Genomic DNA, 72,089 nt, shown 5'->3' with positions numbered 1-72,089 from the left:
TTTTCTTTAAAAACCTCCATACTGTTTTCCATAGTGAATGTACCAATTTACATCCCACCAATAGTGTAGGAGTGTTCCTTTTTCTCCACACCCTCTCCAGAATTTATTATTTGTAGATTTTTTGATGATGGCCATTCTGACTGGTGTGAGGTGATATCTTATTGTAGTTTTCTTTTATATTTCTTTAATAATTAGTGATGTTGAGCATCTTCTCATATGCCTTTTGACCATCTGTATGTCTTCTTTGGAGCAACGTTTTTTAGATCTTCTGCCCATTTTTTGATTGAGTTGTTTGGTTTTTGTGTGTGTGTGTGATATTGAGCTGTGTGAGCTGTTCGTATATTTTGGAGATTAATCCCTTGTCAGTCGCATCATTTGCAAATTATTTTCTCCCATTCTGTAGGTTGTTTTTTCATTTTGTTTATGGTTTCCTTTGCCATGCAAAAGCTTGTAAGTTTGATTAGGTCCCTTTTTTTTTTTTTAATTTCCATTACTCTAGGAGTTCTAACATTCTCTGAGAAAGAAAAGAAGTCTACTGATGTAGTTGTTTAATTTAGTTTTTGCTTAGGTAAAATTATTGGGACAAACTCCTAAGTGGCATTACAAGTGTTCTTCTTTAACAATCTTTATGGTGAACCATCTTGTGGATGGAAGGATTCATTCTGAGACTTATCTAGATGGAAACCATCACTTTGAAAATACATATTTTCATTTTATAATAAAGCTTTTAGAAAAGATATATCAGTCATCCTGATTAAAGAACTGAACAACGTAAGCTGGTTTAGAGACAAGGAGAGACCAAAATATTCACATGAAACCCATTGTTCTCTTTGTCCTTGAAGAAAGATTATGTCTTGAAATGATCACTTGTTAATTTGGTAACAGGAACATCATCCCCCCAGTGCATAATCATTGCTGGGTAACTGCTGGGTTAATAATAGAATTTGTGGATTTCACAACTTCTTTGAACTGAATGTATTTTTTAAGCCTAAATCCTGGGTATGTGTAGTGTGAAATATTTCACTGCAGGATATTAGGGTGGGCCGGTTTTACATCCAGATCCAAGCCTTGAGCAGCACCTGCATCCACTGTTTCCTTTGTGAGATGAGAATCTGCCCACAAAGGCCAGAGGTCATTCCTTTGCTGTGATCAGGTAGGGTTCTTTCAGGCAAGGCCCTCCGCTTGACCCACCCCCTCTTGGCCCTGCCTATGCCTGAGCAATGTGGCCCCAGGTGGAATTGCTCTTCCCTCTGACAAGCAGTCATCTGTCTTGGAGCACAGGCTCTAATTACCCCTGCCATTAGCCTGCCCAGCAGGACTGCAGATGTTATTAATTGTCATGAAATTATCCAATGCCTTTCAAAACTCCAGAGCCAGCCCTTGTTTGTCCCTGTGACCCTTCACAGTACTTCATTTCTTTGTTCATTTTACTGCTGTATTGAACCTTAACCTTGAGCACAAAACAAAAATTTGGAGAAGAATGTCACTCTCCTCCACTTTGTTTTTTTTTTAGCCTCATCAGCCCCCTAAACCCCTGATTATTTTGGGATAGAACTCAAAACTTTACCCCCTTGCTAGACTGTTTATTTGCTGGTAACTCTTGATTATGTGGATGTGCCATTCTCCCCATCTCACAGATCTTTTGTCAAAAGTTAAAAAGAACTTGTTTCTCCTTATTATAAAATCAATGTATTTTCATGGTTGGAAAAATTAGAGAAATGCCGATAAATAGAAAGAAGAAGAAAAATCCATAATCTCACCTTCCACAGACAAACACTGTTAAAATTTGATGGTCTACCTTTACGGATTTTTCTATGCAGACAGATAGATATGGGATGATACTGTTATGATGTTAATCATAACTAATATTTCTTGACTTATTATGATGTAACAGACACTGTTCGGATTGGTTTTCCATGTATTAATTCATTGAATAACTTCAAGAATCCTATGCGGTAGGTTTAATTTCTATTCTCATTTTACAGATGAGGAAACTGAAGCATGGAGAGGTTAAAAATATTGCCCAAAGCTACATAGCTATTTCAGTGGAAGAGGTGGGATTTGAACCAAGCAGTCTGGCTCTAGGCTCTGAAATCTTAACTGATACATTATTCTGTTATCTAACCTGCTTTTAAATTTTAATAAACTATCAATATCCTTTCATGTTACTCTTAGTCCACCAGACAATTTTGAATAATTATGAAGACTGAGTTAGAATTCAAAATATGAATATGCTGAAATTTAAAAAATCAAACAATGGAGTGGTTTTCCTTTCCCTAGCTTTAGGTTTATTTTTTGCTCTGATCGACAACACATGGATTATTTTTAAATGGGATAATTCCTTCAGGAATATGACTTAAGGGAAAACAAAAAATAACAAATAATGTGAACAATATTCAGTTTATTTCATGATTGTAAGTGATAGTTTGACTCACTCCTTGGTTCCATTATTTCTAAGGGATAATTATCTACTTTAAAAAATACTAATAATTATTGAACACTTTCTATGTGTCAGCCGCCCCCTATTTTTGCTGTTTAAGTGCTGATATTTAGTCCACGTAATTCAGGTTCTGGTGAAGTCAGGGACATTGAAGGGACAAGTCAGGGACATTGAAGGGACAAGGCTCTTTTGTGGTGTCTCTTCCTGCTGTATTCTGTCTTTTCCTAGTTATTCCTGGCTGAGCACCAGCTTTTTCTTTTTGTTTTCTTTTTCTTTCTTCTTTTCTTTTCTTTTCCCTCCCTTTTCCCCTTCCTTCCTTCCGTCTTTCCTTCCTTCCCTCCTTCTTTCCTTCCTTCCCCTCTGTGCCTGAATATTCTGTGCTTTCCTTCATCTGGAAATTTTTCAACTACAAGTATCCAGAAACTTTAGTGCAGTTTCAATCTCATTCCTGTTCTGGAAGGATATTCTTGGCATGCCATTTTGTCTCATCTGAGTTAGAGACAAGGTCTATATTTGGCCAGTAAATCCAGCATGGCAGGATCTAGTTAGAATTTTTAGCTGATTGCCAGCTGATCTGTGTAAAATGTATTTGAATTGGCCTCTGGCTGATAGGATGGACTAAAAACTGTCCAGCTTCATAATAGGCCCATCCTTTTATGAGTGAGGGTACAACCCAGGTTCCTGACAAGGCACTGATTGATTAATATGTAGGCAGAGACCATGTTTGTTTATTCATTTTTCTACTCCATGCAGTGATGTTAAGCACACAGGAGACATTGGATACCAATTTGTAAAGCTGACAAGGAAGTCTCAGGAAATCTGGGTTGTAGTTTCAGTTCTACTACAGATTGGCTGTTGGAACGAACAAATTACTAGCAACTTTGTCCCTCAGTGGCTTCATACATATTACCCTCTTCGTAAATTTTGGAGACACAGTGAAATCATCCCTGAAGATCTTTCATTTCCATGGAAAAATTGTTTTGTAGGTTTTTGAAGTAATAACTTTCAAGATTAAGAGTAAAAAATATTCACTCTCTTATCTTCGAAGGACATATGATTTGAATTCCAAAGAATTGTGCAGGGCAAACAGGTGATCGCTTAGATGTTTTAGTCTTTTCTTCCCCCTTTTGACGTACATTGCAGATAACATTCACATGTAGGATACCCTCCCATGGGTGACTTAGTGTAGGAATAATGGGTTAGGACAAGGATAAGAGAGATTGTGGGATTATATAAAATTCCCAGTCTACTAACTGCTGCCTTACCCTTCTCTCCCATTGAAGAAAACATATTGACTAAGACATATTTCAAAACTACCATAATAAAACTGTGGGGTAGAGGTGCAAGAACATGCAAACTGGCCAAAGAGATTGTATAGAGAGCTTATCCACTCACCCATGTTTCCATGGGAAACTTGTATATAATAAAACTTCTTCCCAAACCAGTGGGGAGAAGATGGATCATTTAGTGGATGGTGTTGAGAGAACTGACTCACCATGGGGAAAAAAAGTTGGATTCCCATCTTACAACATATACAAAAATAAAATCCAAATGGATTAAAGACCTAAGAATGAAGGGAAGAGATACATATTTTATCAGGAGTATGTAGAAGAATATCTTTGTGGCTCTGGGGTCTGAAGAAAATTTCTTAAGCAAGACCCAAACAACATAAACCATAAGAGGAAAATTGATAGGTATGACTACATCAGAAGTAAAGATTTCAGCTCAAAACAGTTAACCTACATGACAGATAGCACTGGGGAAAGATGTTTGCAGTGTCCAAAAATCAATAAGAAATTAAAGCCCCAAGAAAGTCCTGCAGGTTGGCAAGAAAAATAGAGGAAACCCACATAGGGAAAATGTGGGCAAAGGATTTAGGGAGTTCAGAGGAGAAATCCAAATTGCTAATAAGCATATGAAGAGATACTCACTTCACTAGTAATCAGAGAAATGCAAATTTCAATTACAATGTGATCCACTTTAAAATCATCAGACTGTCAAAAATTGGAAATCTTATTAATATCAAGTGCTGAAAGGGATGCAGGGATATGGGAACCCTCCCGAACTACTGGAGGGAGGATAATCCATGAGGGGACAGCTCTGAGAGTGTTCCTAGCAGCAAAGAATTGGAGTCAACCAGGAGTCCATCTCTAGGACAAGGGCAGATGTGGTTATATGTAAGCTGTCAGCTGTAATACTTAGATTTACATACAACAACAAGGATGGATTGCAAAAGCATAAAGTTGGATAAAAGTAAGAAAGAGAATGAGATTTTTAGCACATTGCCTTTTGTAATTAAATACACACACACACACACACACACAAAGCAATACCATGTATTATTCAAGTAGGTATATGCATATGTCTAAATAAAAATAGGAGTCAGGGGGTCTGGAGTGGGGGAGATTGGAGTGGGGATCAGGAAGTAGGAGAGAAAACCATTATAAGATAAAAGAGGGGCCTTTTGGGGATTGATGATTGCATCAGAACTTGAGTAGAATTAATTCAAGTCTGTGATACGAAAGAGAAGAAAAGGAAGTAAAATCAAATTGGAACTTGGGTGAGTGAGAGATACCCTTATGGTAATAATCTTGAAATATTCTGCTTACATACCATATAATAAATAATTGATAAACTTCAATTCTTCATTATTTGTAATAAGTGACTTGCCACGCACTTCCCAGCTGTCAGGATCCCAGGGCTGAAAGCCATAGTGGGAGCTGTTTGTGCTCAAATTCTTTGCCCAACATAACCCTACAGAGTGAATGTAGCCATAGAAACTAAAGAGAGGCTACTACAATATTTGAAGCAAAATTAGGAGAAAGATTTGGAAAAGGTTTGCAATGATTATTCTATAAAGACCGAGTGTGAATACTTCTTTATCCATATTTTATTTCCTCTATCTAATATTTAAAATCTTCCCCTTATATTTGTAGAATGAGAAGCAGAAATCTAAATAGCTCTCTAAAATTATTTCCCTAATTCCCACAGCCTGCACTGCTCGGATGGATGTCAGACTCTAAATTCCAAATACAAATGAACAGGAGACAAAATCATTTTGTGGGATTCTAAAATGAAGTATTTCAGCGGAACACAGAGAAACAGTTAAATTTTGCAAAGCTGTGAAACTGGAGAGGGGGCTGTCCTCAAAATCTACCAACCAGAGACATGGAAGGAATTGCTTGCTTGAGATTCATTCCTCTCTCTCTCTTTCTCTCTCTTTCTCTCTCTCCCCCTCTCTTTCTCCCCACCTATTTACACCAAACTTGCCTATCAATTTCATCAAAGAGACATTGGAACAGATTTCCTAATCTGCCCCCACTCCAAATTGATCGGTTAATTAGGTTGATCTCTGTGTGCTTGTTAGAGAACCATGTCTTTTCCTTTCATGTTCCGTGGCCCCAGTGAACTACCTTTACCGTGGTGTGCTTCTCAGAGGCATCCAGGAAGATGAGCATCCCTTACACAGATGGATTTTATTCAATGTGAATTTGGATTTTTCTTTTTAAGCACACTTAACTGCAAGTACATTGTGCCACCTCTTTCTTCTGGGTCAGAATTGAGTAGGTTTTTGTTTCTTATTTATTTACTACTTGTCATTTTAAAATACAAAATTCTTGGTCTCAAGCAGGATTGCTATAGATTTACTTTATTCATTTGCTTGGAGATCAGAATGAAACAGGTGAATAACATGGATGTTTCTTGTGGTAATTGACCGGGAGAAAATGTGTGCGCCTTGCGGCTGCGGCTGAGATCACTCCTTGGATCTAAACTCATGAGCATTGTTAACTACCAGAAGTACTTAGGAGGAAGTGGGACCAGTGTTCTGGGTACAATGTAACTCCCTCTGAGGGGCTCCAACCAGTTGCAGACCATTATCTCATTAGTTCTCAAAATATCCCAGTGAGGAAGAAGGGAAGGAAGATGCTAATGGTAATGAAATGCACTTTGCTAATGAAATAATCACTTCCTTCGCCCCACCCCCAATCCCCAAGCCCAGATGCAGAAACTGAGGCAGAGGGAGCGGAAATTGCTGGCCCAAGATGCCCAGAGAGAGTTGGCAGCAGAAGCGGGACGGAGGTGGGGGTGGGGAATGGAAGGCTGCCACCCAGCAAGCTAATGGAACCGTTTTTTTTTTTTTAAGGAAATGAAGAAAGAAGGGCTAAATCACTCACTCAAGATAACAGCAAACTTTTATTTCTAAACCAGCACTGGGTGTGAATGGCAGGAAAGTCAGAAATGTGCTGAGAGGAGTGGTGGGCACTGAGCCAAGATAAAGCTGGGACGGGATCTCAGAAGTGGGCACTTGGAGTGTAGCTAGCCTCTTCTGCCGACTCAGCAATTTGGTCCACGTCTTCATAGATACACACAGCACATATGAAATTGACCTCATTTGGTCTAATTCCTCAGATCTTTAACTGAGGCCTTTAAGGCCATTTTCTTTTCTTTTTTCTTTTTTAATATATTTTATTTTTGGCTGTGTTGGGTCTTCGTTTCTGTGCGAGGGCTCTCTCTAGTTGCGGCAAGCGGGGGTCACTCTTCATCGCGGCGCGCAGGCCTCTCACTATCGCGGCCTCTCTTGTTGCGGAGCACAGGCTCCAGACGCGCAGGCTCAGTAGTTGTGGCTCACGGGCCATTGAGGCCATTTTCGTAAAGAACTGCTTTGATAAAGACTTTCATTTTTAAAGAAGCTGATTTAGTTTAAGTTTCTTCTCTGCTTTAAAATTATGAGCCAACATCTTATTGAAAAGTGTTTTGAGAGTCACCTAACAGGACACTTCTGGGTCCTTTCTTTTATTATTCAAGGGTCTTCTGCTTGTGGAACTCAGGGTCTCCACTCCCAGTACACTGCCCAGCCCCCAGCCCTTCTCAGAGGCCCCTGTGTTCCTTTGCTTAGATTTCGTGGCCTTCATGTGCTCTCCTCCAGGCTCTATGAAATCCTTCTCCTTTGGAGGAGGGGTCACTAAGATACAAATGGCTGGTAAGACATAGGTCAAGGAATGAATCTCTAATTGTGAAATTACAGGCATGTGTGAGAATTTGTGGGAAAAGGGAATTTTACAGCATTCCACCAGGCAGCCTACTTGGAAAGGTCAACCCCTTCAGGAAAAGATAGCAACATTTTTGAAAAACACAGGTGCTGTTCTTTCCCCCTTAGAGTCAACTTACCCAACATGTTTAAAGTTGCTAATGTGAATGAATACACAGAGTTCATTTGCTCATTCATTCATTCAACAGACTCCAAAATGAATTAAGTAATGGACCTTAAAACCCAGGAGCTCACAGACATGTGATTGCCACAGATGATTGCAGTGCAAGGGGGTCATAAGAAGCATAATAGAGGTAGATAGAGAAAGCAGACATTTCTGGCATAAAAGTAGAAGTGTTCATGAGTTTAGAGATAATCAAAACTCAAGAAGACATTTATATGCTCCAAGTCCTAGGTGAGACCAGCAGGCATAATATTGAATGGAAATAAATAAATTTCAAGATCAAGGGTATCTGTTGATATGACATGGTGGGCTAGAGCACAGACCATGAGTTGAGTGGCCTGTGTTCCAGTCGTGCCTTTGCCATTTGCTTCTTCTATGATCGTGGACAGATTTCACCTCTCTGCTTCAGTGTCCTCTTCTGTAAAATGGAAGTAATAATGGGTTCTGTCTGAAAAGGTTGTTGGAGGATTAAATGAAATCGTACATTTCAAGAGCTTGGAGACTTGCCTGGCAAAAAATCAGCACTCAGTAGGATTTAACAACTATTATTATTACTCAAAAAGGGTTCTTTTAGAAAAAGCAAAAAAGGAAGATCTCAAAATTTTATTTTATAGCTTGCCCAGCTGTATTCAGCGATTTTCTGATAAGCTCACTAGATTGGATACTGCTCTCGCAGGGGAATAAGAGGCAACAAGGTAAATCATTACTTTTAGAGCTGATATTCCGTCCAAAAAAGAAAGGGGTTGTGTCATCCCAGCGTTCTTGATCAGCAAGAAATGAAAACCTGGATCTGATTGGACGCATACTGTGAGGAAGGCACATGTTAGGAAACCTGGATAGAAAACAGCCCACTGTGTTTCTGTGACATGTGACTTTTCCAGGGAGGACCACTCCTGACAGTGAGAGGCTCTCCAAAACAAACTCGTCCCTGCCATCACAACAGGTTCCAAGGAGGGAGGGAGTGGGGGAGTATTTAAAGACTCTAAGGTAGCTGTGGACTGAATGAGCTCAAGCTCTTGCAGGGACTTCCCTGGTGGTGCAGTGGTTAAGAATCCGCCTGCCAATGCAGGGCACACGGGGTTCGAGCCCTCGTCCGGGAAGATCCCACATGCCGCCGAGCAACTAAGCCCGTGCGCCACAACTACTGAGCCCACATGCCACAACTAGTGAAGCCCGTGTGCCCTAGGGCCCGTGCTCCGTAATAAGAGAAGCCACCGCAATGAGAGGGTGGCGCACTGCAACAAAGAGTAGCCCCCATTCGCTGCAACTAGAGAAAGCAGCAACAAAGACCCAACGCAGCCTAAAAAAGAAAAAAAAAAAAGACTCTTGCAGAAAATTGAGGAAAAGCACACTACCCAGAGTGACTACAAGAGGCGTGTCGGGGAGAGGAGCTGAGGTGTGCAAAACACTTCAAAAGCCACAAAAAGGGCTTACAGCTGTCTCAGGCAAGATCAGGGAGGGAGAGAGAGACCCAGAGCTTGGAGTAGATGGTGAAATCGAAGCTCGACGGCCTAGTGAAGGCAGAGTTGGGAGAGACCTGCTTCTGTCTGCTTCCTCTGACAAGGAGGAGGGTGGAACAATGCAGAGAAAGAATGAGCACTGCTAAGTGACAGTGGAAGCTGATGAGCTTTTAAGAAACGTGCAGCTACTCTGAATTCAGATCTCAGGAATAAATGAATTATGCTGCAAATTACTGAGGCAAATTGCACATGAGACTCTGAAGTTGTGACTGGTTGAAATTAGAAGAATCTTAGAGAAAGGAAGACGTGTTAGGAAAAAAAATGCTGGCCAGCTACAGGCATTCATTTTTCGAAATGGAGAGGAAGTTGATTTTACAGACTATGGACAGGTCAGCATGTTGTCCATCTTGGACTTGGTTATGGAAGGGTTAATTTTTGAGCACCTTGAAGAGAATGTGGTGATCAATGGAACATGGTGGGGGGGACGGACAAGGAGCTCCCCCCTCCCCCAACCTCCTCCTCCTCCTCCCCCATTTCCCCTCCTCTTTCTCCTTCTCCTCCCCACCCACTTTCACCCCTCCTTCATCTCCTCCTCCTCTTCCTCCTCCTCCCCCACCTTCTCCTCCTCTTTCTCCATTTCCCTTTGGCATTCTTGGGCCAAAGTCCTGAGACATCAACTGGTGAGAGAGAAACGTGGCAACAGAGTATGTCGGTAACTGTCACTTCCTGAGATGCAGAGAAAATTCCAAGGGCACACAGCCAACTACCACATCTTACGGGGGACAAGGGAAGAAAGAAGCAGGGAATGTTCAGCTGGCAAGATGAAACGTTAGAGGCCACCTTGACTGGTCTCCACACTGGAAAGGCCAGCAGGTAAGAGTACCTGTCTACTCACTCTCTGGGACTCACTCACTTTCAACTTGCCTGGCTGTTACCTATAGTAAGAATTACATTTTATATCACAACCCACATATGTTACTGAAATAATCATTCCAGAAAACATTAGTACTCTTACTATGTTCAACTTATTTCAATGTTTTCTATTCTAGTCTGGTCTTGTCTAGTCTATTCCTTTTCATAAAAAAATGTTTGTTGAGCCTATAAATTGATTTCCTGACTTATTAATGGGTTGAAATTCATAGCTTAAAAGTCCATGTCTTAGGCACTAGAGCTGGGGCCCACAGATGGATGCTACAAGGTGTTAGTTATTGCTTCAGGATCACAAAGAACTTCTATCAGGCGGAGGTGACAAAAGATGACGTTTTGTCATCTCACAATATCCAAACTTAGGCTGGATGAAGGCATGATGAGAGCAGTGCAGAAAGGACTCAAACATCAAACGGGGACTGAATTAAATCATCCCCTAGATCCTTTCTGTGTCTGAGATGCCGTGGTTGGATTAGTGAGTGCCATAGTTGCCGTAGTTGGGATTGGCTGCTAAAGAGTTCCTGCCGTTTCAGGCCACATTAACAGAAGCATGGTGTGTCTCTCGGGAGGTGAAGGAGGCACTGCTCCCTGCTATTAAAACTGCAAATCGGAGTATCAGAACCAGTCGGGGATCTCACTTGGAGATATACTTTTGAAGTTATTCACTCATTTGTTCATTTGTCCAAAAAATATTTTTGGTGTGTCTAGTACAGGCCAAGCACCGAACTGAGCTCTGGGAATATAAGATTGACACAGCCCAGGTCCAAAGGAGCTCACTATCTAATGAGGAAGAGATGATCATTCAATATATATTTTTTGAGTGCCTAACTATCTGACAGTCACTGCTTTAGGGGCTGGGGATGTGTCAGTGCATCGGTGCAAATATATTTTAAAAATCCCTGCCCTCATGGAATTTACAGATTGTACACAACAAGCACACAAATAATCAATCAATTCTGATTGTGGTAAGTACAGAGAAGCCAGAAAGGGTGCTACCTAAGCGCAAGAGTCAGGGATGTATCCCTGAAGAAGTGACATTAGAACTGCCACCTGAATGGTGAGTATTGCTAGTTACAAGGAGAGTAGGAGGGACGATTGGGAAGGGAACAGCAAGCATCTTGGATATGAAAGAAATCTAGGCTGCTGGGATGTAGAGGGGGAGGGGGGAACTGACCCCACAAGGTCAAGAAGTGGGATTTGATCTTGGGAGCAAAGGGAAACCATGAGAGTGGTATGGAGCTACAGAGGGACACAGAGATACAGAGAGATCTAGAGATATAAAGAGAGATGGAGAGATGGAGGAATAGAGAGAGAGAGACAATGGATTTGAGAGATGTGTGGGATGTAGAATCAGCACGACCAGGTGTGAGGATGGGCTGGAAGGAGGAGACAAGGAAGACCCCTGTGTTTCCATCTTGAGCAGCTGGTGGTGATGGTGGGGTGGGGGAGGGAAGAAGTCTTATTCACGGAGATGGGGAGCAGAGGAGACGGAGCCGTGGCTGGGAGAAGACGAGGTCAGTTGGGGGCATCTTTGCTCATGTAGCTTCATCTCCTTAAAATACCACCATGCCACTTGTCTGCTGGGAAAACGCCTGCTTCTCCTCCAACACCCACAAAGCCTGTCTTAACCCTCCTCTTTGCCAGACAGATGCACTCCCCACTCTGTAGCCCAATTTCGTCCCTTGCAAACTTTGATCACTGCCTCAACCACACTTACTTGTTTGCCTATAATAATAAGAGTACTCGTGAGTAGTTTGCCAGCCAGGCACTGCTCTACACCCTTTACAACTACTGTCTCATTTAATCCTCACGGCAACCTTTATGGTCAACGCCATTACCCCCTCCAGTTCACTGGGAAACTGAGGTACAGGCAGGTCTGGTAACTTCCCCAGCAAACGGGTCACTGCTTGTCCGGGCAGAGCTGGGATCCAAGAGCCCAGGCAATCTGGCTCCTGGGTCCATGCTCTTAACCACTGTGTGCATCCACTGTTTTTCCCTGGATTGTAGATCCTTGAAGTTCGGAACTACGTAATAGTACTTTTTCTTTTTTAAAGAAACACATTTTGAGAGCTTTAATTAACAAAATAAGAAAAATAAACACAATTGCAACTTATAAACAAAACAAAATGAGCAGTTATCTAGATCTTTTTTCTCCCCTACAAATCCCCCAAAGTTTGTTTGAAAATCAAGGTGTAACTACTATCATAGAATTCTTGAGTTAGATCTGGTCTTACCCCCTAGTTTTAAAGATGAGGAGTTGAGGCACCTCCTGAAAGGTGAAATGCCCAAGGCTGGAGTGTGTGCGATGCTGAAGGGCAGGACCAGGTGCCACCTGTTTCTAATCATGATTCCAGTGCCTTTGAGTGAGTGGCACAGGGAGGCCTCCTCAGGTGGGTGTTGCACTCCGCCTGTAACCTGCCCTCAACCTGGGGCCCCTTCTTCTCCTCTCTGAACCTTTTCCTGCAGGCACGTGGGCACTGGAATGTAATCTACATCAGGGTGGGGATCCTTGTTTTGTCCACTGATGTATCCCGATACCTGAAATCAGCCTGCTGCATCATCTACACTCTAAGTATTGGATGAGCCACTGCTTTCTGAACATATGCTGAGCTTTCCTGACCCCAGGGCTGTAAACAGGAGTCATGCTAAAAAAATGCTAAAGGGGGGCTTCCCTGGTGGCGCAGTGGTTGGGAGTCCGCCTGCCAATGCGGGGGACACGGGTTCGAGCCCTGGTCCGGGAAGATCCCGCATGCCGCAGAGCAACTGGGCCCGTGAGCCACAACTGCTGAGCCTGCGCGTCTGGAGCCTGTGCTCCCCGACAAGAGAGGCCGCGACAGTGAGAGGCCCGCGCACTGCGATGAAGAGTGGCCCCCGCTCGCCGCAACTGGAGAAAGCCCTCGCACAGAAACGAAGACCCAACACAGCCATAAATAAATAAATAAATAATTTAAAAAAAAATGCTAAAGAAAAGAAAAAAAACCCTATTAATTCTCTCCAACTCTCCCAAACCTATCCCGTTCTTTAAGTTCAAGTTCAAATTTCCTTTTGTAAAATCTTTCTGAAATGCTTCCTTCCCTTCCTCTGAATTCCTACCATGTCTCTGTGTATTTTTTGTTGTTGCTTGGTGGTGAGAACATTCAAGATCCAGTCTCTTATTTTAAAAAAAAAAAAAACCTTCCCAGTGCCCAGCACAGCTGCTGGACCATCAGAAGTCCTTAAAAAGGTTGGCTAGGGTGAGTCAATGATATGAAAACATTGTTCACACGTTTTAAGAGGGGTTGGGATTGCTGACGTAACCCAAAAGTATGGGGTCAGCAAAATTTCTCTATAAAGAGACAGAGAGTAAATATTGTCGTAGTCTTTGCAGGCTGTGAGGTTTCTGTAGCAACCACTCAACTCTGACGTATAATGTGGAAGCAGCCACAGAAAATATGAAAGTGAATACATGTATCTCAATAAAACTTTATTTGTGGATATTGATGTCTGAATTTTGTATAATTTTCACGTGTCATAAAATACTATTTAAAATTTAAAAAAAGACTATTTAAAAACGTGAAAACCATTCTTAGGCCACAGACTGTAAAAACCAGGCATTGGGGTGAATTTGGCCTTCGGGCCATAGTTTGCCAACCCCTGCTCTGCACAGAGGCCCGGACCCCATGATAGAAGTGAGTTTTGAGTCCATGGAGTTCATGTCGGCCTCATCACCCTCAACAGGAGGGGTTACTCGTGTCCTAGCTGCTCTCATGGGAGATTTCCGAGCAGAGGTCCGGGGATTTTCCAGGAGGATATAGAGGAGACCCCCGCTGGGGGACCGGGGCAGGAGGTGTGACACGAGATGACCTCTAAAAGCCCTTTTCTCTTCTCTATGAGATTCCACGCAGCAGCTTCCAGGGCTTTGAAGTAAAACCACAGGAGCTGAACTGATTGGAGGGAAGGTCATTCTGAATTAGTGGAAAGGTCTGAGTTATAAAATGGTTTATAAGGAATGATGCCTCATTGCGTTCAAGGACATTCGGCAATCAAACGAACACTTAACAAAGGGCTGTCAATAATCCATTTGAATTGCACTTTGTATTTTTCAAAGTGCTTTCCAGTACATTATCTCCATTGATCCACCCAGGAACCCTAGGAAACAGACAACCCCATTTTACAGGCGAGGTCAGATAGCGTTCCATCTGAGATGGTACAGAACCAGGTCCGTGCTGCTCCAAATAGCCTGTGTCGGCTGCTGCTGGAGACATAAAAATGACAACTTTATATTTTGTATCGAGGGTATGTTATAGAGTCTTAAGAATCTCATTTCTATTTGTATGAAGAATAAATATTCCTAACTCATGCCTGTTTTTAACCCCTGAGAATCTACTAGAAACATGGCCACATACCCAGATGAGCATGTAGAGTCTGTCCAACTGTATTAATAAAACGTCGCAAGGGTTCATTAAAAGCCGACGAGCTAGAGAACTGTTCTTCACCTGCTCCCTTAGATCAGGACGAAAAAGGTGTTTCTGCTCCGAGACCTCACATGGGGAGCTGAATTTTGCTCTCATACACAGCATAAAGGTAAACATCCTTCCCAAGTCTGAAGGTTCAGAAATGCATTTTGAATTAGAAAGACTTCTGAGGGTCCAGAATTCTTCCTTCTGGTAAATTACTAGTTTAGAGCGTTAGAAAGAGCATCTCCCACGTGGTTGGGAATCTGATCCTGTTGCCTTGTGGTGGTTTTCCTTCTTCGCCGTCCTGGAAAGTGTGACTTGTCGGGGGGTGCTACACAAGCAGCAGCTAGCCCGCAAGTCCTGGTGATCTGGGGGATAAATCTGCTTCCCCCCCGCCTCAACATGGGGCTCTCGTCAGCATTTTCCTGCCAAATTAGGCTTTGGCACAGCTAAGGGTGCCTTGGCAAACTTTAAAAATTTCCCAAGAGCAACTTCCTGGTTCTTAATTAGGCCTTTTATTCCTAGATGTCTATATTTAACTGTGCTCTGTTAGCGCTGACCCCTTTTGGAAACTGCCAAGAACTTGAGGGAGGTGACCGCTGAGTCTAGACAGGGCAATTGTTCAGATAACTAAGTTCTCCAAACCTTATTCTTAAAGTAAGACACTCTAAGGAACGGTTCCGTTATCCAGTGATTCCTCGTTGAATTAATTAGTTAACTGCTCCGCGCCTTCCTTCACTTTGCCCAAGGAAGCAGAGAGCAAACCCTTCACCCACGGAGGGTTACAGGCCAGCTCTGTAGGGGTCTCACCCGTGAACTTGGCGGATGGAGGACAGAGCGGAAACGACGGAGTGAAGAAGGGGCCTAGATGTTCTCAGCTGTGCACCAGGAAACTGCATGAGTGTTCATTCCACCCTTGTTTGTAAAAGAGAAAAATCAAAAATAACCTGAGCGTGTATCACAGGAGAAACGGGTCTATCTATTGTGGTACATTCATTCACACAAGGGAATACAATTCAGCTGTGTGAAAATGAATGCACTAGAGTTATGCGTGTGGATGTGGGTAAATCTCAAAAACATATTGCTGAGTGCAAAAAGCAACTTGCACAAGGATACCTGCTATATGAAAACATTAGTAAAAATTTAAAACATCAATGATAATTATACTGTGTATTATTTATGAATAGCCTATACAAAGTACCAGCATTTAAAAAATTCATAGTAAATCAAATTTTAAAAACACCCCAACAGATGCATTTTTTTTCTTTTTAAAGGAAAGAAAGAAAATGCATGATAATCCCACATATTAAGTTCAGGAGAGTGGTCACCTCTGGGGAGGGGACAAAGAGTCAGTCTGGGCAGGGCTCACAGTCTTCTGTTGAGTCTGTACTGTTTGCTTTTTTTCAGCTGGGTGGTAAATTCATGGGGAGTTCCCATGGTATTATTAGCTGTACTTTTTCGTGTGCCTGGAATCATTCATTAAAAATGCAGGGGGTCTCAGAGGAGAGTTGGGGCCTCTGTTTGTTGGGGATGGGGTAGGGTGGCAGGAAACATCTCAGGAGAGGAGAGCCTATGGCTTTTCTCCTCGTTGAGCTGTAGTCAAGTACCCTTTTAGGAAAACAAGAGTGCTTCTGGGTAGCTCTGGATGGAAGTGCAGAGAACAAGGTTCTAGAACCAGTTCTGTCTCTCTCAGGATCTGAGAGATGGGCAATGAGCCCTTGCCTTTCCCAGGTCCCTCCTTTGGAATGGATCTTGCCAATTCTCTCTGTCTGTGGTTGTTGGAAGCCGTCCCAGGAGGTCCTGTGAGGCAGCCTCGTGGGGAGTCAGTCCCACTGGTGTTGGCTGCTCGAGATACAGGGTGGGGGTGGGCGGAGTGGGCTTATAAATACTGGACAGAGTTGAGTTAATAATTTGCTTACATAACCCTTTGTGCCTTGCAAATGACCCTGGGGAATAATTACATGGATCAAGAGAGGGTTTTTGTTTGTTTTATTTTGTTTTTTGCTTTTGTTTTGGAGAATTTTGAGCATACATAAAATTAGATTGTACTGCCCCTATTTTTAAAAGTACCCATCAGCCAGCACCCAAAATCATAAACTTATTGTCAGTCTTGCCCTGACTATCTACTGACCCACCCACCAGGACTTCTCATATCATTTTGAAACAAATCTCAGACAAAAGACCAGGTTCTCCAGAGAAACAGAACCAATAGGATATCTGTATCTAATATCTTTCCATATCTATCTATCTATCTGTCATCTATCTATCTATCTGGATATATTTTAAGAAATGGACTTGTCCAATTGTGAGGGCTAGAGCTGACATTGCAATCTTGAACCTAAAGTCTGCAGGGTGGAAATTCAAGCAGGGTTTCTTCTATATTGGAGGCTTGAGACAGAATTGCTTCTTCTGGAAATCTCAGTATTTGGTTTTAAGGGCTTCAACTGATTAGATGAGGCCCACCTACATTACGGAAGGCAATCAGTTTTACTCAAAATCTACTAATTGAAATGTCAATCACATCTAAAGATGTGATTTACAGTGACATCCATATTGGTGTTTAACAGAACTGCTGGGCACCATAGCCTAGAAAAGTTGATGCATAAAATTTACTATCACGAACTATTTTATTAGTAACTATTTCAGTATGTATATCAAAAATAAGAACTCTTTTTTTAAACAACCGTAATATTATCACACAAGATAAAATTAACCATTATCTTAAAATCATCATTAATCATTCAATTAAACAAAAGTTTAACTTTCCAGTTGTCTCATAAACGTCATACTTTTTATTTTTACAATTTATTTTAGTTAGGATCCAACTAAGATCTACACCTTGTGATTGGTTAAGTATGTGTTTTACATCTCTTAATCTACAGGTTCACCTAACATTTCTCTTTCTTCCTTGCAGTTAATTAAAAAAAAATATTATTTGTCCTATGGAAGCTCTCACAGTCTGGATTTTGCTGGTGGCATTCTCTCAGTGTCATTCATTATGTTCTTCTATCCTCTGTGTTTTTTGTAAGTTGGTAGTTACATTTAGAGGCTCAACCGGCCATTTAAAGAGACATGTTGGGACTTCCCTGGTGGTCCAGTGGTAGAGAATCTGCCTTCCAATTCAGGGGATGCGGGTTCGATCCCTGGCCAGGGAACTAAGATCCCACATGCTGTGCGGCACAAATACTGAGCTCGCATGCCTCAACTAGAGAGCCTGCATGCTGCAAACTACAGAGCCCATGCGCCCAGGAGCCTGCACACCACAACTAGAGAGAGAAAACCTGCACGCCCCAACTAGAGAGAAGCCCTTGCGCCACAACTAGAGAGAAGCCCATGCGCCTCAACGAAGATCCCCCCTGCCGCAGCTAAGACCCGATGCAACCAAAAATAAATAAAATAAATAAAAATAAATAATAAATCTTTAAAAAAATATACATCTCTGCATAATTTTAAGAGCTCACTGAAAAATTCTTTATTACCCATTCTGCAAACAAACAAACAAAACAAACAAAAACAATATGCCTCTCCTATTAGCTTGCTGAGACCTAAAATTGTGCTGCTAGAAATGATTTTGTTTTAATTCCCAATTAAAAGACCATACTCCTAGAAAAGGGAAAACTTAATTAGATTTTTATTCTTGAGTATGAATGCTTTTTGAAGTCCTTTTCTGAGCCAGTTTCTGAACGTGAGGGAGGAGAGAGGGATGTGGGTGAGAAAAATACATGGGCAGTGGTGTGCATTTCATATCCAGGGGACGGTGGTATCACTATCGGGACACAATCAGTTACAATGGGGCTCAGCCTCAGCTATGAAGCATTTACTGTGCTATGGACACCCTATTCAGTGCTTTCAAGCAATTATTTTGTTTCAATCTTATAAGAACTCTGGGAAGTGAGTAGAATTTACAGCCATTTTAAAGATAAAAACACTGAGGCTCAGCCAGGCTTAAGTAACTGGTTAAAGTCATGTGGCTCATAAAGGCAGCACCGAGGATTCCTGCTTCCAGCTTTGGGCTGGCTTGACAGGGGAGATGAGAGGTGGCCCCCCCAAACATGGGTGCTTTCCCATCTCCGGTGTGGCCTGTTCCTGGACACATTCTGGGGCTCGTGCCCAGAGCTGGGTCATCTCAGAGGGCAGTCAGGGATCTGCCCAGTGGCCTCTGAGTAACAAGACTGTTTTACTTCCTTTTTTTTTTTTTCCGCCCTTTCCTGGGAAAGAAGATGGGAACGCTATCTCTGGAAACCCAGCCTGCTGATTAGACAGAAAAGATGATTATGACTTCCGTGGTGCTCCCATGAGTCAGCCGTATTTTGAAAAATAAATTGTATTTGTTTATTGCACGAATGAAATTGTAAGACTAACAGACATTTTTTTTTTAAAAAGGCAGTCTCCCAAAATTCCATCACCCCAACAAAATCAGCAGTCTCCTTTTTTCGGCGTTCCTTGTCAGCCCCTGGCTGGAGGCACGTGCTGGTTTTCCAGTTCTGTTCGGTTCCTCTCTGAGCCTACAGAACAGTTGGAAGGAGTGAGGAGAGACAGATGTGCCCTCCTCCTCCTCCTCCGATGCCCGGCCAAGTTGCTCAACCTGAAGCATTAACCTGCAAGACTCTGCATCCCAGGAGCCAAGGACAGGCACCAGCAGAGCCTTAACTTACAGCTTCCTCATTTTCTTCTGCTGGCCTCTTTGAGAATGCAGCCATGAATCTTTGTAAGGTAGCTCTTTCTTTTAAAACCAGAAAAGGCAGCTCAAAACTAGCAAAGGTAATTGAGAAAGGAGAAGGAAAGTGCCTAGCAATTCTGATTTTCCTTCACACCGACATCATGCCCAGCTGCAGCTTTTATTCCTGGGTAACTAAAACCTCATTATTTAGAAAAATGTGTTTTGTAGGCAATCTCAATATTCTAAGACAAAAGGAAGTGTGTGGAACCAGTTGAACCTTGGACCACTGTCAGCTATTTATTCATATTATAGCTGTTCAATGCACGCCTGAGGTAGACCACTGCTAACCTTGATCATTTTTTGCATATTTCAAGAGTTAAGTTATGCTAGGCACAATCTCGGGCTTTAGCCAGCTAAGAGGAGGGTGAAGTTCATTTACTCTCAAGACCTATGTACTGTAATACCTTTGAGACATCCTTAAGGAGAAATGCAACAAGAAAAAGAAAGTTAAGTTTTTGAAAGAAGTCATTTGTCTTTAGCCGAATTCATCTGGGTATGACACGGGTTGCTGCAGACATAAAACTGTCTGGAGCCTGGCTTCGGGGTTTAGAATGATAAAATATTCATGGCGTATAATTTTGCATAATTTGTTTAGCTACCAAGACATAATTTAGTTATTTGGTGCATGAATCCTTCAGAAGGCCTAAAGAAGAGAAAAACGGACTTTAGGAAACTAACTCCAGCTTTGATGCAAAGATAGATAAGATGAACGCATCCTGCAGTGCCCTGTGTTCTCAATACACACACACACACACACACACACACACACACACACACACACACACACCATCTGCCTATATGATTCCTCCTACTGATCCTTAGCGCTGTTTTATCAGGCATTTTACATATATAGTCACCTAGTTCCATTCTGCATGTGATTGCTTATGAACTCAAAGGAAAGAGCTACAGAACTAGTCTTCGATTTCAGCAAGGTGCATTTAGATTATAAAATCCCTTGATCATAAGGCCGACGCAATAACAAACATGATAACTGATTTATTCAGAGCACTAATAACTGATCTCTGTGTCCAGTGCTGTGTGAGCACCGATGGGTGTATCTGGCAGAAGTGGTCCCTGTCCCCGGGCCATCTCACAGATTAGTTGAGACAAGATATATAAACAGGAAAAACCAGAGAACAACCAGCTCGGAGGCATTGTTTAAGCAAGTACAGGCTGGTGCGGCTGAGCCCTCACACTGGAGATGCAGAAGAAATGCAAGAAGAGAAGATGATTGTTCTCTGTACCCTTATTGCCCTGCCCAGGTCGCGCTCCTGTCCCCTCCCCCCAGATCCCACGCTGTGACGTGGGTCCCCCATCTCCGTGTTTGCAGTCTGGCCCCTTCCAACCCATTCTCCATATTGAAATAGTAGAGGGTCTCTCTAAAGGCAAATCTGACTACGCTGTTTCCCTTGAACTTGAGAAAAAGCCCTGTAGCTTCATGTACAAAGTCCAACCCCCCCGGCAGAAGGGCCTGCCTTTGTCTCAAAAAAGCAGGCTTGCTTCCTCCCCACTCAGAGCTGATCTTCTCTCCACTTGCCCTGTCCTCACCCCCTTCCTCCCCAACCTCCAATTCCTCTTCCATTTCAGCAAAGGCTTTCCCCCTTCTAGGAAGGCTCCTCTAACTCCCTGAGACTGGGCTATGCTCCCTACTGACCCCAGGCTCTGGAAATTTCCCTCTGCCTACACTCTGTACAGACCATCCTCAGAGTCAGTAACTGGGAATCAACAAAGTGAGAAGAGCTCTGAAGTCAGACATCTGGGTTTGAAACCAAGACCCATCATTGACTCGTTTTGTAATCTTTTTTGTTGTTGTTGCAATATAGTTGATTTACAATATTATGTTCGTTTCAGGTGTGCAACATTGTGATTCAATATTTTTACAGATTATACTCCAGTTAAAGTCATTATAAAATATTGGCTGGGGGCTTCCCTGGTGGCGCAGTGGTTGAGAATCTGCCTGCTAATGCAGGGGACACGGGTTCGAGCCCTGCTCTGGGAAGATCCCACATGCCACGGAGCAGCTGGGCCCGTGAGCCACAATTACTGAGCCTGCGCGTCTGGAGCCTGTGCCCCGCAACGGGAGGGGCCGCGATAGTGAAAGGCCCGCGCACCGCGATGAAGAGCGGTCCCCGCACCGCGATGAAGAGTGGCCCCCGCTTGCCGCAACTAGAGAAAGCCCTCGCACGACCCGAAGACCCAACACAGCCAAAAATAAATAAATAAATAAATAAAGTAGCTATAAAATTAAAAAAAATATATATTGGCTGTATTCCCTGTGACTAGCTTTGTAATCTTAAGGTAATTTGCTTATGTTCTCCGTGTCACCATTCTTTCAGCTGTAAAATGGGGATAATTATGGTATCTACAGTGAGGGGCTACTGTGATGTACAGATGAGATTGTACATGTGAAAGTACTTAGACTGGGGCCTGGCATGTACTCAGTCCTCTATAAACGTTAGCTGTTTTAAGATAAAGCTTGCTTATTAAGGTAATTGCAATGATTTGCGATATGTATACATATATGTACAGACATGCATATATGTACACATACATGTCTATAACATAGAATGTTGTGTTATAGCGAAACAATCTTAGCTATTACTGCAACAGTCACTGGTTTGTATCTCTCTCAGCACTGTAAACCCCTGCTCCCACACTGAGCAAGCTGCAGCAACCACTCCCAAGGGCTGACGATAAACACCCAGCTTGCCCGTACTCCCCACGGCCTGCTGTTTGGGGGACTCTCTTCTAAAGGGGAAAGGCAGGGGCTAGGCTGGTTTGTGGCTGTGTCTCTGGTTCTGAGCATGGCGGTGCCTGGGATGGGCTCAATGCTTAATAATTATTTTATTAATGAACGGATGCACTGAGTTGTGTAAGGCTTCTTACAGGAACAGAATTTTTGAAAGAGAGTGGAAGAAAATGTAAGATTGGGTTTATCAGAGGAAAATGGGGAAGCTGCCCGCGGGAACAGCATGAAGGGGCCAAGGAGCAGAGTGTGCGTGGGGTCAGGAAACTGCAGCTGCATGCCTTGTGCTGTTCGAATCGTTTTCTATGCACACGTCACTTAAACCCGTACACCCAGAGTGCCTGACTGGAGAAGATAGCTGGTCTATTAGAGCACTGAATGCGGGGCAGTAAAAATAGAGATGGGGAAAAGCACAAAGGAAGAACAGTAAAAACGAGAATTCTACATGTAAGCAAAATAGCTTTGATTGCAAAATGACTACCATAAAATTGTAATTCCATATGAATTTTAAAACTAACCTTTTACAGATTATAACAGTAATACATATTCATTGCAGTGAATTTGAGATGTGCAGAAAAGCAGACAAAAAATAAAAATTACCCATAATCCCACCACCCAAAATAACCACATTGATGTAGTTATGCCTCTAGGTTGTTTTTTTTTTTTTTTTTTTTTGCCTGTGCACGTGTACATTAGCGAATATAAAATTTTGCATCTTTATCCCTTTGTTGTCAGGAAAAGCCTGGTCCAAACCCCTCATCCTGTGTTTACTTTTGCTTCATAGGGGTCTGGGATTGCAGACAGGTTATTACAACGGGGGCCTGAGAGCAGTTAGAGAAAAGTCTGCTCCCTGCTGGGCCTTTAGTGGCTGGGGACAGGTATCTCCCTGCTGGGAGAGGCCATGGTCACTGTCATTGTAGAACTGTTTCTAGGTAGCCCCTGGCTGGTGTCCTGCTGTGGATCCTGAGATGACACCACTTCTACAGCCAGGTCCGTTGGAACTCAGCTTGCTTTGTCTGCCTCTCTCAACCTTGAACTTCTGGCCAGTGGGCTCAACTGTTGGACATTTTTTTCTTTTTTCTTTTAACATCTTTATTGGAGTATAATTGCTTTAGAGTGGTGTATTAGTTTCTGCTTTATAATAAAGTGAATCAGCTATACATATACATATATCCCCACATCCCCTCCCTCTATCTGTTGGACTTTTGAGTTGGGTACTAGTATGATCTTGGTGGGTTCATAGAACCTCTTCTAGGTTGTGATGACCCAGGGCCTGGACTTGGCGGATGGATTCCGTGTGTGTGTGTGTGTGTGTGTGTGTGTACAAGTGGGCGCGTGGACTCAGTGTTAGTTCCTGTCTGCCCCGGCCTGTATCATGGGAGTAGGTTGAAGGTACCTGCCCCCACCCCCTTCCCTGCACAGGCTCCCCTCCTGGCCTCCCCAGTGATCGGATAGAGACGAGACCAGGACTCCATACTCAAGACCAGAGTTCACAAGGGTGGAAACAAGGGTGCATCCCAGATCTCACAACTGTGATGTCTAGCCTGGACCAGCAGCTCTGCTTTACGCTCCAAGTCTCTGTGCGGTGGGTTCCAGCTCCCGAATGATCACGGGGCTGAGGTCACAGTTTGTCCTGAGTCTGGGCCAGGACTGAGCTTGGGGTGGGCCTCTCGGTGAGAGTCAAAGCACCGTAGGATTGAGGGGAGGAGGGCTTCCAGAGCAGAAAGGCAGCCCACTCTCAGCAAGAAGAGGTGTTAGAAATTATAATCCACCTTCCCATGCAGTGTGAGGATACCTTCAGTAAATCTCTTGGCAGAAGATCACGCAGACTCTCCTTGGACACGTCCGGGGATGAGGGGCTCACTCATCACTCAGAATGATGGGAAATTCTTCCATATTAAGCTGAAATGTGTTTTGGGGATCATCCATGCAGATGCCCTAGTTCTGCCCTGGGAGTGGCCGACAGCAGACCCGGCTGGTCCCTATGGACATCTGGGCAAACAGTAGCTCCATTTCTCCTTCTAGGCCAGGAGCGAGGTTTCTGCCCTCCTCTGAGCGCCAGCCTGGCAGAGAAGTGAGGCTGGGATAGATCGGATCCAGGAACAATGTAACTGTTACCAACTCTGGTCACAGTGGAGGCGTGGGGTTTGCTTTAGGCAAGCAGAGGCAGGTGTGGGAGAAAGCCCCAAGCCGGGAGCCTGGCAGGACCAAAGAGACAGAACACATTCATGCTCTGGGTGGCCTGTAGCCCTACTGGATGAGACGCTTGCTAAAATCAGGGGTGACTCCCTCCTCTGCATCAGGCCTAGTAGCTTGTTCTTTTTGTAATAAACCATGATTTAAAAATTTCATGACTCCAGGAGATTTATATGGAACAGACCTTCCTCTCCTTTATTCTCTCGGCAAAACAAAATGATACAATTACTTAGCTTATTTGTTTCTGCCTTCTACTTCTGAGTTAAAGTTTTTTCATAGGTCTCAGCAAGCTTTAACCCCTCCCCTTCTGTTTGGGAGGTGGACACATAGGCTTGGGTCACAATGGGACGTTGGTTTCAGAGTATCTGACCCCTTTTATCATCTTTAGGGCAGAAATAATTGGTCGGTGTGGCATTTGCTCACAACCCATTACCTCAATGAGGGGTTTCCTGGGCAGGTCACTCCCTGTTCTTTTGTAACGACATTAAACAGTAAGCAATTTTCCAACTGCGATTTCACACATTAAATTTGTAAGCACCATATAGACCATTTATTGCAGTAAAATAAAATTTAGCCTTCAGAGATAGAGCACACAAATTTTGGTGTGACTCTAAAATAGTAGTTAAAAGTTTCGGTCAGTTACTTACATCACTTTCCATCTTTTCCCAAGAGGGAATTAAAACGTATGGTATCAAAGGGGCATCAGACCACACTGAATAACTGACCAAAGACCTCCTGGAATGCTATCAAAATCTGACTGCAGATGGGATCAAGTTAGAAACCATCCCGTCCAGCCTAAGAAAGGACAGTTCCCAGCTAAGAGAAAAAAGGGACAATTCTATTAAAGATCAGGCGGATTGATATTTATGAGAGTGGCAGTGAGGAAGACTCTGGGCTTTGGAGCAGGAATCAGAATACCTAACTTGGCTGTTAAGGAAGATCTTCTTGAAGACACATTGGAGGACTGGGGGCAGAGAGACCATTTATGAGGTGTGTTATTTAGGCTAGAGGTTAGCTGCTGTAATAATGAAATCCCAAAACACAGTGGCTTAAACAACACAGATGTGGTATCTTATATCTTGTTTGGTGTGATGGTTACATGGGGACATACAAATGCCAAAACTTAGTGAAGAGAACCCCTAATATCTGTGCATTTGGGGGGCATTAATTATACCTCAGTTAACAACAAATAGACATTCATTTCTCTTTACTATAATAGTCCAGAGGTGGGTAGTTCAGTTCTGTTTCGTGGCCAGTCAGCTATTGTGAACATGTAACTCCATCTCTGCTGCATAGTAAGAGGGATGAGGGTGGAGGAAACCCAAGGCAAGTGGCTCATCTTTAGGTGGAAGCTGACTTGGAATTGGACACATCACTTCTAGTCAAATGCCACAGGCCCAGACTGGGTCACAAAGTGACGGAAAAGACTGAGAACTACAGATCTGAGCTGAAAAGCCATGTGACCAGCTGAAATTCCAGAGAATGGGGGTCTATCCGAGTACAGTGGGAAAATGATGCTGGAAAGAGTTGGGGCGCCTCCACCCCCGGGGTGGTCACGGGGACCCAGGATCCATGACGGCCGTGACTCAGTCATTTAGGGACAGAACTGACCCAACTGTGTCACTGTTTGGACCTAGGGACAGAGCTATAGAGAACTGCAATTGGTTATTGGTTACAAGTTGTTGGAGATGGTAGGTCAGCAAACAGTGGAGCCGGGATGGAAATGGGGAAACCAGGACAGCTGGTGTGCTGGGGCGGGGTGGGCAGAAGAGGTGGCCAAGGGAGACTTAGAGTCTCTATCCTTAGAGATGGTTAATAATAGAGGCAGCTGTCACTGTTGTTTAGGGTGTGGCTCTGCCTGAAACCAGGCAGCGAAGTGAAACGGCTTTTCCTTAAACAGACGGTTGAGCGTTTCAAAGGTAAAACAAAGCAGGAGCTGGTGGCTGGGAGTGCTGAGAATCTCTCTCACCATCAAGGCTCCCGGCACGATGTCCACGTTTCAGTTCTCCCACGGGTCGTGGGCATCTACAGAGGGTCCATCGTGGGCTTATCACCACCTCTTCTTTAGCACCACCCACAGCTTGCCCTTTGTTGGATCCGTGCTTCTCAGACCTCTGGCACAACGCACTTCGTGACCACTACCGAGCTGTATCCTGCGTTTGAAAACGTGACAGCAGAACGCAGATCAGGAAGTGTCTTTGGTTGTTAGGCACTGCAGTGGCTGAGGGAGTTTGGGAGTGGGGGTAACTGAGAGGCCCCAGCCTTTAGCAAAGCAGTCAGAAGACAAGATATGCCAGATGTGTGTTGCTGGTCCTGCATTGCTGTTCAGCCCCTATGTTGTCTAAATTGTGAGCTTTCTCTTGGAGAAGATTAGAAAGGCCTTAAACACAGTGATCACGCATCCTTCTTTGTTGCTTTCTCAGCTGCTCCTAACAATGCTTTGGAAATAGATATTTGTTAAATTAATAACCATTTGGATGTAATGCAGCGTCAACCATTTACATATTGATTCCTCAAGAAAAGGGTGACCTTCTTTAACCAACCTCCCCGTATTTACCCACCACCAGGTGCACAAGTTCTGACAAATCAAGAATTTACAAGGTTTATGCCAACTATAGGAAATGTGAGTATGATTTATCAAGGCATGGGACCTTGGATACATCATTTAACTTCTCTGCGCCTCAGTTTCATCATCTGAAAATGGTGTGGGAGCTAGACCAGGTGATAGCTAAGAACATTTTACAGCACTGATATTCCCTGAGTCTCTCTTAGATCAAGATTGTCCTCCAGGCATTTTCTCAGACATTTGAGTTTGCAACTCCTCCGCTTTCCTGTTGAGGCAACAGAGTATTCTCTATAATGTGTTTCCTGGTCTTAGGTGAAAGCAGTTCCTATAATTCTGGCTTGGTTAGGGATATGAGTACAGGTATGGAAGCAAATGATCTAACATATAAGCTATTGTATTAGTTTTTCATTGCTGCATAACCAATTGCCACAAAGTTAGTGGTTTACAGCAACACAAATTACACAAATCTGGCAGTTTTTGTGGGCTGGGAGTCTAGGACAGTTCTGCCAGATCCTCTGCTTGGGGTCTCTCCAGCTGAAGTCAATCTGTCAGCTGGGGTGGTGATCTTATCTGAGGCTCAGGGTCCTCTTCTAAACTAATTCAGGCTGTTGTCAGTATTTAGTCCTTTGTGGTTGTAAGACTGTGGTCCCATTTTCTTGCTGGCTCTCAGCTGGGGGTCACTCCCCTAAAGGCTGCCCTCAAGTGCTAGCACAGAAGCCTACTTCTTCAAGGCCAGTACGAGAGCATCTGATGACATTTCTTTCTCTCAAAGGGCTCACCTGATTAGAACAGGCTCACCTAGAATAATCTCCCTTTTAATTACCTCAAAGTCAACTGATTAGGGACCTTAATTACATCTGCAAAATTGCTTTGCCATCAATCAGAGAGGGATATACCATTGTTCTCACAGGTGCTGCCCACACTCTAGAAGAGAGTTTTCTGCAAGGGGATGGGTGTGTATGAAAAGGAGCAAGAATTCGGGGGGCATCTTAGAATTCTGCCTATCACAGCTATTCAAGCCGAGGTTGCAGTCTCAAGTCCCTACAAAGATAGTCAGGCATGATAACCTACGAAGCTCCTGGGGTTTGTTAGGAAGGACTAGGGGGTCTATGGGGTACTGGGGAGGACACAGCTTCCTCAAAGAGGAAAACCTTGACTGAGTGCCACAATGACTGCTAAGATCATCTGGAAGTCCTGGTTTTCATGTGAAAACGCCTGAGTTTTGAATTTGGACCATCATTTTTAAAATGGTTTTAAAATTTCATAATTAGAAAAAAAAAAAAAAACAACCCACAGCTGTGGGTCAAAGGCAATCTGTTGACCATGTGTGTGAATTCTGTATTTGAGAAAGCCAAACCCAGTTTCAGGAAATAACAAACTTGACCTTGCTAAGGAGAAACCCCACTCAAAAGACAAAATAGCTTCAGGAAGAATGTGTATGCATTAGTCAGACAGGTCCCTGTACTTGGCCACGCATCTTGGGCACCAGAAACTGAATTTGTAAGTCAGACCCCTGAGGTGGAGTGGGGGTGACTGAGGAGAGCAAGGTGGGAGGTGGGGTCCTGCTGGGATGACTGCAGTACAACAGAGTTTACCCTGAAAAAAGGCTCTTGGCCTTGCAGTATGGTTCCATGAGCAGAGTGGCATATCACCTTGCATTTGTAAGGCAACACCTTCAATGTTTGCTAGAAAATTCCTCCCCAAATTATACTTCTGTGAAGAGTACACAGTAATAATGCACCACAAGGGCAAAGAAAAATGCACTGCCATTGGATACACTGAATAATGTAATGTTTCAACAATACCAGAAAGAATGTTGTATTATTAAAATACCACAGTAGTTTTAAAACGCAGCATTAAAATCACCATGAGCAGGCGTTAAGACTGAGAATAACAAATACTGAGTTTTTCTCAGAGCTATGGTGGGTCAAAAAATCCCTGAATCCACTTATACTTTCAGAGAATAGACAGGCATTTACAGGAACGGAGGACTGGAGTGAAAAAGAAATCACTTCGGCTCTCATTCAATACAGGAGTGGCAGAAGGATGGAGATTTGAGCATCTCTTTAAGCAATATGCAAGGTACAGTGAAGCAGGGGCCTGAGCAGTGATACAGAGGTCGTGAACAGTGCTAAGGGCCCATCTAGATCAGGCTCCAAAATGTCAAACTTTTCTGGAATTGCCAATCTTTGAGGGTAAAATAGTCAGTGCTTTCGATGCCCTTAATGACCTTATAGGTCATTTCCTATAGACCCGACTGGTACCCAGGTGTGTTATGAATTACATAAAGGTGAACTTGAGTGTTGTTTGTGAACCTCACAGGACTCTTCCCATGGACTCCTTCACTCCAGATCCTTTTTCACTGGCTCCCAATTCCTGCATGGTCCTTAGATGATTTTACTTCTTTGTAAGTCACTCTACCTGGATCTTATGCTTATTTAATGTGTCATCAAACAAATCTGATGTTTTCTTGGTCACAGGAGAGGCCCAGAGGAATCCCAAAGCATCCCAATCAAGCCCTTTGATTTCAGGAAAAAGAAATCCATCAAAACTAGTTAAAGAAAAGAGGGAAACTAAGTGGAGAGAGATAGATAATTTCATAGTCCCCAAGAACAGGCAGCACAGCTGGGCCTTGCATGGCCCTGCAACCAGAACAGGACGACCTGGAAGAGAAGTCACCTTCCCATCCCCCCACCCAGGGGCTGTTCATGTAGCAGCACCAATGGGGGTGGCCGTCTGTCTGCAAGGAATGTGCAGAGTTTCTTGCTTCTTCATCTATGTGTATCTGTTTCATTTCTCTCTGGCAGCGGGGGGAAACAACTGTAGTTTTGCAGGACAGATCAGCAATAAGACCCAACCCTGACCAATGAGAGACCTTGGCGCCCAGTTCCAAACTGGGACAAGAGGAAGTTGGGCTGACCTTCCTCAAGAATCTCTCCAATTGTTTTCTTTCCGGTCAATCTCATATTCATTAAACTTTGCATTATTTCAATCCTGTAACCCAAAGTGGATGGAATGGGGACAGGGTCGGGAAATGGCACAAACTGAAAAAAGCCCCAAAAACCTACCATGCCATGGATGAGACTAGCCATCTGCTGGAGAGATGACTTGAAGTGTGCTCAGATTAGCTGAGAGAGGCTCCCCAGATATATCTGAATGTCATTGATCTGAGATAAATAGTAATCATGGAAACAGTACCGTATTAATGATAGAAACGAGTAGTTGCTCTGCTTGGGATATTTAAAAGCATAAAAATAAACAATGAGTTGAAGAGTTACCATTTGTCTCTGGCTCTGGCCAGAGAGGTGGGTGCCTTGATTGGCTCCAGGGGTCTTCTGGCCCACTGGGGGGTGCCACTCATTAGGGCAGAGGCTCATTAGAGCTTGATGACATCAACCATTAAAAATCTTCCCATGCCCTCCTCTGTGACCTTGCCTTGAGTTAGTAATTTCGTTTTTCAAAAATACTTCCGACTTTAGAAAAAAATGTACCCAGCAGCTGTCAGCCAGTCTCATGAGTTTGATTAGCCTGAACCAATCATCCAGAACTTCGTTGAACTCACAAAATTGAGCTCCTGAACCCTAAGATCTGAAGACCTTGGTGATCTTGTCAAGGTGCCAGCCAGTGAGCTCCTGCCTCGCTTGAATTACTCCAAAGAAAAGTCCTTGAAGCCACAGAGAAACACAGTGAGAATCCCTGTAACAACTAAGAAGGTCAGTACCCCAGGGCCTTCTTTTCTCCAAAACCATTAGCACATTTGGCGGGGAGACTTCTCAGCCAGGCAAGGGGCAGGTAGCCCCAGCACTGTGGCACAGAGACGTATGTGGCAGGTGGAACTCTCAGAGTCCTTCAAGTCACCCAATGAAGGCAGCTGCTTCTTCTGTCTGTAAACATGGCAGGAATGGCCTGAAGAAGTCTGGCATGAAAAGGAGGGACTAGCAGAGCTTTGCCTTCTCATGAGTAGGCTGGCCACTTTGACTAAACCTTCCTACTGGGTTTTCTCTCCTTCTATGGCTTCTGTCTGCTCAGGCTGCCATAACAAAATAGCATAGACTGGGGGGCTGAAATAACAGAAATTTATTTTCTCATGGTTCTGAATGCTGGGAAGTCCAAAATCAAGCTGTTGGCCAGTTCGGTTTCTAGTGAGGACTCTCTTATATTTCAGACGGCTGCTTCCCTCTGTGTCCTGACATGGCAGAGAGAGAGAGAGAGAAAGAGAAAAAGAGAGAACTCTCTGTGTCTCTTCTTATAAGGGCACTAATCCCAACAGACCAGGGCCCAGCCTCATGATCTAATTATCTCCCCAAAGCCCCATCTCCAATTACCATCACCTTGGGGGTTAGGGTTTCAACATATGAATTTTCAGAGGACACAAACATTCAGTCCTTAACAGCTTCCTTCTTTCTCCTTGTCACTGACTTTTCCTCAAGGTCAAGAGCCCACTGCCAGCCCCGGGAACTGGGGTGAAGGGCAGGGCTGGGAGTGTTGCACAGTGGAGGCTCCACAACCTTTTAGAGAAGAGGTATTAGGGAAAGAAGGGCAGCTCAAGGAGCTGCGTGGATGGAACTGGTCTCTTTTCTCCTATGGTATGATATGCCCAAGGAAAGATGTTATAGCCCAGGGACCAACCTAAGGTGCTGCAAAGGAGGCATGCAGAGAAGCGACCCAAATGAAACTGGTCACGCACAACTCTTAGGTTCCTTTTGGTAGAATTAAGAGGTTTAAGGCGGGTAAGTCTCATAATGCCACATGACCTCGCTGCATTTATTAGCAACTGTCGTGAAACAGACCATACAACCTTTTCTGAAAGCTGAGTGATAGTCCAGAAATCATCCCCTTAAGTGCTTCAACCGTCACCTTTGACGATAGTTCATTTGAGTCAGTGGGAGAATAACCTGAAAGCAGGATGCTACTGTCTTTCTAGTTGGCATCAGACAACCAGATCCCCCAGCTCAATGGCAGTCCTGGCCACTTAGGGGATGTACCTTGGGTGCCGTGTCTAAGAGGATAACTACAGAGCTTACTGGATTTTTATACTTTTTTCACATAAGGGTGGCAAATGTCTTGTAAGGTATTTTGGTCGATCAGCACGCTTCTCTGGCTTTGGCGCTCAGGCTTCTATCTGACTGGACTTGGTATTCTCTCTTGGGCTCTGCACAGTTGTAGTTACATCTGGGAGTCTCCTGCCGCCCAGCCCTGGTCCTTAACACCCAAACTAAGACAGTCAGCTGTGCCAGCTGTGCCAGCTCTCCCCTCCCTGAAGTGAGCTCAGGAGGCGACACTGGACAACAATCAGATGGGTATGGGAGGTGAGTAACATGAACATGATTTGATGTGGGCCCTGATTCAGGACAGATGCGGGCTAAATTCCAGCTCTTCATGACTTGCTGTGTGACTTTGGGCAAGACGCTTAACTTTTCTGAGCCTGTCTCCTCAACTATCCAACTATCTGAACATTAACTTCTGCAAAATTCCTGACACATCAAAATAGCCCAATAAACTCTGCCTATTATCACTAGTATTGTTATTGTGGTCACACTTAATAGGTGGGAAGAATGCAGTGGTGGAGACTCCAGGGATCCTTTTTTCGGAGTCCATTTAGGGGTGACAACATCTGGTAGCTCCTGGGTTAAGTTCATGATGAGATGTCAGTCTCAGAAAGAGGGGCTATCAGGGCCAGAGTGGACGGGCCCTATTTTGGGAAGAAAAAGGACCCACCAGGCAGGTAGCCAGAAAGAAACCAAGAAGAATTGGACCCAGGCAGAAGCCCCATCTGAGAACTGGGACTCCAACGCTCCGTGTCTCAGCTCAGCGGAAGCCCAGGTCTTACAGGTCAGGTGCAGCCAGTCCCCACTGGTAGCAAAGGTGAGCCCGAACTGTAACCTGGGTTAAAAAGGGCTGTTTACCTCTCCAGTCAGGACTGAGCCTGAGGAATAAGGGCGTGGAGTTGCTGGAGATAAGTTCAACCAGACTGTCTCAGTATGAAAAGCTTGAAGGGTGGGTCAAAGTTGGTATCTGGGATGAGAGGAACCCACAGTATGAATTTCCCCAGGCCAGATCCTCAGCAGAGATTTGGCTCTGTCCCCAAGAGAAAATCTGAGCTAAAACCCAAATTACTTGTTTATTAGCAAATATGAGTAATGTACAAATTAAACCACCTGCTCCTGTTGAATTAATTTAGGTTATACTGGGGCTGGGATGGAGTGGTTAGTGAACACAATCATGCAAATTAACACACGCCGGGTTTCCAGGCCGATCCCCACTGTCCACAGCAGGGGCCCTAAGGGAAATCAGGCAACAGACCTGAAAGAAAGCAATAATCTCTGCTTTATCTGTTTTTACAGTTTTCAGCTACTTTCCACGGGAGTCTTTTGGGGAGAATATTCAGGACCTTTTTTTCTTAGCCCAATGATGCAAGGAAGCAGAAAATCAAAACGTGAGAAAGAATAACTTAAAAATTGGCATCTTGGGCCCGTGTCCCTCTGGTGAGCTGGTGATGCTATTTCTGTGTGTCTCACATTTCTATGTGGGCCCCTGGGACTTACTTCTAAGAGACCAGCATCATTCTCCATCAGGTGGGTTATTTAACGTTACCGTTAGGTGATGGGGACTGATTCTAGGATACAAGGGAAAGGAACAGAATAGGACGCCTTTTCCTCATTAGCCACAGATGCTCAGGGCCTCAGCTCTGTCAGGACTAGAGAGTAGAGAACCCGAGTCATTTGTGTTATAGTTTGAGCACACACCCAGCGTTCATATTCGCCAAGATTGGGTCCGCCTGTCACTGTCTAATACAGAAGAGCTCTATTGGGCTGAATCTGTTTCAAGCCTCCTCAGAGGTGATTGATCATTCTCCTTACCAGCCTGCATTGGTTGGGACACCAATTCTGGGTAGCATCAGATGTGGTTCAGGTAGCATGATTGGTCCACTAAATGAAAGTACCAAGCTGGGGGCACAGGAATGTTGTGCTAGAAGAGCATTCTTCAGAAGGGGGTTGAGGGCAGGGCAGGCCCTTACTATATTATAGACCAGCTCCAGAAGAGCTCTGCGATTTTCCCTGGCGCAGGGTGGGTGAGCATTGTGAAAGACACATCATCGCTAACTCCAGACGGATGGGGCAGGTGGTAAAGACTGCAGGTGACGCAGGGGAAGGAAGTTCATCCCAGCTTTTTCTCACCTTGGCCTCTTTGTTCCTACCTATGGATTCTGGAAGCCCACTCCCCACTCTAGATCCCTTGTTCCTGACCCCACCTCATTCATTAGGAGAAGGTCAGTGGGATGAGGCGGGAGAATTGAGGCCAGCGATTCGCTGTGGGCAGGCTCTGGTCTCGGCCGAGATGACTTGGGTCTCACCCTGTGTGCCCCCATCTGTTTTTAGAACCACCTTCTCAGGCAAGAGAAGCACACTATCTACAGCACCGATGAAGGGTGAGGGCAGGTTCACGGAGAAGCACCATTGGGACATTTTTCTGGGATGGCTCTGCTAGAGTTTGCAGTGTGTCGTGGTGGAAGGAGCAGGGTACCTGGAGGCACGTGAGAGATTGGGTAAAGTCCCAAGTTAAAAATTTTGGCTTGGCTCCCTATGGAACTAGCTGTGAAAGTTTTGGAAGGTCACTTAACCTTTCTGATCTTTAGTTTCCTTATCTGTAAAATGGGAGTAATAACCTAACCTTAAGAAGTATGGTGGGCATCATAGGAAAAATTTGACTCTAAAAGCATTTTGTAATTCTCAAAGGTCATGCAAATGATTTGTTTCAAACTGTGATTTGAATGGTGTTTCTTTTGCTCCATCTGGCAGAAAATTTTTTTTAAAATGCAAAATTGCAATGCTGCCAGAAAAAAAATAGGCAAAAAAGATTAAGAGGAAAATTTCTATTACAGATAAAAGCTAAGATATACAGCTAACTAATTGGATAATATTAAGCCCTTCTGTTAACTAGGTATTCCAATCTCCATCCAGGAGTTGATGACTGGGCCTTTCCCCCAGGCATCCTACCAAACAAAAAGTATTAGCATCAGAACTTCACTGGGTTTTAAAGTTTGCATCATATTCCCTGTGGGCTGTTGCATGTTATGTTGAACATATGGTAGGTTGCATGTAGCATTAATTAAGTTTTGTTAAACACCTTGAAAACAAGTGACTGTATGAACAGCTGCTAAATCTATATATTGTGGATGTGCTTAACTCTACCTGATGTGTGTAAACACACATACAGATCTAATTTAGAGTTGACATGTAGAAATCAATAACGGATGTCACAGCCTAATATCAGTGAAGGCAAAATGATTTTTTAAACACTCTTCTGAAATGTTCCGCCCTTTTCTGTGGGTAATTTGTCTGTCACCACCTGAGTTCCAGTTCCCCACTGGCTCTGTGGGCAGCATCAAAGCCTGAATTTCCCTACAGGTAAAGGCACAATAATCCTCTGTTCAAACAGCTGCTTTGTTACGCTTGAGGTAAAAATGGTGATGATGGGCAATATATCCTCAAAATATCTCCAGCTTGATTTGAAGAAATCTTTAAAAAAAAATTTTTTTTGGCCATACCATGCAGGTAGCAGCGTCTTGGTTCCCTGGCCAGGGATTGAACCCAGGCCCCTGCAGTGAAAGTGCCACGTCCTAGCCACTGGACCACCAGGGAGCTCCCAATGGTTTGAAGAAATCTTGATGCCCTGTTGCATAGGCCTCTGGTCTGCTCTAGAAGACTCTGCATGGTAGCTGCATTCTTTCGCTGAGCTTGCCACAACTCAGGACCACAGACTGAGGCATCTGAACACCAGAGATGTATTTCCTCGGAGTTGTGGAGGCCAGAAGTCTGAGATCAAGGTGTCAGTAGGGTGGGTTTCTTCCAAGGCCTCTCTCGTTGGCTTGTTGATGGCTGTCATCTGTCTGCGTCTTCACCATGGTCTCCCTTTTGTGTGTGTCGGTGTCCTATTTATCTCTTCTTATAAGGACACCAGTCACATTGGATTAGGGTTCACCCTAATGGTCTCATTTAACTTTAATTATCTCTTTAAACATCCTGTCTCCAAATACTGTCACATTCTGAGATACTGGGGGTTAGGACTTCAACATATGAATTTAAGAGGAAGGTAGTTCCTCTCGTGACAGTGGAGATTTTTTAAAAAAATTTTATTGAAATAAAGTTGATTTACAATGTTGTGTTAGTTTCTGGTGTACAGCAAAGTGATTCAGTTATATATAAATATATATATATATAAATATATATAAATATATTTTTTTCATATTCCATTATGGTTTGTCACAGGATATTGAACATAGTCCCTTGTGCTGTACAGTAGGGCCTTGTTGCTTATCCATCCTATATACTAGTTTGCATCTGCTCACCCCAGACTCCCAGTCCTTCCCTGTCCCACTCCCCCCCGCAACCAGAAAGAGTCTATCCTCTGTATCTGTGAGTCTGTTTCTGTTTCATAGATAGGTTCCTCAAAAAACTAAAAATAGGGTTGCCATATGATCCAGCAGTCCCACTCCTGGGCATATATCCAGACAAAACTATAATTTGAAAAGATACATGTACCCCAACGTTCATAGCAGCACTATTTACAATAGCCAAGACATGGAAACAACCTAAATACCCATTGACAGATGCATGGCTGGTACATATATACAATGGAATATTACTCAGCCATAAAAAAAGAATGAAATAATGCCATTTGCAGCAACATGGATGGACCTAGAGATTATCATACAAAGTGAAGTAAGTCAGAAAGAGAAAGACAAATACCATATGATATCACTTATATGTGGAATCTAAAATACGACACAAACGGATGGTGGGAAATTTTGTTCTTGGGACAGGGCATCCACTCAGCTGACAAAAACCTTTTTTTCCTGATTCCTAAATACTGGCTTTGTCCTACAGCTTACATTTTTCATCCTCATTTCTTAATTTCCAAAACGAGTTCTGAGTTTTTCCTGAGGCTGTTTCTGGTATGATGGAAGAGAGTTTCTCTGACTCAAAGACCATCAAGAGGTCACTTATGGCCCCAATTTATGCTGGTGAAAGAGGATCTGGAAAAGGAGGACACTTGTGGTATATGGGCAATGACTTCAGTCTGAACTAAACTCTCAGATCCAAGTAATAGCTACTAAGTCCTGAGAACTGAAGGGCTACCCGGCAACGTCCACTGGAACTTTCTGCAATGGTGGAAATATTCTATATCTGTGCTGTCCACTATAGTAGCTACTAACCACCATGAGTACTAAGCATTTGAAATGTGGCGATTGCAGCTGAGGAACTGAATTTTTAATTTTACTTAGTTTTAAGTAATCTAATTTAAATAGCCACATGGGTATAATCCCAGCCACACTGGACAACACGGATAAATAAGAGCAGCTCTGGTGTTTGTGGGATGCAGTAGGATTGAAGCATCGCAAGCCACCACCTCATCCCAACAACACACACACTCCCCATACCCTTCGCTATCAATTCGAATGGCCTTTGCAGAAAGGAGTTATTGCCAGATTCAGCTGGGGTATTCACTCCCTGACGCCAGCTTCAAGTTGGGGACCCCGTAAAAAGCTAGCTTGGTTTATTGCTTTGCAAACAAAAGTCTCCAAGAGACCAGATGACTGTAGATAGCAATGTTCCTTAGCCACTGTTAGAAAGTTTCTCACTAAGAAATATACCTCTCTGGAAATATTAACCTGGCAGATCAGTTGAAAGCAATTTTAAGACCATTGTGGCTTCCTTTGCAAATACTGCTCTGAGAACTCAAATCAGAATAGGGCTTTGGTCAAAATAGATAGTACCCATAATGCCTGAGTGTGGGTTAGTAACATCCCATATTGTAGGGAGTTAGTATCTCTGGGAAATCGAGTCCCTTTTGCTCACTCTTATCATGCATCTGGCTCTGCAGAGCTTAGGTAAGTACCAGTTTGGAACTCTACCATTTTTATTTGTTATTTCACAGAGGTAAGCAGGGTGGGAATTGCCCAAGACAATGAAGGTAGCCATTACCCTTCATCGGGCTAAGTATATAATTTCCCCAGCGATCCTCTGAGTAATAACAAAAACTTATGTGAGGTACATGTAGTGCTATATTCCCTGGGGCTTAATATGGCTCTCAGTAAAATTGATTTTCTTAAATCTTGCAATATACCTCATCAAACTAAATGAAACCTGCACTGGTTTTATAAGAAGTGATTGGATTCCGTATGATAAATTAACCCTCAGTGTCAGAGAGGCGCTGGATAATAGGCTGGTTCATTTCAGCCCCCATAGCTGTCATCCAGGATTTTAACTTTTCCACAGGTCCTCATATAATTCCCTCTGAGGCTGGGAGGGGCTGCCACCCAACTGAGAGCCTCTGTGCGCTTAGCCAGCCCCACTGAAAGTCATTTCTCCAAGACGATGATTTATCTCCAACTCCTCGTGAAGGGAGTGTGACAGTGGTGGAGAGAATGCCTCCAAGGACAGAGAAGAAGGCGGGCATGGGGATTCTGGGGCTTTAGGGAAATGGATTTTGTGAGTGGTCAGATGGGGGCTTTGTCTGAGGGGAAGAGCCATTGTGCTTCTCTGTGATTTCTGCCCTCAGCAGCATCATTGTGTTATGTTAGCGGATGTCAGAGGCCCCCTCCTGACCTGCTTTTTAAACTTCATACACATACATGCATATATATGTGTGTCTGTCTATATATACCTATTTAGAACACTCTGAGAGGCTGAAAACAGCTTTGCATCTCTGAGAAAAAAAATGACCATCTGAAACCGATATACCTGTAAGATATACCTGTTAATTGTGCCTCTGAGACCCAAGGGGGACATCTTCCCTTGGAAGGGAACAGTAATTATGATTGGGTTTTGATTCAGCCCATCCCTAGGAGCTGAGTTCCTAAGGAGAGAGCTGGAGAGAAATTCCTCAGAGCAAATCCTAGGGGAGGAAATCAGTCTCCTCTGTGGGAGTGACCAAGAGCCATTAGGCGAGGGGATCTGTCAATACATAAGGATTTCCAGAAGACCACAGCTTTTCAAGACAATATTGAAATCCAACTAACTTTATGCGCCCAGTACGTGGGGGAATTGATAGCAAAATTCTTATCATGCAGAAAGGTACCGTAGATGCAAGCATTTTGCTGCTAAAACTGTTTAGCATGGTTGATTTGGCCAGAGTAGATGGACCCTCCAAGGGGTGGAAATAGCAGGGGTTTAAACAAACCAAGTGCCAGTTCCCCTCTCTAGACCCACCATGCTCAGAGCATATTCATTCTTGGGCCCACTCCCTTCTCCCTTCTTCCCCCAAGCAGACCGTGTAGTGTCTTGTTTAGCTAGAGGGTAATCTTTTCAGGAAGAACCAAATTTGGGGAAAGAGATGTAGGATTTGTGAAAGATTTGGTGCAATGGGGATAAGAAAAATGTGAGAGATGTTTTCTGTTTGGGAGGAAAATGAATGTCAATGTTTCTCAACCCAAGAGACCAAATTATCCAATAAAGCAGACCCAAGGGAGCAGAGAATAAAGTTGCCTGGGAATACAGAGAAGTAAGTTTAAGAGCAATTAGGTGGCACAAAATAATGGGTCAATTTTTATTATCAGTGATGAAAATAGCCATACAGTGTGGGCTTTATTTCTAAAAATGTTTTTATCTTGTTTAATCAAATCAATGTTTTCTTTATTCAAATAATAATAAAAAGATCCTGGCATGCAGGTTAGGGTTAGGGTTAGGGTTAGGGTCTGGCTCCTTTCCTATTATCTCCATTCTTATGTATCATTATAACCTGGGTGTCAAGGGTGCATAATACATGGGCAGTGCAGAATAAATGCTCTATTCTTCACTGGGAGGATTTCCAAGGAGCAAATGGTAACCATGGACATGTTCAGGGGGAAGGAAGGCTGTGCTCAGCCAGCTGGGGTAGCTCCCTGGGCTGCCATGATTGTCTCTCCCTTCCCTCAGCCCCTCCAAATGGGCCCCTCTCCCCCACGATCTGCTGGGCAGTGACTATTTGCTGTTGGCTTTGTCTGACCCTGTCAAGACCTGGAACATGACCCTTGGCACCTGGAAGCCTTGTTAGGTTTGATGTAGGTTCTGGGACTCACCTGAACTCCCTCATGTTTCGTTTCACCCTTAAAATAGAGAAAATGGATGTAGCAAGCTGGGCTTAGCTAGGATCTGCCATCTTTTTATCTTTCTCCTCTGACCTCAATATTCTAAGTATACTGAGGTGTATGGGGTGTGTGTGTGTGAGAGAGAGAGAGAGAGAGAGAAAGAGAGAGAGAGAGAGAGAGAGAGAGACTCTGTAACCAAATCAGAATAATTCCTCCAGGCTGTAACCTCTTTTGGTTTGTAAAGGGCACCTTCAAAGAGAGCCCCAGCCCTTTGCTAACATGCTAAAATGTTCTTTTTTAACTAGTTTCTACTTTCTTCATATTGCAGCAATTAATCCTGCTTTCTAACTTTCATCTCTGTAAATAAAGGTATTTAACAGAATTGTAGGGTAGTTATATCCTCTGCACCTTCTGTTCTATTTTGCAAAAGCACATTAGTCCCAGAGTAGCCTGTGTTCTGACATTACTCCAGAAGGTGCAAAAAGAAGCAAATTTCTTACCACTTATGGCTTCTTGAGAATTGAATCTCTCAGTCCAAGATACTGGTAGGCCCAGATTTGGCCAATGGGGTTGTTGGTTGGGTCCATATTACTGAGCTTCTCTCAAAGGCCATGATCTCAGAGACACACTGAGGCAGGGCAGAGCTGGCCCAGCAGTGGATGAGGAACAAAGGGAGCACGCAGCAGCCACTGTGGCTTTGGGGCTCAAACAAAGGTTCTCAGCCAACACTTCTCCCAACACAGCAACTGCCATCTTCAGAACTAAGTCATCAGGGGAGACTTACCCAAGGAAGCGGTGAATAAACGCTTTGAATTTTACAGGCTCCATCCTTGAACTTGGATGTGTTTGTGGAACTTGGGTGGAGAAAGCGCCTTTTCTTATATGGCAGTTCAACCCTATTTTGGTTTCTAATCTTAACCATGGTGGTTGACATTCCTCTGCTCACAGTTGTGATGTGGCTAAGATACTGGGCTGGGGAGAGGAAGGGGGGCTGGGAGCAGTGGTAGCTACCGCTCATGGACCACTGTCCTTGGTCCTGAACACGAACTTTGTGCCACGTTCGGGCATGGTCACATTTCATAACCTGGAGATGCTAATGTCTCCTGTGCAGCCTCTTCTAGAAATTCTGGGTGAGGCCAAGGAAGAGGCAGTGGTAGCACAGAATGAGAGAGGGCATCAAAGAGATTTAACTATGGGGTGGGAAAAAGGATTTTTACTTAGAGTGATAGAAAAAGATTTTATCTGAACAAAAGTGTTGATAATTTGTTTTTAAAAATATCCTCTTTAAGGGAAAAAAAATCAGTTTCTGTCCTGCTATTGAAGAAACATGGCTGTACTTTATGCTTTACAGGGTGGTTTATGTTGTATAATATCTGGGTGATTTCATGTAAATTTGACAGTTACAAATTGTTTTTCCTCTGGGATGTGTGTGAGGTGTCACAACCTGCTATGCTCCGGTCCTGGACCCCAGCAGCCTGACACAGTGACAGTAACTCCCTTACTGAGGGTGTGGTTTGCCGTGATCATGAGAATGTTCATGGACCACCAACAATTCTTAGTTTATATTAAGGATTAACTGAAAAACCCAGCCAAACTGTCTACCTCCTCTCAGATATGCACTCTGCTCTTCCTTGTGTCTCTGCAAGCTTTCTCCCTAAGAGCTCAGAGTCATCTTTTATCTTACCACAATTCAACCTGCAATCTCTTGGCCTTGGAATGGGTTCAGTACGGAGGAGAGAAACCAAGAATAGCTTTTGGAAGTCTCATGACAAGGCTGACAACGTGAGTAGGTTTCTAAGGACTGTGTCTTTTCAGATGGAAACCAAACTCAAGATGTTTCTAATTCTTTGGCAGGCTGTCTCCACCTTGACTTTCCCATGCAAGGAAGTGTAAGAAGTCTATTTACAACTATTGTATAATGTAAAGGCAAATTACTTTCTTGCTATGTTTGTTCCTGGTTATTTGAGAAAATTATTTCATTTAGCCAAGAGTAAAACCTCTGAGACTTTTCTTCTCATTTCTCTGCTTGTCTGGGGAAACAGGCAGAAGTAAACAATCATGCCCTATTTTATTCCTAGTTAAATGAATTATCATCATAATAATTACCAGTAAAAACATCTGGTTTGGGCACAGCTCAACACAGGGATTTCTCAGTGCAAGGTCTGATCTCTACCATGAATTCTTAACCTTTGCTTGGTTTCTCAGCCCCTTAGATTGACCACCATACTATTTGAGCACAGGACCTTTGAGAGTTAATGCTACTTTCAAATTTAGATGAGCTATCCCTTAAGGGATGACTTTTTTGTGGTTGTTGTGGTTATGCACAATACCTTTTTGTAGGGCTTTATTGCTTGTTTAATTTTCTGTGGAAACCGTTTGCATGAAAACAGAGCTTTGCTTCTTACATCTGCACCTGGCTTCTTCTCCCAACGTGACCACCTGAGCTGATGTCCAGTTGCTGTGGAATTCACCAGGATGCCACATTGGAAGCAAGTCACCTCCTGCGGTTCGATGCTCTGAATCTGGGGAGGGAGGATAATGCTCTTGTCACGTTGAAAATGTGTTGACAATTTTGTGGTTCCTGCAATTTGAGCAAATTTTAGTTATCCGGTGAAGGCTTGAAAGACAAAGACCAAAGACAAGCTCACATATCTCAAAGCACGGTCCGTGGACAACTTCATCAGCACCACCTGGGATTGTTGTTAAATACAGATTCTGAGGTCCTACCCTGAAACTACTGAGTCAGAATTTCTGGCATGTGTATTTTTTAACACCCTCCCCCCACCCCCAGGTTATTCTAAAGGCACACTAAAGTTGGAGAACCACTGAATTAGAGTATAGGAATATTTCATCAAGCAAAGAACCCTAACCTAAGGGTTTGGGACCCTATGTCTGGAAATCTACTTGCAGATTTTGGGCACTTAAGAGACTTGCTTAATGTAACTGATGCTGACATACGTGTCTCACCACACGTGTGAGTTCTTGGCAGTGAGAGCTGCAGCTGGTTGAAGCATTGAAGCTGTCCTGGGACCCAGCCTGACAAACAAATTCAGCATTGTTACGGAACAATTGACTGAACCCTCGGCCAGGCGGGATGATAACCTCTTGCATGAGCTGTCTCGCAACCAGGACGTCCCGATAAGGAACATGGTTCTGCTGCCGAAAACTAGTTGGGAGAATTCAGGAGCGGCCAAAATATTGTGCTCCCAACCTCCCAGAATCTTTCTCACTGAGAGATGAGTGCATGACCAGGAAGGACCCTGAGTCAGAAGAAACATGGGCCAAGTAAGATGACTGGCCAGAGACAACCTGAAAACTAACCCCATCACCATAAAACCTGAGACTGTGAGCCACGTGGCAGAGAGGTTCTCCTGGGTTCCCTTACCCTACTGCTCTCCGCCCAGGTGCCCCTTCCCAATAAAGTCTTTTTACTTTGTCAGTACGTGTGTTTCCTCGGGCAATTCATTTACAAGTGTTAGAGCCCACTCTCAGGCCCTGGAAGGGGTCTCTCTTCCTGCAACTGTATTACCAATACAATGTGATACAAGCAAAAATCATGGACCAGGAATCAGGAGATGTGGGTTCCCAGTCTGGCTGTGTTGTCATCAGATGCTCAATCTTGGGACAGCCATATTTTCCATCAGGACCTCAGTTTCCAAATCTGTAAAATGAAAGGATTGGAATAGGTCTGTGGTTTTCATACTATTTTCCTCGGAGTCAAGGAAAATCAAGGGGCGAGAAGGAGCCTGAGTGGTCAAGGTTCAAGAGCTTCTCTTCCACCAGAGAAGCTCAGCTTTCATCTTTTTATACATCACACTTCCACTAAAAAGTTGTTTTTGAAAAAAGAGGTCTGCTGCTTTTTTAAAAAAAGATAAAAGCAAACTATTAGACTAGATAATCTATAAGATCCCTTGCACTATGATTTTAAGGAAACGTTTTACTGGGTCCCAGTTGGTTGACCTAGGAAAATATGTCTTCTTCTCTTTAAAACAGAAGATTAGGAAAAACTACACCAGCCACTTTGCACATCAGATCCATCTTACAAAATGTTAATTTAACATTTGCAGTTTAAAAACAAGCCAAGGATCTAGAAGTTCCATTTCTCCCAGAAGAATACGGATAAAATTTAGAATGTTTCTATCAAAGAGAATTTTGGGCTTTTCCAAGCCCAGGATATTTTATGAATAGTTAAAGTAATAGATGAATCCATAACACTGCTAGGATTTTCCTCAAAGGAAAACAGCAGGGGTTGATGAAATCTGGAATGTTTGTATGGGTTGACATTAATGGCTAATATTGGGTTTTGAAATATATGTGTATTTTCATTTTCTATGTAGGCTATATTCCACATTAATAATGGGCAATCTGGAGTTGATTGCTTTTTGAAAATATCTGCTTAATGCTTGTTTCCCCAGTCACTCTGGCTGAAGAACAGAGCCATGGCCAGCAGACAAGAGACAGAGTTGGGCCAGATCCCATCTGTCCACAGGTGAATTGAGAGACCCAGGCAAAGTCCACCAGTCTTTTCCTGCCTCACTTTTACCAACTGAAAAATAGGGAAAATATTTGCAGCTTCCTTCCTTCGTGTTAGGGAGTACTTTTTTTTTTTTAATTTTTATTGGAGTACAATGTTGTGTTAGTTTCTGCTGTACAGCAAAGTGAATCAGTTATATATGGACATATATCCACTCTTTTTAAGATTCTTTTCCCATATAGGCTATTACAGAGTACTGAGTAGAGTTTCCTGTGCTATACAGTAGATCCTTATTAGTTATCTATTTTATATATAGTAGTGTGTATATGTCAATCCCAATCTCCCAATTTATTCCTTCCCCCTCTTGCCCCCCTGGTAACCATAAGTTTATTTTCTACATCTGTGACTCTATTTCTGTTTTGTAAATAAGTTCATTTGTACCGTTTCTTTAGATTCCACATATAAGCATATCATATGATATTTATCTTTGTCTGACTTACTTCACTCAGTATGACAATCTCTAGGTCCATCCATGTTGCTGCAAATGCCATTATTTTGTTCTTTTTTATGGCTGAGTAATATTCCGTTGTATGTACCACATCTTCTTTATCCATTCATCTGTTGATGGACATTTAGGTTGCTTCCATGTCCTGGCTATTGTAAATAGTGCTGCAATGAACATTGGGGGTGCATGTATCTTTTTGAATTATGGTTTTCTCCATAGGGAGTTTTTTTTGTTTTTGAAAGTTCATGGGTATGTTAGTCTCCTAGGGCTGCCATAACAAAGGACCACACATTGAGCGGCTTAAAGAACAGAAATTTACTTTCTCATAGTTCTGGAGGCAAGAGGACAAAGATCAAGGCATAGGTATGGTTGTTTTTTTCTAGAACCTCTCTCCTTGGCTTGCAGATGGCCTTTCTCCCACTGTGTTCCCATGAGGTCTCTCTCTCTCTGTCCCAATCTCCACTTCTTATAATGACATCAGTCAGATTGGATTAGGGCACACTCTAATGACCCTGTATTAACTTAATTAGTTCTTTAAAGACCCTGCTCCAAATATAGTTACATTCAGAGGTACTGGGTGTTATGGCTTCAACACCTGAATTTTAGGGTGACACAATTCAGCCCATAACAATGGGTTAATATGAGTACAGAACTTTGAGTTATACTGAAGAATTACTAAGCATTAGTATTGTTATTATTACTATTATAAGGTTGCCATTATTAGGATGCATTTTGTCCTAAATGATTAATTTCTAATCTGGCCATCTGGAATGCTGATCTCTAGGTTTCCAGAACAGAACCAGCCAAATCTGGCCCAAGCCTGGAGTGGAGAGCATGTCAGCACCTCCCTTGTAAGAGGAGTCCAGGTCACGAGAGTATAATGACCCGGCTTTGCAAGTTGCTGGTTTTTTAAATTCTCCATGCACTGATGTCATACACCTGTCCATCCAGCATAAGGTATTTCGTGATGAGACCATTTAAATTTGATTTTGAAGTGGGGGAACAAGTCATAAAATCTTTTTGGAATATATCAAATAAGTAATAATGGCTTTTCCAGAGTCAGGATTTGAACAGTGGGACAGTATGTCACACTTTGATTCATACAGGAAGGATAAAAATATCCCAACAACAATGGGAAATTATGAGAAGTGTCTACTGAGTCCTCATTGAAAGCCAGTGGGGCTGTGAAGGGAAATAAATGTATATTGAGAGGCTACCTTCTGCTTGCATCTGCAAGTGCATGTCTTCCTGGGGCCTGGGGCCGGCACCTACTGTGCTTGATAAATGCTGGGTGATTGATTAATAGAAAAAGATAAGCTGGATATGGGGCTGCAAACCGAGACATTTTGCTTTTCACATTTAAAGAAGTCTGAACCTAAACCTTCCTGTGTCATAATAGCTTGATTTTAGAGCAGGAAAGGGAAGACACCCCCTGGCACTCAGGAAAGCCTGTGGACTCAGAGTTAATGACAGTCATGGTTAGTCTGTACGTCCAGTCCTAGGAGGACTCACCCATGTGTCTAGAACAGTTCAATGCTCACGAGCACCCCTTTCGACTCTGATTTTGGAATTATTCTCTTGGGTGTGTCTATGAGTGGATGAACTCTGTGCTGTCCATTGGCCACTTTTCCCTGGGTCAGTATGGGTCAGGGGGTGGAGGGTTGGGTAGTGCTTTCAACACCTTTTCACTATCAGGACACATAGAGAGAATGATGCTTGTAGGGCACCCTGGGATAACCAGGTATGTAAATCAGGGTCCAGTTCAGGAAATCAGAAACTGCTCTAGTTACTGTAACAGAGAGAGTTATTCTGTTACAATATAGGGAATTAGTTAAACAGGCATTAGGACTGAGAAGGGAACCCACATGGGGGAATTGCTGCTTCTACCTCCAGGCTGGGGAAAGGAGGAGAGATGCTGCGATGATCAGACCTGGCGCTTGGAAGAGAGTCCCCGAGCGCTGGGACCAGTCTTCAGAGGAGGGGGCTGCAGATCAGTGGGTGCTGTCAGCCGAGGAGCTCAGAGGAGGGATGCCAGGGTGCTGGGAATCTGCTTCCTGGAGGGGCCGTGCCTGGCTGCTGCCGCTGGTCCTTCTGAGTGGGTAGGAAGACACGGTCTGGGCGGGTGGGCAAGCAGAAGCTGGCTCCCACTGCCAGGGTGGAGGTCAGAAGCCGATGCTAGGTCATCAGTGGCCAAACAGCCAGCAAACAGGCAGGAGCAAGTCCTCTTCCTCCCCCTGCCTTCGGGTCTCCCTCTCATGCTCCGTGGGGTTAGAACCTTCCGGGCAGTCACCTGTAAAAGGAGGCACATATTTGCAGCTCCCCGGCACCAGCGTCATGGGGCAGAGTACGGAGGGTGGCTTTGGAATCTGGAGACATCCAGGGCTCCCAGGTCTGGTAGCCCAAGGTGTCTGGCTACCCCAGGTCCCACCCTCCTGTCTGTCTGGGTGGGGGATCAAATCTCAGCATATTTATAGCCCATTGGGTGTTAGATCCATTGGGGAGTTCTGGTTTAAGGGCATAACTGTCAGCAAAAACAGATGAGCCGGGGTTTTGGGGAGAGGATGCTGCGTGGGGAAGGAAGGGGGACTTGGCAAACACCGTGAGATGAGGAAGTGTCACAGGGCCCAATGGGGGGACAGAAAGAACACAGTGTTTGAACATGTTTGACTGCCAGAACTAAAGGCAGGTTCCAGCCCTGAAAGCTCCCCTGACCTGGGGCAAGCTTCTTAACCTTCTTGAGCTTCATAGAGCTGCCGTGAGGATTAAATGAGATAATCCGGGTAAAGTGCTTAGCTCAGTGCTGGTCACAGGGTGAGCATTCAATAAGCGTTGGTCTCTATTATCGGAGAATTTGTGAAACTCCTTCATCCACTCTCCCGGTGACCGTGGTGACTCTGCACACACGTGATGACTCATTTCCTCATTCGGACAGGTCTGTGATAACCCAATTCTGCATTGGATACACTTGATCTTGACTGGCCAGTTAGAGACTTCATCCTCCCTTGCAAAGCTGGTGGGGAGAATGGGTCCACACAGGGTCATTTCATCCTGACGGATTGTCTCCCACTCTAATAAACAGTGTGGCTCTGCCCATGTGGCAAAGTCAGCTCCCCTGGTATCTGGGAGCTCAATTTTCTATATGGTTAGAATTAGTGCCATCGTACCATGTTTATGAACAGTGATGCTGGAGCAATCATTACTGAGTACCTTATTACTACTCTTGGCAACTGTGGGCATCTAACCAAATATGTGATTACACATGGGCTGGCTTTATGGTTCCCCTTGGGAGGCACCTGTCTCCAAGGCCATGTGGTGTTTTTAAGACACCCCAAGTCCAGGGATGCCACCCATGGGACCGGCACAATAAAATCCACTGCAGACTGTGAGCAAACAGTCCAAATTTATCTCTTGCTCTTGGTCCTATGGCCCATGCCTGTCTCCCATACCCAGCTGCTGTCCTTGGACTTCAAGTTTTATCCTCGGCCTGAACAGTTGGCACCTCCCTCATGTTACCTGCTGCTTTGCCCTAGATTTGATGCTCTCATCCCTGACCATGCTCTCCTGGATTCTGGCTCTGTGCAGTAGCTCTGCTTGGGCCAGTTAATGTGTGTATGTACCTGGGCAGGTACCCAGCTGGAGATGATCTGCCTTGTTTATTTGAAGATAACTAACATCTCACCATTAAAGATACGTTGCTTTAGCCCAAGTTATAGAGCTTGGGATGGTACTAGTTTTTACTTGGAGAGGGGGAAAGAGTTTCACGATGAAATCATTTGGGAAACACTGGGCTAACCATGGTTAGACAGGTTCCCTTCACCCCAAATCTTCTCTGAGCTGTTAAGGTGTTGACTTTAACTGTGAACCTCCAAGAAAGAAAGTGTGAAGTAGTTTCCCAATATTATGTAATCATCAACTCTTTTTTTTAAATTAATTAATTAATTTATTTATTTTTGGCTGTGTTGGGTCTTCGTTTCTGTGCGAGGGCTTTCTCTAGTTGCGGCAAGTGGGGGCCACTCTTCATCGCGGTGCACGGGCCTCTCACTATCGTGGCCTCTCTTGTTGTGGAGCACAGGCTCCAGATGCGCAGGCTCAGTAGTTGCGGCTCACGGGCCTAGTTGCTCCACGGCATGTGGGATCTTCCCAGACCAGGGCTCGAACCCATGTCCCCTGCATTGGCAGGCGGATTCTCAACCACTGCGCCACCAGGGAAGCCCTCAACTCATTTTTTTTGAGGCGCAGCACTTGGGACTGGAACGTATTTCTGGGTTAGGGATTGACTTTTTCTTGTGATCTCTGTCTCTGTCTCTGTCTCTCTTTCTCTTTCTAGGTGTCTTCTTTCTAAATAAAAATATCATATGGTATCACTTATATGTGGAATCTAAAATATGACACAAATGAACCTATCTATGAAACAGAAACAAACTCACAGACATAGAGAACAGACTTGTGGTTGCCAAGGGGGAGGGAGGGTGGGAGGGGGATGGATTAGGAGTTTGGGATTCGCAGATGCAAATTATTATATATAGGATGGATAAACGACAAGGCCCTACTGTATAGCATAGGGAGCTATATTCAATATCCTGTGATAAACCATAATGGAAAAGAGTATGAGAAGGAATATATATATGTATAAGTGAATCACTTTGCCGTACAGCAGAAATTAACACAACATTGTAAATCAACTATACTTCAGTAAAAAAAAAAGAAGAAGTACTTCTGGAAGGAAATATATATCAAGTCATGATCACTTTAGGGAGAATTAGCCCAATTAGTTTCCAAGCACCCTGGGTTTTTGCTGCCCAAAGACCCTCAGAGCTGTCTCTTCCTTTCCATCTCATCCTGACCATCTGCCTGGGCTTGGCCTGGCAGGTTGCATGAAAGAGGTGATTGGAAGGGACTGATGGGGGAGACCTGGCTCCTGAACCACCTCACCTCACCAACCTTCCAATTTATTCCTTATTGTGTTTCCTCAATTACCAAAATTCTGACTTTTCTGTCCATCTGTTGTGTCCTCCAGCCCACCCATTATGGACAAGGATGGGCTTCTCTGGCTTTCTGCCTGGTCTCCCCTTCCTCATCCCCTTCTTTCTCAGGTCAGTTTGGATGGTTACTGATATGGTTTGGTTGAAGAAAATAGAATATTTGTGATGCAAGGGGTCCTCGTGCTGATCCATACTTGCTTCGTAATTCAGGAGAAAGAAGAGGGGTGAACGACATGTTAGTGGCTGCTGACTCCCAGGCCAGTGCTTTTTCTCCTTGAACTAAGCTGCCCCCAGGACTTATTAATCAGGACTTTTTATTCTGTATTTTTAATGCTTTGACATTTGGGGCCTTGGTAACCCAGAGAGACTGCCTCTCCCGGGGCTAGCTAATTCCTAGAGATAGCAAACAACTCACCTGTCTTGCAAACATGCCTCGTAAACCAACCAATCCAGAGCTCACAGCCCAACCACATCCTAGATAAGACTCTCATACTGCAGGATACTATCCACATTCCTAATACCCCAGAGCCATGTCCCAGGCAACTAGGGACACCCCTGTACCCCAGAGCCTGCTGAAATTATTCAAACAGTCGATCTTAATCTTGCCTACCTGACTCACCCATTCTTTCCCATGGAAACCACATTAAAAGCTGCAGCCCCAGATTCCCTCCCTCCCTCTGCCTAGTGACCCTGGTGCTTCCCCTGTGGCCCTCTCCTCTTGGGATCTGTGAGTGTAACAAACTCTCTTTTCAATGGCAGTTCTTTCCTGATATGTTGGTCTTACCATACCTGAATAATAATAATAATAATAAACCCTTATATTTAAAAATACAGCTTGGTGCCAGGGAATTGGCTGTACTTTTGGAGGACACAGAAGCCCTCTGAGGTTTGGGCATGTGGAGGCCCTGAAGAAGGATCTGCTGGTGGCAGAAAGCTGTTGTGTAAGTGAGCCTGCTATTTCCCACCCTTGGAGGCTGATTCCCTGAGGGAGGCCCTGACATCACCACCCCTAGCCCCAGAGGACCACTCTTTAGGGTCCAACACTGACAAAGCCACAATTCTTTTGCCTTGTGTGCTTTCACTCAAGCCAGACAAACTGGGATTCTCAAAGGGAAATTGACTTCAAAAATAAGGGAAATCAAAAGGAAAATGCACCAAGAAAAAAAAAAAAACACCAAAAAACCCACTAACACACATATACACGTGAACAAGAAACAAAAAAATGAAACAAAAAAAAAAAAGGAAAGGAAAGGAAAGAAGGAAGGAAAAAAAAGGAAGGAAGAAGAAAAAGAAAGAAAGGGAAAGAGAAAGGAGAAAACCTAAGAACATCTGACTTCAAAGCTCTGGGCTGCAGCCACTTTGGCCATGCTCCATCTGGTCCTTTCAGTCCATGAGAGATCAGCTGTTTATGGATGACGGTGAAGCCCCCCTCCCACAAGTGCCTCTAGCCCTCCCCTCCACCCACAGCTACATTACCGATTAAAAAAACAGCCACATTATGGGGCCCATTTGTCAGTCACTTCTCCCTCTTTGGATGGGGCCAAGGCAAATGAACGCTGCACTCAGATATTGCATTGGAATGTAACTATTCCATTCAGCCTGCACCCTGACTTAGGGCCACACCCTTTCCTGTGGCCCCAAACCACAGGATCTTCTGGGCTTCATCTGCTTCCAAAACTGTTTCCTGCCCACCAGCTCCCGTTTGTCTCTGACCCTTTAGTTTTGCCTCTTTGTAGGCCTTCTCTCTGATTCTCTTGGACAAGACAACCCAACCCTGGCTTGTCTAACTCTGGCCTGTAACCTTGACACTCTGGAAGACCCTGCTGTAGAAAATTGTCCCCAAGCTCTGATCCAGGCTCCCAGGACACTGCTGAACAGAGCCTTAAACTCTTGAAGGTCTAGAAGGGATACTGTGCAGAAACCATGTTATTAGAAGCTATTTGCTAAGTCCTTTGTATAGTAAACAAACATCATCACTCCAGCCAAAAAAAAAAAAAAAATTAAAATTAAAATAAGTTAGAAAAGGAAGAAAAGGTGGAAGGACTGTGCAAAGGCAAAACAACAGGCTCTTTGAGGTTATGTGACCCTATTCATAACTATAACAAATATTTCTTCCACTGAATAAATATTTATTGAGCACCAACAATGTGCTGTGTACCATGACTTCTAGGCCCTAGGGATATATCAGTAGATTAAACAGAGGAAAATCTCCATCCTCATGGGGCTTCCATTCTACTGGGAGGGGGAGACTGGTCCTAAACATAATAAATTAGCAAATTAATTAGCATATGGAAGATGGTAGGTGCTAATGAGAATTAGGAGGGCAGGAAAGGGCATTAAGGCTCGCTGGGGAGCCTGCAAGCTAGGCTCTTAGAAAGAGCGTTCAGTAAAGGCCTTAATGAGAAGGTGACATAGCAAAGACTTAAGGGAAGTGAGGGGAGAATTCATGCAGATATTGGGGCAGGTGCTCTAGGCAGATGGTTCTAGAGGGGCCAGTGCAAAGGCCCTGAGGCATTCAAAGATAACAAGGAAGCCAATGGCTGCAGCAGAATGCCTGAGGGGAGATTAATCAGAAAGGGATGGGCGGGGGTCCCGGGTCATGGAGAGTCCCAGGTCATGGGGGTGGTAGGCTTTATAAGAACTTTGGCATTTACTCTGAGTGAGATGGGGAGCCATGACCAGCTTTTGAACAGACAAATGATGTCATCTGACTTATATTTTGAGAGAACCACACTTTTAATTTATTGAACACTTCGGATGGTGCCAGGAATTATGCTAAACACTCTACATGCACTATTCTTCCAATCTTCACGGCAACTTTTAGGGCAAGATTCTATTATTATAATCTAAACTTTAAGAAGTGAGGAAACAGACTAGAGAACTAAGAAACATGGCCTTAGCTAAGAAGTCAAGGGGGCTGGTTGAACCCCAGCCTTCCTGACTCTAAAGCTAGAACCCGTGACCACCGCCTTGTGCCTTGGGGAGGCTGTGGATGGACTCACCATGAGTTGAACCCATTAGACTTCCATGCCCCCTCCGGCCACCTTGTTGGTCATATTCTGAAGAGCACAATGCCGAAAGTGAAAATGGGACCCAACCTCAGTTCTCTTTTTGCTGTCTTTGCATGAAGGACATTTCACCCCTACTTGACTGAATTTAAATCTTTCTCCTTCACATGTGACCCATTGTAGTTCAAATTTCATACTCATAAGCCCAAGCCCATGAAGTCGGTTCACCACAAAGGCACTGATTGAAGCCAAGCATGTGAACATTGCTTAATAAAATGCCTCTTGAAACTTATGGGTCAATAGGCCCCTGAGGTACACATATGACACCCTCCCCCACCCTGTTCCTATCTGACTGACCCAGCTTGGGAGGGAGACCTCCTTAGCACTCCAGAAAGAAGGGCAGATCATAAGTCTCTCGGTACGCCTCAGATTCTCATAGTATCCCAGCATCCTTCTCCAAGTGGCTTAAACTGGTCTTAAATTGGTCCCTTCTAAATCTAAAACATGGTCTACTGAGTGATGCTTGGCTCATATAGAGCCATTTGTGTGTGCCTGTGAGGTGAGTGTTTAAGTAAGGGCAGGGAGAGTTGAGGGTTAGAATTTGAAAAAAGCAGTTGTGCTGAGGAAGGTGTGGTGAGGAGCTGGGACAAACTCAAAGGGCTTCATTTTGCAGCCTCTTCTGATGGGCAACTCTGTGACCCAAGACTTTTAAGCAATTATGAGAGCAAAAGCTTCATTACATTTAAAGTGCTTCTGCACCTGTGATATTGTGATTTATAATAAGATGTATGTATTTGGTCTTCGTTCCCATTGCTGGCACAGAGTTCCTAAAACCACTGGAATTTCCTAAGTAGGGAGAATAATTAAGATGTCTTTTGTTATGTTAATAAGGCGACCTTTGGAAAGCACCCAGGTAACGTGAGGATGGGGGCTGGGTGCCAGGGGACCCAACCACGTAATTAGATGGTTGGACCTTTTAGTCCCTCCCCAAAGACTGGGAAGGGAAGAGGGGCTGGAGGTTGAATCAATTGCCAATCGCCAATGATTTAATCAATCATGCCTATGTAATGAAACCTCCATAAAAACCCAGAAGGATGAGGTTCTGAGAGCTTCTGGGTTGATGAACACGTGCAGATTCAGGGAGAGTGGTGAGCCTAGAAGGCAGGAATGCTCCTCACCCTTTTCCCACACCTTACCCTAAACACCTCTTCCATCTGTCTGTTGCTGAGTTACATCCTTTCATAATAAACCGGTGATCAGGAAGTAAAATGTTTCTCTGAGTTCTGTGAGCTGCTCTAGCAAATTAATCAAACCCAAGCATGGGAACCCCTGACCTGTAGCTGACTGGTCAGAAGCCCAGGGGACAACCTGGACTCGTGATTGGTATCTGAAGTGGGAGAGGGGGCAGTGTTGTAGGACTGAGCACTTAACCTGTGGGATCTGGTGCCATCTCCGGGGAGACAGTGTCAGAATTGAGTTGAATTGCAGGACATCTAACTGGTGTCCAGAGCATTGCTCAGTGTGTTAAAAACACACACACTGAAATTGGGTACAGAATTGTAACACCTCACTGGGGTGAGAGGTCGTGGGAGTGTACAGGGCAGGAGAAACTCTAATTTGTGGCAGATCAGGCTCAGGTGAGACTCTTCCCAGCGCCATTTGAACAAGAGAAGGTGGACTTCTCCAGGGGAGAAGGGCAGAGCCCCTTCCCTGAAGGAGAGTCTGAAGGAGAGGGCGGCATTCATCCAGGCCACTGTGCCAAGGGCCACTGTGGGATTCTAAAGGAGCAGCAGGACCCTTCTGCAGATGTTTCCGTGTTACCTGTGAACTTGACCTTCACCCGGGCTTTATTCCAAGAGCACTCTTGCCCAAGAGGCAGGAGAACGCCTTGGGCTTTGGTGAGGAAGCATCTGGCAACAGAATGAATACCAACCAGGCTGGGGTGGGGTGGGGAGCGCCACCCCTGTGGAGCCTCTGGCTCTTAACAGGCTTGGCTGGAACATCATCCTTTCCGGCCAGTGTGTGGGCAGCTTCTGTCTACATGGGCACACTTCTAGTGTCTACACTACCCTTAAGCGTGGAGCAAGCCTGGGCCCGATGACTGTTTTATTTGCAGCTGCATCTTTCAGAGGAGGAAGGTGGTAAGGGCTTAGGAAGTTTGAGTGAATCTGGAGAAAGTCGGATTCCTGGAGCAGAAGGAGAAAAGGAAGCAGCTTGAAGGGAGCTGCTGCTTGGGGGAGGAGTGGGTGGGGATGCTGACCGGACCACAGATGTTGCCACCTGTGTGAACTCAAGAATCACCGGGGCAAACATTAGTCAGAACTCAGTAGCACCAGTCCCTTCAGAAAAGATGATACTTAGACCATTCATTCTTTTATTCGGCAATTTTATTTATTTTGCATGATTATCCATCAGGAACTAGGAATGGAGACATATACAGTCCGGTTTCTGCCTTCAAGGAGTTTGCAGTTCAGAGCAGTGCTGTCCAATGCACCTTCCTGAGGTGCTGGAAATGTTCTCTAACTCTGCACTATCCAATATGGTAGCCACTCGCCACATGTGGGCTACTGAGCACTTGATATATGGCTAATGCAATGGAGGCACTGAATTTTAAATTTTATTTAATTCAAATTTAAATTTAAGTAGCCACACATGAGTGGCTACTGTATCGGACAGAGCAGGTTTAGAGGAGAAATTGATTAGGATGCTTTGGCTGTGAATCACAGAAGACACAGATCAGAATGGACAGGAAGTCTAGAGATGGGGTGGTCCTTGGATTGATTCAATACAAACAGCATCAAGGATTCAGGTTTCTTCCATCTTTCCTTTCTGCCTTCTTCAGCATGTTGACTTTGTCCTCAATTTGTTCCCTCATGGCCACAAGACAGTTGCCACATCTCTGCCCACAACAGCATCAGTGTGAGAGTTTTCTTCCTGTGTTTCTCTTGCTAAGAATAAACACTTCTTAGAAGCCCCCGCTGCCACTGCCCCAGCATTTCCCCTCTGGTCTCATTGATGAGATTTATCACATGTTGGTTCTAAGATGGATACATGACTGAATGGCCATCACTGGATGGAGGCAGCAGGGTTCACTTCGGAGTCACATGGCTGGACTGCTGACACTGAACACGGGTTGGGTAGAAAATCGCAAGGGCTGGCCCAGCATAGATTCTAACATGTACGCAGTTCTAACACACACAAACAATAAAGGGTCTAAATGACCTATGAATAAAGTGGTCTGGGAATACAAAGGAGGGAGTGGTAAAGTCTTCCCAGGAGATTTAGAAAAGATAACTTTTGAACTGAGCCTTGAAAAATGAGATTAAAAATAGTCACTTGACACAAGCATGGATGAGCTAAGCTCTACCAGTAGGTGAGGGGGTGGTCCACATTTCTCTACATGTAAATTTCTTCAGAGAAATGATGGCATCATCCTGTGGCTTTCTCAAGCTATTCTTCTTCTCCTCTTTCATTTCTTTTTTCTCTAAGGAGATGGAGAGGGGGTCTCTTGAACCAGTAGCAAAACACATCCCTAATTTCTTGCTCCATGTGGTCACCGTCTATCCATCCATTCATCTACCTCCCTGCACACTCAATCCTTCTTTGATTCAACTTCCTTCTCTTGGAAGATCAGAGATGGAGGAAATTTGGCAAATGAGAGGCAATGTACAGAATAAGCATGAGACACACATACACACCCCTTCAGGAGACCCCCGGTAAATGAAATCTCTGCCCACCAAAGGCAGCCATAGCTGCTAGTGGGTGTGATGAGGCAGTAGAGATGTATCTCAATGACTGGATGAAGTTTTCAACAGTCAGGCAGGTTGTAGTAAAGGAAAACCATTAGCAATAATAATAGCAAAGACGGAGGTCTGCCCCAACTCTCATCATTTTCATCTTGAGCACCCCCAGCTCCTACCCTGAAGATGGCTCTATCCCATCACTGGTCAGGGGCTGAGCTGTCTCTGCCAGCCAGGCCTGGGGCTCATCTACATCCTCTCCAGGGAAACCAGCCAAGGATATGGCCATGTTCTGCTTCAACTGTGGCGTCTCATGAGCCCCATCATACCTTGGGTTGGCAGCTGAGGGATTTCCCATCCATTAGTGAGACATTTGAGAGTAAAAGGGGTCCAGAAAGGTCATCGACGTAATTTAAGACATTTTCCTCTTGATGTGCATGCATGGGCACACATCCACGCATGCACACACAGAGCTGGAATACTAAGGGCTGTCAGAGGATTGCTTCTCTCGGCTATTGCTTTTTCTCTCCATTCACTAAATTTTGCTGAGAAAATGTGGATGACTGAGAAAGAAGAAATAAGTGGTCTGATTTTGGGGAATAGAGTGTGAGGGAAGCTATTATGCCAACAAAATGTTGAGAGTCTTCTAATTTTTAGCCAATTGTTTAAAAGACGACAGATGGTAATGTTTATGAGATGTATAATTCAAGGCAAATCTGTCCAGATAGAGAAAATAAAGCATCTTTAACTTAGCTAACAAATGTTGAGCTGCATTCAGATAAATAAAACCAACCAAACCCAAGGCACATAATTGCAACATTGGAGAGATGGAAAACAATCTTTTTTTTTTTTTTTAAATAAAAGAATGATACATACGAGAATGAGGAGTTGGGATGTTTCTATCCTTTCCTGCTGATCAGTTATATTATCAGTCACAGGTGAAGGCAGAATGCATCCCCAAATCCTGAATCTTTCTTTAACAACTGTCTAACTCTTTCCAAGGTCATGCTACATATCAGTTTTTCAGTTCTCCCAACTTTTTGTTTTGAGCCAAATAACATGATTTTTGTTTCATTAATATTTAAGAGTAATTTAGATTGTGCCAGATGATCTTAAAGTTCATTTAACTCAGCTTGAAGATAATATTAAGCTTTCTCCCAGCATAATCTACTACCATAAATGATAGTGTCATCTGCGTATAAATGATGGGCTGAGTATGATAATGAATAGCAAAGATAATCAATATAGAAAGATAACTGCACTGGATTCCAGATAAATCTTTCAAGGATCCATTATTCTGCTTTCAGAGTTAAAGATGTATTGTTTTTGTCCAAATCTTCTAAAGAAAACAGAAAAGGTTTTCATGAAATGAGTCTTTTTTTATTTTGGGGGGGGGGGGAATGTCCACAAATTATACATGTACTGTTTTGCAGATACAATAATTAGAGTTCACACAGATCATTACTTTATTGGATTGAACAACTGTCTCTTGGCAATTGCTGCTGCTTCTCCTTTTTCTTCTCCTCCTCCTTCTCTTCCTCCCCACTCCTTCTTCTTCTTCCTTCTAAAAATGAACACTTTTAAATACTGTTTCACTTGGGACTGGCTTGAACCCTTATTTAATTTGCCATAGGCCTATGGAATGCCAGCCCATGATACCATCTAGGGATATCCTTTGTAGTCTAAAAATATTTGATTTTAATAAATCGTATCTTCCCTTTTTATTGACCTAGAACTTATTGATATCTCTTATTTGAATAAAATACAAACTTTGGATAGCTATGTGTCAAATTTGATTTGTAAGAATTAAGGACATATTTTTCTCTCCTAAGAGAAGAGACTATTTTTAAAGTCAAAGAGAAAAAGCATAATAAGGAGGAATGTACAAAAAGAAAAGCCAGTGCCAATAGACACGAATTAGTCTGTGGTGGTTGAAGACAGAGGCCTATGGCTGCAAATTCAGTCCTATTTTGTCTTCTGAACAGATGCTGGGCAGAATTATGCAAAATGGTGATTATTCTTCCTTCCCTTCCACCTCTCCTTCCTTTCTTTTATCTCTGATGTCCATCAGGACTCCCCCAAACACATAGGGGTCTCTAATCCACATTAAGGAGTTCTGGGAAGTGCTCTTGAAGTTTTACAGCTGGTAGAGAAGGTGGGGTTTGCTCCTGGATTGGGAAGGAATGGTTTTTCCACTTTGCAGAACCAGCAGGGCCAGTCACTGTTCTGGGTCCAGGAAGATGGAACAGATGTAAAACATACCAGGGAACATGCCAAGAAACTTCCTGTGGGCCTGGTTTATCCATGTATCTCCTCCCACAGCCCCTGGGAGGTAAAAGATACCTGATATTTGTTAATGGAATGAGTGAATGTAGTCAGAGGAAGTCTGATGTAGAAGTTGAGAGCTTACTGCTCCTCTACACCATTGGATATATTCAGGCAAGCAAACAGCCCTTCTCTTCTGGGACTCCCTCCCCACCCCCTGCTCCCAGCTTTGCGTGTACTTAAGGAATCACTTCTTTGACTTCACAGATTTGGAGAGAAAAGACCTTGAGAAGGAAAGCCTGGGAGGCAGAGTTGCCTGAGAGGCAGTGAGTGAAGAGGAATTATGGGGACTCTAGGTGTGGTGGGGAGAGCTAGGGGAAGAGGAACTACAGGGACTCTAGGTGTGGTGGGGAGACCTAGCGTAGAAGTGAAGCCAAACTGTTGTGCAAACCTCACCCTGCCTCATGTCTCCATATCTTGGCCTCGACTGTACTTTATGTCTAGAATGTTCTTGTTGGCCTAGCGAGTTACTAGTCTTCTTCCTTCAAGATTCTGCCCCAACTGTCACCTCCTCTTTGAAGTTTTCTAATCTTTTTTGGTAATATTAAATCTTCTTTCTTTGCCTCTCTAGTACTTTGTATATAACTTTATTAGCACTGGATGTTTATCTCCAGGTGCCTGTCTTCTCCACTAGATTGTGGACTCTGAAGGGCAAGTTTTGTTTCTCTTGATTTGTCCTATGCCTAGCACAGTGCCTGGCACATAGTAGACACTTAAAAGGGGTTTGCTGAATGAGAACAATGGCACCTTGAGGTGGCAGTACGGAAAGAGTGCTGGCAGGCCGCCCTGTACAATTGTATAGGTTGTGCACCTCACATCTGTATGCTGTGACTCAGTTCTGGATCCTTAACATCAGGCTGGAAAGATGGGGAGCTTAGGGCTTGGGAAAAGGATCATCTCAGAGCCTTCTCTGTCCCTCTTCAACTTGTCTCCAGGGCTCTAAAATGACATAAGTTCTCAAGTGTAACACATTTTCCAGGACCAGAGGGCTTCCCAATTTCCTTTCAAGTCTCCCCATCTGTGGCTCTTTTCTTGGTCTCCCTCAATAGACATCTCCATCTTTCACTGTCTCAATAAATAAATGCCTTGGAGTGTCTGGGTGTGTTTTCACTTAAGAACAGTATTGAGACCAGATCTTCTCCTGCTGGGATCATTTGAAGAGACTAGAGAGGAGGAAATCCTTTTGCCCAGAGGGGAGGGAGGGAGGAGTGAGACGGAAGTGGAGAAAGTTGCAGAGAAAATAGTTTAAAGACCAAGGCAACCTCCTTCAATAATTGGCCAGGGGCCTGCCCTGTTAGCTCTGTCTTGGTAGAAAATGAGTGAATGTACACAGGCGGACCAGAGGGACGGCCAGGTTCTGACGACAAAGGGAGGGAGGCTGAGGCTGAGGGCGGTTCAGCTCCGAGGGCAGGGCCACGCTGGGGGCTGGTTGGGGAACCCGCACAGAAAAGTGGCTCTGCCCTTTGAAGCCCTTTTTCACTTGTCCAAGGGTCTGGCCACTAGGGTAATCATCTCATAATGCTCATTGCTTCCTCTGAGGTTGGTTTATCCTATTCTAACGATGATCATAGCAACATATCACCCTAACACGTTTCCCCATCTTTAATGGTCACAGGTTAATGGTTGGAAAGGTGCCCAGAGCGAGCCACAGCCCCCTGCAGCCCTTGTCTCCCCATGTGGCACTCATCATGGTGGTACTTGCTGTCTGCTCTGATTGGGCATCTAAAGCCCGTGGAGTGGGACTGCTCTCTTGGAACCGAGGAGGAGATGGCACAGGGACATTGGTTTCCTTCCTTGGGGTAGACTGTATTCTTGGTGGCTCTGCCCCAAGCCAGAACTTTCCCTCTTGAACATAGGGTCTCCTTGGAGGTAAATTAAAAAGCCCATCTCAATAGGCAGAGTCAGTGGTAAAAAAAAAAGTCTCCTTCTGAAAGAGTCAGAGCAGAGGGTGGGGGCTGGGCATATCGAGAGCGGTGGGAGCTGGGGAGATCCGGCTCAGTAAGAGAAGAGCTGAGGGGTAAGGCCGGTGGGAAGCACACTCCCGGCCCGCTCTGTGGTTGCTCTCCTCAGTAACGCGATAGGAGGAAATCTCTAGCCAGATTTAGGAAGCAGATACGGCTGACTTAACTCATAATGATCAGTAAATTAGGCAAGTGTGAGTCTAGTTATGTAAAGATCTTCTCCCTAAGTACGAGCCATAGTTCTCCAACAAGGACACAGTCAGGCTGGGCTTTGTCACCTCCTGTGCCCCACATTATCATCCGCTGCTACCGGTGGGAAAAATGATCTCCTCTAATAGCCAGCCTATGAGGTAGATGCCACTTTTACCCCCATTGTACAGATGAGGAAACTGAGGCAGAGTTGAGGGCAATAGGACATAAGAGAACAGGAATTTGAACCCAAGGAGTCTGACTCCAGAGCCTGAGCCCTCACCCATGGCACTAGCCTGCTTTGCCATTTTCCAATAAAACATTTGTTTAGAATCAATTTAAGAGTTTTATCAGGGATCACTGAGAGCAAAAGCTTCTCCTTCTGGATCCCTGGATATCTTCACTGGTGCTCAGATATGGGCACCCGCATTTTTACTTACTGAGTAGGGAAAAGAGAGGGTCTTCAGATTTATCATCCGTCTGGGGGTGGTGCTGGTGGTGGGAAAACCTGTACTAGCACCTCAGTAGGAGTTATGCTTCTGCTCCTAAGAAGCACGATTCCTTCTCCCCTTGTCTCATAAGCTCCGGGCTCTGTCACCCAAGATCTGCTGCTCATTTTGCATACCGAGTATCTGCTGATTATTGATTCATCTGACACTGAAAAATGCCCAGTGCTAAAAGGAATGCTGGGTCTTTCAATCTGCTCTCTCCCTCCCTATTTTCTTTATTGCCTGTGTTCTTACTTTATTGAAGGAAACATTCCACTACAAAAACAATATTAATGGTTAGTTCTTTTAATGTCCTAGGCACCTTTCAAAGAAGAACTCATCAAACTTTGTCCAAACCCTGTCAAGGGAAACATGACCACGTGAGAGATGAGATGCCTGAACTTGAACGAAGGGGGCGGGGGAAGGGGGTAGGGGGTGCAAACCAGAGGCGGCGGGGCACTGGCGGAGGGAACAGTTCACACCGCACCTGAGACTCTTACCTTGGCAGCACCTTGCACGCCTGAGACATTTTAAGCCTCCCAAAGTCCAGGCCACTCCCTGAACTATTAAAGCAGAATCTCTGGGGGAGGGACCCCAACAGTACAGCTTTTAAAGGCTCTCGTGTGATTCCACTGTAGGCTTCTGATTGCCACACCACAACTTATTATGGAGGCGGGGGGTGGGCTTCTATAAGAAAATGGCCCTGCCAGCCAGCTCACACATGAACCCCCAGAGTGGGTTCCGTGAGTCCTTTACTTGGGCTTTCAGTCACATCTGATATTCATGGTGTGTTACTTATCTGTTACTGCATAACAAATTACCCCATACTTAGTGACTTAAAACAGCCAACATTTATTATCTCATAGTTCCTGTGGGTCAGGAATGTGCAAGCAGCTTAGACGGGTGGTTCTGTCTTGCAGTCTCTCATGAGGTTGTAGCCAAGATGTTGGCTGAGGCTGCAGGATCCCCTGGCAAGATGACTCCGTTGCATGGCTATAGGCAGGAGGCCTCAGTTCCTCACCATGTGGGCCTCTCACAAGGCTGCTTGAGCGTCCTCTTGACATGGCAGTTGGCTTCCTCTGGAGTGGGTGACCCAAGAGCCAGAACAAGGAGAAAGCCACCATGCCTTTTATGTCTTAGTCTTAGTTGTCTTATACCATCACTTCCACCACATTCTGTTTGTTAGAAGTAAGTCACTAAATACAGCCCACAGTTAAGGCCAAGGGGAATTAGATTCCACCTTTTAAAGGGAGAGAGAACAAAGAATTCATGGACTTGTTTTAAAACCATCACAGTGGGTATTGGAGATTAGTGGTTTTCCTCATTTTACTCATCTTTTTTCCCAGATGGAGGCCTTCATCCTGGGTTCCAGAGATGCATCATGAAGCCAAATGCACAGCCAGCAAAGACAGTATCCCCTGGTCCAGATTCCTTCCTTCTTCTCTCTTTCATTCTGGTCCTTGACTCATTTGCCTCCGCAACCCCACAGTTACCCTGTCCAGCTTCTGCTTTCTCTTGTCTGGCCTCAGTGTGGATTGTCAGTCTCTTCTCAGTGTGGTTCTGCTGCTGGGGATGGTCATGAGGGTAGGGATGCTTTGGACCAGGAGGGAGGAGGAGGTCAGTGAAAAGAGGCCTTCTCTGTGGTCTGGCCCCACACGCAGCCCTTTTCCTCAGTGAATCATAATCTCCTGGGAGCGCGTCTCCTATTATGCTAATGGAGTGTTTGTCTTATTGCCAGACTTGAATGACATTATACAGGGTCTGGCCTTGAGCTCTTGGAAATTGGAATTAGAGCAGGAGGGAAGGATCTTGTCTACCACATTTGAAACCTGGATTTTAAGTTAATTATACATGATTAGCATAATTTAATTACACTTAGGACAGAAGTTTTCAAAGTGTGTTCTAAGGAACCTAAGCTTCTATGAAGATCTTTGGGGAATTTTGCAAATGTTTTATTGAAAATTTTTAAATACTGTATGTCTTAAATTGTAAACAAATAATATATTCTATACCAGCTTTTAACAATCACCACATAACCTCGTGCCTGCCAACCTAACTTCATGTGTCTGAGCCCAGATATTGGAATAAAGCTTTTCCCGCTATCACTGTTAACTAAAAAGTGTCTTGAGTTTGCAAAGCAAACAGTTTTTTTCAAAACCTGTTAACATTTGCAGCTCCTCATTTGTGGGAATCAGTCTTTCCTCAGGATTATACAATCAAAACAAAATGCTAAAATAAATTGGATGCTTAGAGTGGTATGACTTTGATTTATGACCCTAACTCCCCATTTTAAATTATGCGTTGCAAAAGTTCTCCATTATCTCCCTGATTGACTTCTAATAAATAAAAGTTATGAATTAAAGCCTATAAAATAAATGTTTAATAATAATTTGACCATTTTAATCTGTTTTCTACATTAGTATTTCAGAATGCTTGCCGTTGCAAATTACAGAAAACCCAACTCAAAATGGCTTAAAACAATAAGAGGATTTGTCATCTTACATAAAAAGAAATTCCAGGGTTGGTGGATTTCATGGCTCAGCAATATTGTGGAGGACCCAGGTTCCTCCCATTTTCCATTCTGCCTTCCTCGGAGTGTTGACCTTGGTCTAACTCCCCTCAAAATGGCAAGATAGTTGCCATCGTTTTAAGTATCCCATGTACACATGGAAATATCCAATGGGTGGAAGGGGCAAAGAGTCTCCTCTTAGGAGCAAGTAATTTTTCCCAGAAGCCCCTGAACAGGTATCCCCTGACATTTCATTGCCTAGAACCTGTCTAAACCAGTCACGGCAAGGGGAAGGCCCGCCATCATTGGCCTTTCCTGAATCATGGACCCTGAACAAAACCGGGGCCCAGCCAGCATGAACGTAGGACAGAAAGGCTGTTGGGACTCTTACTAGCAGTGCCTGCTAGGATTTGGGTTTCTTACATGAATCATTAGATAACATAATTTTGCTGCTGAAAAAAAAATTTGTTGGACAAACTAGGAGTATTGACAACTTTTCCTGGGCCGGCCTTGGGGCTGTTTATGTGGAAAGTTAGTTTTGCTGATCTTGCCCCAGTTTTGCTGGGGAGGGAAGGGAGAGCTCCTGCCTGCATTAGCCTCAGGGCTGCGGCCCACTCTTCAACATGGTTCCTCTCCTCAGTCACACTGCCTGACATCTGCATGGAGAGTAACAGTTTACAAGGTGTTTCACATATATTGACTTAGGTAATCCCCAAAGGATGATGCAGTCTAGGGGCTCCAAAACCTAGTTGACCATTCCATTATCCCCATCACCTGGGGATCACCTTGAACTAAGAGAGTCGTTGGTCTCACCTTGGACCCACTGAATCAGAACAGTGGCCTGGGAATTAATTTTTCTCAAAAAGCTCTTACAGGAAAATGCAAGGGGTTTGACATGGTTGGAGAGTTGGTGCAGCTGGATGAGAGGCTGCAGATATGGGCAGTGGTTGGGTGAAGCTGGGACTCCAAGTTTAGGACTTGGACTTGGTCTGGTAGGACATCAGATGAGCACCTATGCAGTCGCCATCAGGTGGGACACGGCCGACAGGTGATGGCTGTCAAGTCAAAGCAGCATTGGAGAGAGAAAACAAGACAGGGCAGGAAGAGACTAAGGATACAAAGCCAACAGGGCTTGGATTCTTTTTTTAAAAATTTTAAAAAATTGAAGTATAGTTGATTTACAATGTTGTGTTAATTTCTGTTGTACAGCGAAGTGTCTCAGTTATACATATATATACTTTCTTCTATAAATATTCTTTTCCACTCTAGTTTATCATAGGATATTGAATATAGCTCCTGGTGCTATACAGTAGGACCTTGTTGTTTATCTATTCTATATATAATAGCTTACAACTGCTAATCCCAAACTCCCAGTCCATCCCTTCCCCAACACCCTCCCCTTGGCAACCACAAGTCTGTTCTCTATGTTCGTGAGTCTGTTTCTATTTCACAGATAGGTTCATTTGTGCCGTATTTTAGATTCCACATGTAAATGATATCATATGGTATTTGTGTTTCTCTTTCTGACTTACTTCACTTAGTATGATAATCTCTAGTTTCATCCATGTTGCTGCAAATGGCATTATTTTGTTCTTTTTTGATGGCTAGGTAGTATTCCATTGTATACATATACCACATCTTCTTTATCCATTCATCTGTCGATGGATATTTAGGCTGTTTCCATGTCTTGGCTATTGTGAATAGTGCTGCCACGAACATAGGGGTGCATGTATCTTTTTAAATTATAGTTTTGTCTGGATAAATGCCCAGGAGTGGGATTGCTGAATCATATGGTAATTCCATTTTTCCAGAGTGGCTGCACCAACTTACATTCCCACCAACAGTGTAGGAGGGTTCCCAGGGCTTGTCTTCTAATTGAATTAAAAGAAAGACCTGAAGTGGCTCCCCAGTGTCTAGCTTGGAGGATTCTGTCTCAACAGCTCCCTCTTCTCTGTCATTGGCTTTCTGGCTGAGGAAGACAACTTCCCTATCCAATCCCCCTGTCCCTCCTAAAGCTGAATGTTCCAGCATTGTCTATGCTGATGGTTTCCTAACCCTCCCTTCTGCCCACACCTGACCATCTGTTATCACAAAAGAACAGTCATAAAAAACCAGGCTTCCACTGAACTTACACACCATAGTTTTTGTCTGCAGGAAAAAGGAATAAATCCATTTCATGTCAGCTGGAGAGGAAACATCCATATACAATCTAAATAAGGAGAGGGGCCATGTGGGGCTAATTTGATTTAAATAAAATGTTAATGTTTAAATGAAGGAAACAAAGAAAAATGCGTACTAAGGAGCCTGGACTAAACAAGAAGATATTTGAATTCTCAAATTGCTTGCTTGTATTCATTTTTATTGCGTTGCATTCTAAATAAAATAAATTTTAATGTTTTGCTGAAACTCTAATAGAAAGTATGAATGAACAGCAGAAAGGTTAAAATGAAAATCCTTGAATTTCATGAATAGTAGGAATTTAAGAAACATTCTTTAAAAAAACATTCAGGAAAAGCTCTGACAAATTTACCTGTTTGTTTGTTTTTAGGCAATATTTTATGAGCACCATCTCCAATCTGACCACTTCTATTCTTTCCAAGATCTCTAGGCTGAGTCAGGCTCTGTACCTGTCCTCCACGTTTGAAAGTCCCTACACGTCCCCACTCATTGTTTTGCTTCCTGGAAACCTGGCTTATGGTTCAGTTGCTGACATATCCTGGTTGAACACAGGAATCCCACTTCTTTGCCACTGAAATAAAACACATTAAAGGGAGTCATTTCATATATAAAAGGGTGAAAAGGGTGAAGAACTCTTGTGAATGAAAGTCCACCATCTCATTCACTGAAGAGCAAGTGGGAACAATGTTGAAAAAGAAACAGAGGTTTGATGAAATTATGCCATTTGAAGCAACATGGATGGACCTAGAGATTATTACACTAAGTGAAGTGAGTCAGAAAGAGAAAGACAAATACCATATGATATCACTTATATGTGGAATCTAAAATATGATACAAATAAACTTATCTATGAAACAGACTCACAGACATAGAGAACAGACTTGTGGTTGCCAAGGGAGAGGGATAAATTAGGAGTTTGGGATTAGCAGATGCAAACTGTTATATATAGAATGGATAAACAACAAGGTCCTACTGTACAGCACAGGGAACTTTATTCAATATCCTATGATAAACCATAATGGGAAAGAATATGAAAAAGAATATATATGTATGTATAACTGAATCGCTTTGCTGTACAGCAGAAATTAACACAACATTGTAAATCAACTATACTCCGAGAAAATAAATTTTTAAAGAAGTTTTGAAACAGTCAATTTTTAAAAAGTGGTATATCTATCCAGTAGAATTTTACTCAACAACAGCACCAAAACTATGATATTGATTCATGCAAATAAATGGATGAATTTCAAAATAATTTTGTTGAGTAAAAGAAGCCAGACCAAAAAAATGGATGTATATTGTATATGATTCCATTTTTATAAAATGCAAACTAATCTATGACCCAAAATATGGTGGTTGTCTAGAGATGATGCGTGGGAAGGACAAAGTACAAGGTGTACAAGGAAACTTTCAGGGGTGATGGATCCATTGAGAATCTTGATGGTGGTGAGAGTTTCACGAGTGTATACATATGTCAAATCTCATCAAATTTACACTTTAAATGTGTGCAATTTATTGTGGCTCAATTCTATGTAAATGAAGCTATAAAAAGAAAAAACAACAGGAAGAAAAGAGAAATTGAACCTTCTCAACTGAAAATTTTCAAACAAGATGATTAATCATCATTCTTGAAGGAATTTTTTCTTTATAATTTTACAGCTATTTTTGCAGGTTTATGTTTCCATACTAACCCCACAAGTCATGTCAGTAAGTCCTTTCTATTTTCCAGATGCTTGGGCATAAGGAGACTTGTAGAGACACAGGTTGGTGAAGACGTAAAATTTGTCTTTTCTGTTTTGCTCGGTCCCATTTGCAGCTCCTGGTCGTTTCAAGGATTCCAACTCTCAGCCTGCGCTGAAGGCGGGAGCCTCCCTCTGTGCCTGGGCTGGCCACTGTCCAGCTGTCCTTTCTCTCCTTCGTGCTCTGGAAGCTCTGATGAAGTGAGTGGCAGCTGTGCGCATTGAGATGCTGAGCAGGAGTTCAGGTGCTGGGAGGAGATTTTCTCCCTTGGGAAGAAGCGGTTCTCAGAGGCCAAACATCTTCCCTGAAGAGAAGCAGAGGGAAAAATCAGAGCAGGGAGAGGTGAAACTGAGGGCAGCCTGTGGAGAGAAGGCGCCATCTCTGCCTGTCGTGGGCCCCTGGGATGCAGGGTTTGTGGAGGTGAGGTCCCAGGGGCCCCCTCCTCCTCCTCACCTTCGCTTGTCTGCATTTTCCATTAAAAGACGTCACTGTGGTGTTTGTGATGACGATGCACAGATCCTCAGGAACAATCTGCTCAATGCAGGCCCCAGAGCTGACCTACTTAGACTGTAGGATTAGGGCAAAGGCTTATCAAATGATACCTTAACAGTAGGCAGACATTGGTGCTCAAGGAGGTGAGCAATTCCAGTTAGAATCACTCCTCCCATTGGCCGGAATTATATGTATTGAACATATTTGCTATAATTTATAGAGCAGCTATGAATAGTCAGGCATTGTGTTAGGCACCTTATACACATTATTTATTTAAATCCATACACCTGCCCAGCAAGGAAGTCATTATGATCCGCATTCTACAGATGAGAAAACCGAAGCTCAGAGAACCAGAGTGACCCCCCAAGACCATGTACTTAGCAAGTAGAGCTGCTGGGACTGAACCTTGACGTGTCCAGATCAAAACGCAGTTCTCTTTCTTCCTTGGCAGACTGCTTACTCCTTCCCCAGGCCCCGTTCTGTTAGATGCCACCTGCTTGTCTCGAATCTCTTCTTTCTGTGTCCTGCTCCGGGTTTTGTTTGCCCCTACATCCCAGCCTCCTAACAGGTTGTAAAATACGATGTTAGCTGATAAAGAATTTAGGTATAGCACTCGCATTTTCAGAACAGAAACAAAAATATCAAAAAGCAGTCTGGGCACCGACTTTGGAATCAGGAAGACTCTAGCAGGGTCAGAAGTACACAGTATGACTGAACTTTCTTGAGATTTCCAAATCTCCCTTCCCGATCCCGGTAGACATCGCTGACCTCCAAGCTTTCTCAAAGCAGTCCTAAGCAATCTTACCATCAAGGAGACAATTTCAAAGTGTGAGGAGCGTGGGTGAGCTCCAGGTCTCAGGGTTCCCCAGGTGGACGCTGATGCCAGGCCTCCTCTCTGTTCATGGAGCGAGACAGGTCTGCCCTGAGGGGCCATGACATTCATTTGTTTCCCTGCCCTGGTCTGCCAGGGCCTCAATGTCCTCTCATAAAAAAGCAAGGGGCCAGGAAGTGCAGACCAGGGAAACAAGAGAAAATGAAAGCTCTTTTGGAAAAGGCAACCGTGACAAATTGAAAGGGTGGAGGAAATACTAGCTCAGACAAGAGAGGGGAGAAGGCTGCAGGAGAATAAGCAAAAGGAGTCTGTGTCTGTAGCCCCTGGACCAGCGGAACGCTGATTTGTTTCTTATAAAAAGAGATGTGTTATTCTTTTCCTCTTCTCTTGGCAAATAATGACAAAGAAGAATGGTTGCAGAGTTTACTGAAATGGAATAGTCTGTGGGGTATTCCGAGTGAATGAAATGTGTTCTCAGATATCTTATCATGTTCCCCACTGACTTGTTTTTATTTCAAATTGCCTACAACAGGTGCCCAAGTCTGGGCAAATTATAATAGCGTACCTTGCAACAGCTGTGCCTGGAACACGCCTAGAAAGAGTCAAAAAAGGTTACACAACATGATCGGTCTCCTATGGCTTGGAGCAGCTCTAGAATTTAAAACATTTCCTTGTCCTTGAGTTAAATCCAGCCCTTGTGATGTGTGTTCTGTAACTTAATATGAAAGGCTGCTGATGGATGGGTTGATACTGTGGCCACCAAAGCTGGCAGTGGGCACCTGCTGGAGCATGTGCATCCTGAGTGGACACAGTTCTGCATATACAGCCTCTGAGAGATGGGGCTGTTCAGTTTTTCCCACACCTGTAGTTTAATATGGCTGTCACCTACACCTAAGATACTTCTCAAGCTGCAGCCCAAATAGAATGAACTGTAGTTTCTGAAAATATTTCTGGCACCTTAGTTTCCACTCTTTTTCTCCAACTCAAGTAAACATATATGAATGCAAGTGAGTGACAGTGGTGCCATTAAATCTGTTCTAATTTGATACAAAAAATAAAATAAAATCCCCAAACTTCATTTCTTTATTTCTTTATTTGTAACAGACTCAGAGGCATGACCTACAGTTGATGCAGTTGATACAGGTTCCCAGTACTGCAGCTGAGAACCATTGGTTAAGAGGACTGTCTTAATTTGATAAAATATGTCAGTCATATAGAACATAATACAATTTTTTTCCAAGTATTTTTCTACATGTGATTTGAAATGGAACAGAACACTTTCAGAGGGCAGATGGCTAACCATGTGTCTCAGTCAGGATTCTGAGTTGCAAGCAACAGAAACAGATTCTGGCTGACTTAAGCAGAAAAGAAACATATAAAAGGGATAACATTGAGCTCACAGAGTTGTTGAGGCACTACAGGGCCTGTGCATTCAGAACAATATCCCCAATCAGGCTGCAGAGCTTGCCTGGCTAGGGAACTGTTGCTGCTGAGCCTGAGATGAAGTGGCCAGTCCTACCCACACCACCAGCATGAGCACTGCCAGCCCAGCAACTCCAGTTTTCTGTAAACCCTGCCACTACCAGAGACCTATGAGGTAGCCCCAGATGTTTGGCCAAGTGGAGGGCATGGGTTGGAATCCCAGAAAGTGTTTTAGAGTCAACATATTATGAGGGAAATCAGTAGATAAACTTAATTCTGACATTTTGCTGGACTGTAGGCAAAGCCACCATATTTCTTGTTTGCATCTCCATCCCCAGGCCCTAGCATATTACCTGGCACTTAGAAAGGGCCCAATAAGCATTTTTGGAAATGAAGTAAAATTGAATTTTAAATTTAGAAGCACCCTTTCCAAGGGCTGACTGCCAGTCGCTATTGCAAATTAGTTCTAGCAAATCAAATTAAATTAGGAACCAATCAAAAATAGACTCTCTAAGCCCAGTGATTGTATTCACTTACCTCCCATGGCATTGCCCTTAGACCTCTCGGTTAGTGGTCGGGTGGTTTGTTTTTATGCACAATGACACCTTTCCTTTTTCTAGCAGTAACTATGTGTGCCTGTGCTTGTCCATCCAAGTGAGCATGTTGACTGAAGTTTATTTTGCTAACAAGAAATGAAACTATCACCAGCCTTCATCTGGAGATGAGGGAATTTCCCAGAGTATTTGCTTCTGTTTTGTGACACTTGTCTCTTCGAAGGGGAGGAAAAATAGAACAGGGGAGGTCTTTCCCTGTGGGCAAAAAAAATTTTTCAAAAGCCTATTTGTAGTGTGTGGACCATTACATGGTCCTCACATTACGTTCCTGTTGAATTACCCTAGATGCTTTGCCCTGTTTGTTTCTTCCTGGTCCTTTGCAGAATTCCCAAGTACAAGACTGGAGAGGAGAGGGCATTGCAGAAGATCGTTCTGAAGATTCAGCAAGATGGTCAGTGTTAACACACAATTATACAATTAGTGTTTGAACTCTGCTGTAAAATGGCAGTGTGGATTACTTCCCATGGTGTACATGCCAAAAATAGTTTTAATTGATTCTGAATAAATCATAAATTTTTATACCCTTGATTCAGAAAAATATCTTTTAAAGTTTAAAGGTCCAAAATCTCAAGGTCATTGGTTAGGAGAATAGAGAAGTGTTTTGAAATGATCATGAACTAGATTCCATCTGTTTTAAATTCAATTGGATTAAAGCATGAATGTGCCCATTCTCTGCCACAGCTATTTTCTTGGGGTGAGGGGGTTACTTTTAGTACATATGTGTGTGTGTTAAGTTTCTCTACATGTATGCTCTCCCTCTTTGGTGCAGAAATTATTTTTTTAAATGATTTGCCTTCTTCAGTTTTGAAAAATGTAGCATCTTGATTCCAATTATGTTTAAAATAAGTATATGTGAA

The sequence above is a fragment of the Balaenoptera acutorostrata genome, chromosome 5 (genome assembly GCF_949987535.1).
Source record: "Balaenoptera acutorostrata chromosome 5, mBalAcu1.1, whole genome shotgun sequence".
In the NCBI taxonomy this organism is placed as follows: Eukaryota; Metazoa; Chordata; class Mammalia; order Artiodactyla; family Balaenopteridae; genus Balaenoptera; species Balaenoptera acutorostrata.
The sequence above is the reverse complement of the archived record's forward strand: the minus strand, read 5'-3'. Positions refer to the sequence as shown.